At 36.3% G+C, this 72,089-nt stretch overlaps 2 protein-coding genes, 1 long non-coding RNA gene and 1 pseudogene across 4 annotated transcripts; 2 read left to right on the top strand and 2 right to left on the bottom strand.

Annotated features, from left to right (window-relative positions):
* Positions 1-5,745, top strand: part of LOC125491718 (kinesin-like protein KIN-UA) — a 6,045-nt pseudogene extending 300 nt beyond the window's left edge.
* Positions 5,746-13,284: 7,539 nt separating this feature from the next.
* On the bottom strand, positions 13,285-13,927 carry LOC125493201 (uncharacterized). Its single transcript, XM_048636295.2, has 3 exons — positions 13,829-13,927; positions 13,442-13,738; positions 13,285-13,350 (listed from the first exon to the last, which is right to left on the bottom strand). The coding sequence occupies exons 1-3, from the start codon at positions 13,925-13,927 to the stop codon at positions 13,285-13,287; spliced, it is 462 nt and encodes a 153-aa protein (XP_048492252.2).
* A 5,253-nt stretch (positions 13,928-19,180) lies between these two features.
* On the bottom strand, positions 19,181-19,670 carry LOC125491723 (uncharacterized). Its single transcript, XR_007268423.2, has 3 exons — positions 19,570-19,670; positions 19,407-19,479; positions 19,181-19,313 (listed from the first exon to the last, which is right to left on the bottom strand). It is a non-coding gene; the product is annotated as an uncharacterized LOC125491723 (long non-coding RNA).
* Positions 19,671-32,305: 12,635 nt separating this feature from the next.
* On the top strand, positions 32,306-63,993 carry LOC104898653 (uncharacterized). Of its 2 annotated transcripts, none has more exons than XM_048645039.2 (17): positions 32,306-32,648; positions 33,370-33,714; positions 33,824-33,964; positions 34,559-34,691; positions 34,790-34,903; positions 35,031-35,068; positions 35,144-35,218; positions 44,071-44,163; positions 44,238-44,298; positions 49,538-49,870; positions 50,809-50,935; positions 51,147-51,246; positions 51,538-51,607; positions 51,710-51,862; positions 51,971-52,066; positions 57,229-57,548; positions 63,223-63,993. In XM_048645039.2, exons 1-17 carry the CDS (start codon positions 32,643-32,645, stop codon positions 63,481-63,483), a joined length of 2,466 nt encoding a protein of 821 aa, XP_048500996.1. In that variant the 5' UTR covers positions 32,306-32,642; the 3' UTR covers positions 63,484-63,993. The 2 variants fall into 2 exon arrangements, with proteins under 2 accessions (XP_048500996.1, XP_010684056.2); XM_010685754.4 differs by having other exon boundaries at positions 32,307-32,648; positions 34,995-35,068.
* Positions 63,994-72,089: the final 8,096 nt, after the last annotated feature.

Below are 72,089 nucleotides of genomic sequence, written 5' to 3'. Positions count from 1 at the left end.
CAGTTTATACTGTTTTGTTCATTCTCCTTTTCGCTTCCGTGGCCCACTTTTTTTTTTACCAAATTAGTAGGTTGCAGCAATGACCTGGTTCTAATGTTCTCATGTGTTTTCTTTTTCTTGAGCTTTAGTTTTTCCTTGTAGTTATACATCTGCCTTGAACTATTCCTACGTAGCCAATGTGATCTTTGAGCTCTGGTTGGATGCCAGGATTATATATATCCTGAATATTTGCGAAACACAAACAAGATTTTGGATGTTTCCTGGTTTTCATGTTGGTTGGTAAATTACCCAGAAGTTGGCTAAGCCTCTACTTTATAGTCATTCTTCCAATGGACATTTTAGTTTCTTGCTGGTACTGTATGAGTCAGGAGTTAAGTATCTAAGCTAGTGTGACTACTGACAAATGCAAGCAAACTTTGTATTTTGACTATTTTATTGTGCCAATCAAAAGAGCATTTGCCTGTTCCTACTACTGGGAACATGTAACAAAGTTGCTTTTTTGGTTTTTTCCTTTTCTTTTTGGGAAAGCTAGTTACTTCCTCCATATCATAGTAACTTCTCACTTTCCTTTTTGCATGTCCCAAAAGAATTTGTATCATCTCTCTTTGTAAGCTAAGGTTACTTTCTCTCTTCATGACCACTAGTTTCTCTTTCAGTTTTTATACATGCTTTCTTTTGCTACTTATTTTCTCCCTCTAGAAGAGTATTTTTTATTCTACTTCAAATTTTCTTTCCTAATCCCAGTGGTACTTAAAAGTGAGAAGTCATGTATGGGATGGAAGGAGTTATATCAAACTAACATTGCATATTTCTGTAACATCCAGGTAAAAGGGAACTATAAAGGAAGCATTATTTTGACAATTAATAGATTTTGTACATGCTATAATATAATATGAGGGACTTACTGATTTTGCTAGAAAGGAGCTTGTTCTCAACTATCCTCACTGAATGTGGCGTTATTTTTAGTTTGTATTTTCCTTGCTATTCAAATCACTTATCCTATAGAGGTGTTTCATCATTCTTTTCTCTATGTTCCATGACCTTTAGAACATTTTTTTTTTCATTTACTGCACTGAGGTGCATATTTGTTTCTGTAAGCTTTGCTTATGAAATTGAGGAGTAGCAATATAAATGTGTCTATTAAATACTTTTTCTAATCAATGTATGCTCTTGAAGCATAATGCTATAATTACTTTTAAAACTGATTTAATGTGTGTCAGGTCTCTGCTGCTGAAGAAGTTGCTGAGGTGAGAAGGTTGCTTAGAGTGAAACACTTCTGAGGAAGGCTGCTGAGGAGGAGGCAGCCAATCTTAGAACTCAGCAGGTGCAGTCAAAGAGGCTAGAAGTATGCTGCTTTAATTGAGGACTCCTCTTTAGTGCCTTGTATTTTCTTCCATTGCATATCATTGACTTTTAAAGTGACAATATCCTGCATGTTCAGGCAGCTTCAAGTTCTGAAATATTGAAGCTTCATGAAATGTTGAAGAATGAGGCCAATCAGAGAGAGAAATTGAACGTGAGATAGCAATGCTACAAGGGCAATTGTTGCAGTTAAGCTTTGAAGCTGATGAGGTATGTTGCACTTTCCAGTCATGAAATTTTCAAAAATTCTAGATTGTATGTCCATACCATTACCAGGAGTGGTAATACCCGAGTACCCGGAGACTTTTTAGTCCTTTTGTGTAGTTTTTTTTGTTCTTCAAAAATATGTAGTCAAATTGCAGCTAGTCTTTCTAATATAAAGAATCACGATGCTTAAGATATTTCATAGTTTGTCTTTTAATTTCTTTTAAACTTCATTGGAGTCTGGAAATCGTATTCGTCTGCTGAAGTTGTTGACAGAAAGCCTTGAGCTTAGTTTGTGTTTCTTCGTTAGTCCAATGTAGATCCACGAGTTCTTTTTATGTCATCTCCAGTATACTTGCTGCTATAGATTTGATTAGAAAGCCTAGAAACCATCTGTGACTCTTGGATTCCTTAGGCATAAGCTAATGACAACATCATTCCCCTTAGTCATTTCACCAATGCACCTTAAGTTCACGTTGTATATGTTATCTCCTTCGACAGCACTGATGCTAGTCTCGGTTTGAATTTTTATATTATATAAAAAGCTGAATTGTTTTTCCTTTGCCTTGCTATGAGGAACACGATTCAGTTCACCTTTTTTTTCATCCGTGCTGAATGGCACCATTCGTAAACTACTTCTGGTATTGCATGAAGTGCGAATCTTGAGGAAGAGACTGAGGCATTATCATCTGTCCTCCACAAACCATATTGTATTTTGTATCCAATTGCCTATAATCTTATGGTTTGCTAGATGCGTAGACAAGCAAAACATGGATACCGAAGCAATGCATTTCAGTGCCCTGTGCTGTCATAACTTTTATGTCAGAGATTGTTGGTCTGCAGAAGCTTTTCTAGTACTCAAATGACCTTGTCGAATATATGTGAAATCATCATATTTTAGGCAAATACTTCAATGTCGACTTCATTTAATTTGGTTTTGGCTGTTGTATAGACTAGAAGAAGACTTGACAATGGGACATCCAAAGCTCATAGTGATGTTGATACTCAAGTGTCTCAAGTGCAGCCACAAACGAATGATGCAGGAAGTGAGGATAGGGGTTCGATAGCCAAACTCTTTGAGCAAGGTAAGATGCCATTATGTGAATTTTCTTTAGTTGGTCATGTATGGCTTGTTTCACTGCGTTCTTTTTGTTTTAACAAAAATAGTCTCCTTACAGTTGGTTTGCAGAAGATATTGTCATTGCTTGAAGCGGACGATGCTGATGTACGGATTCATGCTGTGAAAGTTGTTGCAAATTTGGCTGCAGAAGGTAAACAGTAAAGACTGAAGAGTTCCATATGATAAATGACTCGTTCTGGAAAAACGATTGTCGCATCTCTATTGTTAGAAAATGTTGTTATTAGAATTCTCCATGATCCTGCAGAAGCAAACCAGGAGAAGATTGTAGAGGCGGGTGGTCTTACTTCCTTGCTAAATCTTCTTAGAAGCTCTGAGGATGAGACTATATACCGAGTTGCTGCTGGTGCTATTGCGAATCTAGCAATGAATGGTGAACTTAGTTACCTCCTTTATTCTTGCATTTGTCCATCTTCTTTTCCTAGATATGCCATTAACTAACTGCTGTTCCTTTTTCTGACACTCCAGAAACCAACCAAGAGCTCATAATGGCCCAAGGAGGTGTGGGTTTACTATCAGTAACTGCCACTAATGCAGAGGATCCTCAAACCCTTCGCATGATTGCTGGAGCAGTTGCGAATCTTTGTGGCAAATGGTAAACCATGAATCTATGAAATTTTATTCTGAAGTGCCATAATGAGCTTCATTGTGTCTTTTTTCATTGTATTTCGAAGGAGATTGAAGGTTTTAGATGTTGGAGTTGGATCTCTAGCAGCTCATTGTTAGTTACAGTTTGGCAATAATTTATCAAATTTTGATGTCATCATTAAACAGAGTATATTATATTAATATGACTAATGACACGTCCCAAATTGCAGTCTATACTCTTCTGTTGGAGACTGAACCCTTCGTTCCTCTCACTCAGTGTGATAATTGATGCTCCAATTTGTGTGAGGGTAGCTAAGCGCACCTTAAATTTTGATGTAATTGGGATGATGATTTGCGTGTGGCACTTGTATTTTCTCCTAATGATCTTTTTTAAAGGTTTTTCCGTTCATATATTTGACTTGATTGTATTATAGGTGTTAATGTTTGCAGTCAAGGTGTCCTTGTGTAATATCAGTTTCATTAAATCCTTCAACAACAAAAATCAGTTGAGAAAAATTAATTTTTTTACTCGTAATATTTTTTAAAATCTTAATATTTCAAATTATGCAATTTTGTATGATTTGTTTGCTAGTACCGAATCTTTGTAGATCGTGTAATGTTGTCATGAACTTGGCTTACAAACCACTACTCTGTCCTAAAATGATCCCCAGTTCCATTTAGTTTGTCCGTTAAAGATTGCTCCATTTTCTATTAAGGTGACATGGCCTCAGTCTCTCTTTACTTTTTCCTACCCCACATGCAAAAGGATAAAAACGTACCAGTTCAATACAATTCAACAGTTAAAGGGCAACGGTGCAAACAAAAGGGATGGAAGCGAATTTTTTCTTTTCTTTTTTTCGTTGTTTTCATTTGGTGTAAATAGAAAATTGGTTGAATATTACTGACCATCTTTTTATCAGATAAATTGCAGGCCAAGCTCAGAGGTGAAGGTGGTATTAAGGCTTTGATGGGGATGGTCAGATTTGGACATCCTGATGTCCTTGCTCAAGTTGCTCGGGGCATTGAAACTTTGCAAAATGTGAATCCAGGGCATCAACTCAGGGTAACTGTAATTTATTTATTGAACTGATACCGGTCGTTGCTTCTTGTTAACTATTTATGATTGGTGATCAATAAATGCATAAGTCATGCTTCTCCCTTTCTCTCTCTCTTTCTCATTCTTGATGTGTAAACTATGGATCAATCTGAAAAAATACCAAATTATTTGGATTTGGGTGGGCATGTGGTATTAACTACATAGCGTTTCTAGTGGGTTGAACAATGGGATTCTGAATTCTGCTGCATTCATTTTTATCGGATACCAACACAATGACCCAATCCGTAATCTCCTATGAATACAATAGCCTACTTTATCGTTTTTTACTGATACAATAAATTTGAGAATAACTCTATTCTGCTGCAAGATATTACTATATTTTATACTCTGCTTACCTTTTCTTTTTGGATTCGGATTCAGTGTTTTACTTTCTTCAACATGCGTAATTTGTATCTTGACTTAGAAGCTTTCGGTATTCTCAGATTTGTTTAGACATTGGTGGTTGGAATTTAGACTTGAGATATTTACCTATTTGGTATCTATAAATACTTGCTGCAGTTTGATATTTCCTTCTGTACCTAAGGAATTGTCCTTCGAATTGCAGGGTATAGAACTGGAAAATCTCTGCTGATTGAGGATGGTGCACTCCTTGGATTGTACAGAATGCCAACAATGAAGCATCTTCAATTAGGCGGCACATTGAATTGGCGCTCTGCCACCTTGCTCAACATGGTATGCTTTCTATACCTCAAGTCTCTCGTCTGTGCTATCTAGTCAAGCACCTTGCTTACATACAATTCTAATTTCCATTATTCAGAGGCAAATGCAAAGGACATGATTAGTGGGGGTGCCCTGTGGGAACTGGTTCGTATATCACGTGATTGTTCTCGTGAGGATATTAGGAGTCTTGCACGCCGCACACTTGGTTCTAGTCCCACTTTCTTAGCTGAGCTGAAGCGGCTGCATGTGGACTGCTAATATCTGCCTCGTAAATATATTCAATATGGACAACAGAAGCTTAGGAGTGTATAGTGGATTTAGGTAGGAGTATTGCCTTTTCTTACCATTTTATTCTTCCTTAATTATTTTGGCTTGTTGATTTATCCTTATTACTCGAGCAATCGACTTTTCCTTATTTAGGAAAAAACATTAGATAGATAGGATTATATAACGCCAGTATCATAGTGATCTGGGGCAACTTGATTTTTTGTAAAGAACGAGCGTGGCTATGGGTTTGCAGTGCGTGATTTAGCCAAAATCATTCATAGGTAGTTTTTTGGAAAAACTTGAGCTGAGGAGCTGGTGTTTAGTGTGGCCTTTCAGGCTTCAAAGTTGTAACTGATGTGCTGTATAAAATGATGAGGAATTGCTGTTATGATTAGTCTGGCATTGTCAAGTTGGAAAATATACTAAAAATTTTCTGACATTCTTGTTCAAAGGACAACTTTCAATTCACGCCTGTCATGCCATATGGTTTTTGTTTAAATTTGACTTCACTGTTCCTTCAAAACAACAAAAATAAATAAGACTACACTGCAGGAAGCCAGAGCCCCGCTTGATTACCTCTCGTGTTGGTTTTAGTTTGAGGGGGATCAAAAGCAGGAAATGACCATATACTTCTTTCTGGAAATCAACTGTGATCATGAAGTATCGTTTTTACTACTTGCTCCATTTTTTAATGGTTGTGACACTTTTTTTTTTTTTACATTTTCGAATACGCAATGTTGATTATTAAGATATTTGATTATTTATTAGTAATATAGACATAAAAAATGGTTCTTTTAGAAGACATGTTAACAGTGATTGTGATAACATATGTTATGGGTAACAAAACTTGATCAAAGTGAAGTTTGTAAAAAGTAAAAATAATAGTTTATCTAAGACATTTTTTTTAGAAGTTTTAGCGACTTTTTATTTAAGTTTGTAGATACCGTCAAATTAAAAGTTTATAGATAATGCAACTCTTAAAATACGGGTGGAATTTTATTTTAGAAAATACAAAGCTTTTTTGAAAATAATTGTCTTTTATTCTGTGAACAATATTTTTTCATATGCTTAGCTCAAATCATTGTTCTTTTATCCCCTTTACTTAGGAACAAGTTACAAATCATTACTAACTTGACAAATTATATGAAAAGCTACAACTTTTGAAACTCACAAAAAACGCCCAAGATCACATGTTGGTACTAGGTGACCTATGTTAAGTCCTATCCATTGTGCACATGTGAACTATCTTGCACGAAAGATAAATCACCTTAGAAGTACCAATCGATTTTGAACGAGACTTTCTTTTAAGTTTACAAGTACTTCGAAATCTCCTCTTCATTTATAAGTATTGTAGGCTCATTTCTACATCTTTTTAGAAGTTCTTACAATGTTCTTTTAGTTCAGCAAGAAATTGAGAAACGGTACAATCCTCCTCTCAGATTCTGATTTGATCCTCCAAAACCACATACTACCTCTCTATTGAGAATAACTACTCATTTAGTACTATTCATATGGTTAACATTACAAAACTTTGACCATGTTTTTATAAGTAATACATATAACATATGAGAAATCAAAACATGTGGAATTTGTAAAATTCGTGTTGACGTGAATAAAGATCGTGATAGTTAAAATTGTACATTGAAAAACGTGTAAAAAGAAGATGAGTGTTATTCATGAAACGGAGGAAGTAGTATCAGAAAAATGAAAGATATTATCTATCCGCTTTCTATTTCTATATCATCTCTATCTTGTGTCGCAACCATGTATGACAAAGATTCAGATCCAATATGTATTTGGAGACACGTAGGGCCTGTTCTCCCCAGCTTATTTTCAGTTCAGTTCAGTTCAGTTCAGTTCAATTCAGTTCAGTTCAGTTCAGTTCAATTCAGTTCAGATCAGTTCAGTTCAGATCAGTTCAGTTCAGTTCAGACCAGTTCAGTTCAGTTCAGCTCTTGACAATACTTTTACTCTCACATATCACTATTCATTTCAGTTCAGTTCAGTTCAATTCAGTTCAATTCAGTTCAGATCAGTTCAGTTCAGATCAGTTCAGTTCAATTCAGTTCAAATCAGTTCAGTTCAGTTCAATTCAGTTCAGTTCAGTTCAGCCGTTTTATGCCGAAGAGAACAGGCCCGTAGAATTTGCTTAAGGTGGAGTTGTTCTTGTGTCAAAATGATAATTTTTTTTGAGGGGTGTCAAAATGTTAATTAATTAGACGATAAATAATAAAAGTTAGGAAAAAATAGGTAAAAAGTTAATCCTCTAAATATCTATACAAAAATCTTGTAATACTATCAAATCATTGATGAGAATAAAGAATAGAAATTTAATAGAAATGTTATATGATTTGACAAGAAAAAAACTAATATGAACCTGGTGCACACTAACTTAATGTACACCTTATCAATCTCACGTGAGTTTTAATAATTACAACTTTTCGTTTTTGCCGCGTTCAGTCTTCCGCTCTTTTCTCTCTCCTAATAACTTCTCTTTTCTCTGATAACTTCACTCTCCTGATAGTGTATTTTTAAAATAATATAGTGTATTTTGAAATAATATAGTGTATTTTAAAATAATATTGTGTTTAAAATCATAGTGTTTTGCTGAGTTTTTTTGGCATGATAGTGTTGCATATTATAGTGTATATTGACATAATATACACTAGGGGAAAAACAGAAAGGGCTGCGCAGGAAGGGCTGCGCTTTTTTTAAAAAGCGCAGCCCTACTAAGCAGAAGGGCTCTGCTTTTTAAAAAAGCGCAGCCCTACTAAGTGAAGGGCTGCGCTTTTTAAAAAAAGCACAACCCTTCCTGAAAAAATTTGAAATTTCGAAATCGCGAGCTTTGAAATATTGAGCGGGGATTCAGATATATTATCCCTCATTCTCTCTCCTCTCTCACGTCCCTCATTATTCCTTTCCTCCTTCTCTCTCATCCTCTCTTCTCTCTCATCCTCTCTTCTCTCTCAAAAACTCCCATAAACATTTGCGACAAAAACCTTGAAATGATTTGCACTAAACATGCCGACGGAGTCCGATTGCCTATTGTGATACCTTTTCGGAAGCGGAACGGGCCAACGAGTCAAACCCACAGCTACGCCATAACGTTTAGGCTTTTTAAGCCATCCGAGTTCGTTTAAGCCTCTAAATAGGCATTTTAAGTTTTTCCGAAATTTTTTTTCCCCTTAAATTATGTATTAGGGTTTTGTTTTATGTATTTAAACATTATTAGGTTAATGTTTGGAGGTAGTTCTTGTATTTTCAGATCTATAATGTTCTTGTATACTTCTCTTTGTTATTTTGATTAATGTTCTTGTATACTTCTCTTTGTTTGATTAATGTTCTTGTATACTTCTCTTTGTTTTGATTAATGTTCTTGTATTTCATCTTTGTTTTGATTAATGTTCTTGTATTTTCAGATCTATAATTTCTTGTATTAGTTTTTGTTTCGTTTTTTTCATTTCGTTTCATTCTTTTTTTTTGTTTTGGGTTTAGTATTTTCATATTCGTTCCGTTCTCTTCTCTTCTGTTTAATTTCAGAAATTTTTTTTTTTTTTTTTTTTTGTAGGAAGGGGTGCGCTAGTTAGGAAAAAGCGCAGCCCTTCTAGCTCAGAAGGGCTGTGCTTTTTCCTAACTAGCGCAACCCTTCTAGCTTAAGGGCTGCGCTTTTCTAGCGCAGCCCTACTTAAAAAGTGAAGGGCTGTACTGAAAGGGCTGCTGTCAAAAAGCGCAGCCCTACAGGCCTTTTTCAGCGCAGCCCTTCTGAATTTTTCCACTAGTGATAGTGTATTTTGAAATGATATAGTGTATTTTGACATGATAGTGTTTTGCTTGTTGTTTTGACATGACAGTGTTGCATGATAGTGTGTTTTGACATAATATAGTGTATTTTGAAATGTTATAGTGTAGTTTATTTGTATCTTATAGAAAATTATCATAATCGATCGTTATAGTGTTTGACATGACATAGTGTATTTTAAAATGATATAGTGTATGTTTGTTCTGAACATCTGTTTTTCTTAAAATTTTAGGGCGAGAAAATCTTATTGAAAAGAGAGAAAATCGCGCGGATTTTGGAAAGCGATAGTGACTAGTTTGTAGTGAGGCACGTGTCTAGGCCTGGTCCACACTATTTTTAATATGAACCGGGTCCACACAAGACGGATTGATTTGACAAAACATGTCCAGTTAAATTTCTGCTAAATGATTATAACTATAAATAGCTAACAAGGTATTTTCTCCATTTTTTTTCAGTTCTACCATTTTTTCTTTGCATGTTTACCAACACAAAATTTTGAACCATAATATTTTTAATTAAGTATAAGTAAAAATTATAAAAAGTTGAATTTTGAAAATAAATATTGAGAAGAATCCAACAAGATCTCATATGATCATATTTTTCCTTGTATCTGTATTATATAAGTGAAGGGGGAGGTATGGTGTACCCCTAGTGAATGACTATATTATCCTTATTTTTTTTAATTATATCAATTTTGTTTAAAGTTTGAAAATAATAATGGGTAATCAATCAGTCAAAATATTTGTCATTTTTAAAAACTACAATTAGAATAACTTAAAATTTATGTTCTAAAAAAGGAAAGACAAAAGTTTAAAAAAAACAAAAATAAATTCATTTAAGAATATCAAAATCTTCCATCAAAAGGAAAAATTGCCAAAAAAAAAAATATCAGCAATATACTTCCACAACATTATAGTCATGTAAAAAAATGATTATTTTAATGGTTTATGTAATTTCAATTTGTGTAAGTCAATTACATAGAGGATAATAAGGTCAGATCAAGAACTTATCTGAATTTAACCGAACTTATTTTTGCTGAAAATAACTTCTAATAAGTTGAACAAAACATAACTTTTATTGAAAAAACTGTCAACTTAAACCATGTATTGCGTGCATGTTAAACTAGCTATTCGACATTACGAAATATCACAATAAAAAAATTATCGTTGCACGCGTTGTGTACTTAGAAAGCTATAGCTAGTATATAATTTATTTATTTTTTGAAAGAAAGCTAGTATATAAATAATACAACATAGTCAAAATAGAATTGTAAATGGTGTAAAAAGTTAAAATTATAGAATTAAAAATACAAAGAAAGTAATATGTTGGATTATTGTGAAGTCTTGTGAGCTGACTCACCATAAATCCAATGTACTATGACCAACTTCAATGGGATCACAGGATGAAGTCTAATGAGCCCTAAGATATTATCATAAAGTTGTATATCGTATATATATTGGAGCTAGCTCAATCCTATCACTAGTGGAAAAAAGCAGTAGGGCTGCGCTTTTAGAGGGCAGCCCTTTCCATCGCAGCCCTTCATTATTCAAGTAGGGCTGCGCTAGAAAAGCGCAGCCCTTCAAGACGAAGGGCTGCGCTTTTTTCAAAAAGGCGCAGCCCTTCATGATAGGAAGGGCTGCGCCTTTTTGAAAAAAGGCGCAGCCCTTCATGATAGGAAGGGCTGCGCCTTTTTGAAAAAAGCGCAGCCCTTCTTAATAGAAGGGCTGCGCCTCCTTCACAAGCGCAGCCCTTCTTGCTTTAGAAGGGCAGCCCTTCTACCCTTCTTACTTGAAGGGCTGCGCTATTTTAAACTAGCGCAGCCCTTCACTATAATCTTTTTTTTTTTTATTTTGCTTGCACACAGCCTGCACATACCAGCAGCACAGCCTGCACCCACACACCAGCCCCACCCCCACCCATAACCTCTCTTGGACAAGAAAAAAATGCAAATTGCAATACGATAATATATGACAAGTGGAGAAAGGTAATAATTAACTTCAAATATATTAAAAATGTAAAAAGTGTACATATATAGGTGATAGAAACTAGCTAGTACATTATTGTTGGAGCGAAAATCTCATCCTATGCAATCATCGCGTAATGTAGGACGCCAACTTATCCCGAACTTCGTCAATTTCTTCTTTGGTGAAGTTCCTCAAACGTGGTTTGGAACTAGCATAAACCTTGCAAAATAACCAAGGAATAAACATATACAAAAAGTCAATCATTTTACCGTAGTTAGTACTTCTAAAAATGACATATATCTTCCCGAAATGGAATCAAAATCAAATGCAAGCCTAAAAGTCTACACACTAGTTATAATATATCTCATATAATCATGTTCAAAGAGAATTTGAGGTTAAATCACTTCATAACTACATTTTGGGAGCGAAAAGGCCAAATTAGGCCAAAATAGGCCGGAAATGGCCTTTTTCGTTCCCGAAATGAAACAAACAAGAAATTAAAGCCTAAAAGTCTACACACTAGTTATAATATATCTCATATAATCATGTTCAAAGAAATTTGGGGTTAAATCACTTCATAAATACATTTTGGGAGCGAAAATGCCAAAATAGGCCAAAATAGGCCGGAAATGGCCTTTTCGTTCCCGAAATGCAACCAACAAGAAATTAAAGCCTAAGAATCGATATACTAGTTATAATATGCCTCATATAATCATGTTCAAAGAGAATTTGAGGTTAAATCATTTCATAAATACATTTGGGAGCGAAAAGCCAAAATAGGCCAAAATGGCCGGAAATGGCCTTTTCGTTCCCAAATGCAACCAACAAGAAATTAAGCCTAAGAATCTATATACTAGTTATAATATGCCTCATATAATCATGTTCAAAGAGAATTTGAGGTTAAATCACTTCATAAATACATTTTGGGAGCGAAAAGCCAAAATAGGCCAAATAGGCCGGAAATGGCCTTTTCGTTCCCGAAATGCAACCAACAAGAAATTAAAGCCTAAGAATCTACATACTAGTTATAATATGTCTCATATAATCATGTTCAAAGAGAATTTGAGGTTAAATCACTTCATAACTACATTTTGGGAGCGAAAAGGCCAAAATAGGCCAAAATAGGCCGGAATGGCCTTTTCGTTCCCGAAATGCAACCAACAACAAATTAAAGCCTAAGAATCTACATACTAGTTATAATATGCCTCATATAATCATGTTCAAAGAGAATTTGAGGTTAAATCACTTCATAACTACATTTTGGGAGCGAAAAGGCCAAAATAGCCCAAAATAGGCCGGAAATTGGCCTTTTCGTTCCCGAAATGCAACCAACAACAAATTAAAGCCTAAGAATCTACATACTAGTTATAATATGCCTCATATAATCATGTTCAAAGAGAATTTGAGGTTAAAACATCATAACTACATTTTGGGAGCGAAAAGGCTAAAATAGGAAGCCGGAAATACAAAAACAATCTAATAACCTAAAAGTTACATACCTTTCGAAGATCAACAACATCTTTGCAATAGTTGACGATATCGAGCATGAACCTCATGACGTAATACCCACACGCAAGTCCACCTTCTTTCGGACACTAAAATTCACCAAAGATGCAATAAATGACATGTTATATGTGTATTATGTGTTTGTATAAAAGGATGCAAAAAATATTACATGTTACCTCGACTAAATACCAAACAGGAGCTTTTCCTTGTCGAAGTCCAGATGAAGTAATCTTCTTCATCACACTACATCAATACACATTATTATAAGATTAGATGTACATTATATTTAATAAGCTAATAAGTGTGCATATATAGTTTCAATTAGGCTACCATTTAACAATGATTTGACTAGTAAGGACCGTTATTCTTTACGCAAAGAATCAAAGTGGTAGACTTCGTTACTTGACACACATATTGCAATGAGTGTCCAATGGTTCCTACAACAATAAAATAATTATTGTTATCGTAGAACAACTAATAGGTCAATTTAATTAATTAAAAAGTCAGTTTACGAAGCATACATCAATGTAAGGAAGAAGAACGATCTTATATCCAAGACGAGAACATGCGTTCAAAGAATCCTTGAGATATACTTTAACCTCTTTTTCGTTTTGTACGCAACTGTCATCTCGTACAAAGCTTGGACATAACCAACCAAAGATTGGCTGACTAGATCGCCTCACATCATTGTATGGTGGTAGTGCTTCCTAGATTTTGCATTCGCGCTATTTTGCTCACGAATTGCCTGAAACGCACAAATATAAACAAAGGTTAGATATGGTGTTATATAATATTGGATCTGAAGTAATAAATCTTAGCTAGTAAAAAATTCTTACAACAACTTCTGGGGTAGTTGTTTTTTGTGCAACAAATGCATGCCACTGCTCAGCTGTGATATGCCTCCATATCTGATATGGAAGCTTGGAGGGATCCTCGAATGATGTGTCACGTGAAGCCTCAGAAGAAGGTGTTGCTTCCCCGTCGTAGATTTTCTTCTTCTTTGTTCCCCCGACTTTTCTCCGCTTCGTGATCCACCCCGACACTAGCTTGGCCTTGAAGTCTCGGAACCTTTGGGCAACTGCGGATAGAAACAGATTCTTCTTCGCTTCATCGTTTGGAATATGGAATTGATTCTACAAAGAACGCATATCACAAATTACTCAATATTAATAGTATATTTAACCAAAGTGTTAAAATTCTAAATAAGTATACGCGAATCTTACCATAGTATCTTCCCAAATCATCTTCTTCAAAGACTCGGGGACCTCTTTCCATGAGTGGAGAATGGAGAGCTTATGCAGCAAATCCCAATTGCATGGCATACTTTGACGCCATTTTCCACAAGGTTGCCCCAAGTGATCGTACTCCAAAGTCATTAGGGTGGGTTTCCCTAGTGACTTTGTAGGTCCCCTTCCTTTCCTCTTTTTCGTCTGCAAGTTCTTACTTGCAATTGACGTTTGTTTACCTTTTTCTTCACGGCGAGCCATAACCATTTGCCGTTGTTCCTTTTTGTGATCGAAACACTCATCCTCGGTAGTGTGTTCCGCACTCGTATCCGTATGCACATCCTCCATGTCCCTGAAATGGTAAAAAAACATACGAATTAATTAAAAAAATTTGGCAAAAAAAAATGTAACATAGGGTAGGTGGGCGGTGGGGGGGGGGGGTTGGGGGGGTCTGCAGGGGGGGAAGGGGGGGCAGGGGGGTTGGGGGGGTCTGCAGGGGGGAAGGGGGGGCAGGGGGTGTGGGGTCTGCAGGGGGAAGGGGGGCAGGGGGGTGTGGGGGGTCTGCAGGGGGGGGGGTTGGGGGGTCTGCAGGGGGGAAGGGGGGCAGGGGGGTGTGGGGTCTGCAGGGGGGAAAGGGGCAGGGGGGTGTGGGTCTGCAGGGGGGGAAGGGGGGGCAGGGGGGTTGGGGGGTCTGCAGGGGGGAAAGGGGGGCAGGGGGGTGTGGGGTCTGCAGGGGGGAAGGGGGCAGGGGGGTGTGGGGGGTCTGCAGGGGGGAGGGGGGAGGGGGTCTGCAGGGGGGAAAGGGGGCAGGGGGGTTGGGGGGTCTGCAGGGGGAAGGGGGGGGGGGGGGGGCGGAGGGGGTGGTGGGGTGCAGGAAGGGGGGCAGGGGGGGTTGGGGGGTCTGCAGGGGGGGAAGGGGGGGCAGGGGGGTGTGGGGGTCTAGGGGGGAAGGGGGGGGGCGGGGTTGGGGGGTCTGCAGGGGGGAAGAGGGGGGGCGGGGGGGGGGGTTGGGGGGTCTGCAGGGGGGGGAAGGGGGGGAGGGGGGTGTGGGGGGTCTGCAGGGGGGAAGGGGGGCAGGGGGGTGTGTGGGGGGGAAGTGGGGGGCAGCGGTGGGGGAGGGGGGTGTGCAGCAGGGTGGGGGAAGGGGGGGCAGCATGGTGGGGGAGGAGGGTGGGCAAGGGGGGTGGGGGTGGGCATGGGGGGGTGGGGGCGGGGCATGGGTAGCGAAAAGGCCAAAATAGGCCGAAATAGGCCGGAAATGGCCTTTTCGTTCCCGAAATGCAACCAACAAGAAATTAAGCCAAAAATCTACATACTAGTTACATTATACATCATATATCATGTTCAAAAAGAATTTGAGGTTAAATCACTTCATAAGTACATTTTGGGAGCGAAAAGGCCAAAATAGGCCAAAATAGGCCGGAAATGGCCTTTTCGTTCCCAAAATGCAACCAACAAGAAATTAAAGCCTAAAAATCTACATACTAGTTACATTATACATCATATATCATGTTCAAAAAGAATTTGAGGTTAAATCACTTCATAAGTACATTTTGGGAGCGAAAAGGCCAAAATAGGCCAAAATAGGCCGGAAATGGCCTTTTCGTTCCCAAAATGCAACCAACAAGAAATTAAAGCCTAAAAATCTACATACTAGTTACATTATACATCATATATCATGTTCAAAAAGAATTTGAGGTTAAATCACTTCATAAGTACATTTTGGGAGCGAAAAGGCCAAAATAGGCCAAAATAGGCCGGAAATGGCCTTTTCGTTCCCAAAATGCAACCAACAAGAAATTAAAGCCTAAAAATCTACATACTAGTTACATTATACATCATATGATCATGTTCAAAAAGAATTTGAGGTTAAATCACTTCATAAGTACATTTTGGAGCGAAAAGGCCAAAATAGGCCGAAATAGGCCGGAAATGGCCTTTTCTTCCCAAAATCCAACCAACAAGAAATTAAAGCCAAAATCTACATACTAGTTACATTATATATCATATGATCATGTTCAAAAAGAATTTGAGGTTAAATCACTTCATAAGTACATTTTGGAGCGAAAAGGCCAAAATAGGCCAAAATAGGCCGGAAATGGTCTTTTCTTCCCAAATGCAACCAACAAGAAATTGAAACCTAAAAATTGGAGAAATTACACACACCTGAGTTTATGTCTCATGATTCATTGAGCTTCCGCTTTTCTTAGGATCCTCAAGTACATGTATCCCTTCCGTGTGATCTACACGCATATAATTCTCCGACATATTACATCATCTTCCACACGAATTTCAGGATAGGTAAAGGGGGAGGTCCTCAAATGCATCATATTCTTCCTCATTATCAACATCACCAATACCGAGGATACTCCTTTACCAGGTACAACAATTGACCACTTATGATCAGCAGGATCAGTTACAAAAAAAACTTGCTTCACTTGTGATGCAATTACAAATGGCTCCTCAGTTTCACGTAAACGACTAAGGTCAACAAGGGTGAAACCGCAAGGATCATCGTTTCTTACACAACGGCGATTATTGTCAACCCACGTGCAACACAAGAGGCAAATATTAAATGTACAGTAGTCCAGCTCCAGATTTCTTGTATTCGCCCATAGTAGTTGCTTTCAGCATGTACAGGCGACTTATCTTTCGAGCTTGCATATTGTGTAGACGACGCCACAAGTGAAACACCACTATTTTGTTTGTGATCTTGACTTGAGATCTTGACGTTCAGTCCAAAAGTATACCCATTAATATCATAACCCTCATAAGAGCGTACAGCTTCACGAGGTACAAATGCTAACCACTTGACTGTTTCAGGAACACTTTCATCCAAATCATTGAGTACTCGTTTATGAAACCAATCAATGAAAGTCTTGTTATGCATTTGCGTCAATGCCCTCACTCCAAAAGATCAAATCAAAAGAACTTGCAGGTTATGGTATGAATTTTCCACTCCTGATGAATATATATGTTCGTCGGTAAAGGATAAAATGAAGAGGAACGGGGAAATGGCTACGGATATCATATTTTTCAACGCCGTCAGCCTGCATGCAAGCATGTCAACAGATTGGGTAGATTTATGTGATGGGTTTCCTCTTCTTTTTGGGGAAGACATGTTTCCAGATATGAAGAAGAAGAAAAGGAAGTCAACAGATTACTTGGTTGAAGACGAGGGAACGAGCAAAAAGAAGCGGGTCTAGTTTTAGTGTATGTTATTTAGTTATTAACATAAATGTAAGTTAATTCAACTTTACTTTAAGTTTTTATATAGTCTGTAGTGTGTACATAAATATAATTGTAGTTGGTGATCTCTGTGTGTTTTTTGAGGAATTATGATATATATCCTACTTTTTAAGAGATACTGTATTTATCCATGTTTTATGATGAATTTCGTTCGTCTAATTATAATATGTTTACATGGTATTTTTATGTAGCGTTTTCATTATCATATATGTCATTTGTGGTTAAAATTACTGTCAAAAAAAAATTACTGGCTAAAATTAAGTGCCCCATGAGAAAAGCCCCCATAAGAAATTATCCAGATTAAGTGCACAATGGGAAATGCCCCATAAGAAATTACCAAGAGTAAATGGCCCAGATTAATTTTCCCAGATCAAGTGGCCCAGATTAAATCTACTAACCTTGAAGAACGTGGAAATTCAGAAATTAACTGTCACCAGACGCATAATGACGCACAAGAGATAGTAGACTAGAGAAAGAAATAATGAACTGTCACAAAACTTCTCAATTACTGAAGAGTGACTATTGATTAGACACCAACTAATATCTTTGTTTATAAATATCAGACACCGGTAGTTACTCTATTTTTACATTTCTCTACACTAACAGCAGAGAAAGTAAGAAAAACCTCTACGAAAAAAAATTCACACACAGAAAAAAGGAGGGAGCAAATGGAAATGAACAACCTTTAGCCCACCCTATGTTCGCCGTAGAACACGTAATGAGAGAATTAATTATTCCTAGGTGTGATTGGGATACACAAGTAGCAGTCAAAAGAGCATGCAGGTTATGGAGGGAGTTTTCCCGTCCTCGTCATGAAGATGTACCTGCATGGCAAAGGTATGAAATGCAGAAGAGGGCGGAAATGGCTAATGATATCATCCGTCATGATGCTGTGAACCTACATGCAACCATGTCAATAGATTGGGCAGACTTCTGTGATGGTTTTCCTCTTCTTTTTGGGGAAGACATGTTCCCAAAATCAACGGTTGAAGATGAGGGAACGAACAATAAGATGAAAAGGAAGGCAACCGAGGAGGACGAGGGAACGAGCGCGAGCACGACCAAGAAGAATCGGGTGTGCTTCTAGTTTACGTTCTTTAGTTACAAAAATATACCTTAATTCTACTTCTTTTTCTAACTAAATTGTCTAATGCAAAAATATACTGTTCAGTTGACGTTAGTAAGTAGTCTTTAAATTTGTTTTTTTTATATATATAGTGATGACATAAATATAGTTGTAGTATGTAATTATTTGTGTTTTCAACCACTATGATATGAAGTATTTATCCTAATATGGTCATTATCATTATCATACCACTATGATATGAAGTATTTATCCTAATTTTAACTTGTTTACATGGTCATTATCATTATCAAATTTGGAAAACTGTAAAATATCAAGATCACGTGAATTTGTGAGTTTATGGTGTTCGAATCCTTATAATGCTCTAATTCCACATTATAATTTTTTTTTTGTCGACCATCATTATAATGATCTTCGCAATAAATGATTTTCTCTTCCCAACAATTGAAATACTAATTGTAGATATATTTACGTATGATTTTCTCTTCCAAACAATTGAAATACTAATTGTAGATATACTTACATTCATAAATGAAGTTGAAGTATATAGTCAATCCATAAAATGGTGTGGGTTGTTATTTAAATTTTAAATTTTATTATGGTATAATGGCCAATAAATCACTTACGATACACATGTACCACTGCTGAAGAATTGAATAATCAGTTACTTCGTACCGAGTGTAATATATTTTAAGTGAAACTAACTGATTATTCAATTCTTCAGCAGTGGATTCTCACAATGTAGGTAATGATTTCATGGGCTCGAATCTATAGACCAGCTATTTCTCGTTAAAAAATACTTCATAATACTTGATTAGTAATAAGGGCATACTAATTGGCCCAATTTGTAATTGCAATGTTGTTAATTACAATGACCAACTCACAATGTAGGTAATGATTTCATGGGCTCGAATCTATAGCCCAGCTCTTCCTCGTTAAAAATTAATAATAGTAATATGAAGAGCAACTTGGCATACTAATAAAGGGCCCATTGGCCCAATGTTGTTAATTACAATGGCCATTTACAAAAAAGTATGCACACCAACTCACAATGTACTTAATAGATCAATAAAACTACTTTCTTGCTTCGTTCTCCGTTGACATAACGTCTTCACATAGCAGCCGCTCCCGTTCCTTCGACATGTTATCCTTTATAAGGGATACAAAGGAATTTAAGTGTAAGTAAACTTATGTTACTATAAAAAATTATCTTAAGTAAGTAGTTGGATAAGAAACAAATACCACAACAACTCTCTCCACAAAACGATCCGCACAAGCTTTAATCGCAATGAGCATATGGACACCACAACTATGTCTATCCGTGTTGAAAAAATATAATTCGTTATCATGTAACCTGTATAAATAGTAACTAACAATCACAAAATATAACTTAAGATAATCATACGTGTCATTTTGGAGGTTCATGTCCAAGCTCACAGTCGGCCAAGTATGTATGCCCCCTACTCTCCAAGATGGATCCAAAGCACTAAATAACGTATCCATCGCATACCCCTACAATGATATTTCTTCCTTCAATGTTACCACATTCCTTATAAAAATAAACTACATAAAAAGGTCAATGGCACTTTACCAATTGTGTGAGGCTCAGATGATGGCAATCCGATGCCTTCTTTGGCTCCAATGAGTCCATCACCAACACTTCTTCCCTATTTGGAGAGTAAGCCGCGCACCACCAATGCTTATTCTCAAGAACCGGAACAAATACCTTAAACAATGTTAAATTAATTTCAAATTGTACTAACGTCGATTACTATACCCATCAACAAATAGTTCAACAACTTTCACTACTTACATGTACTATCCTTTTCCAAGAAGTTCCAACCATTTGCTTTGCATAAGACGATACAAGTTCTCTACATCTCTTATACCATCATGGAGTACTCGTATCTACAAGATAACACAACACACATGAGCTCCTTCCTAATAATAACATTCCTTGCATTTTAGCACTTTATTTGAATCTAACCGCAAATGTCGGGTCAATCATAAACCTCCTACTCCTCCCTGGAAAACGTTTCTCCCACACTTTCGTGTATAAAAGTGCTGCCAACCTAACATACTGCAACCACATGTAACAATAAGGATTTTAACAAGTTTAAATAAACACAAATACACTTAAAAAATACGATATAATACTTACATTATCGTCAACCCACCCCCTAGGACGTACGACAGAAGCACAACTTTGTAAAGACGCGTAGTTCTGGTCACACTTAATCATTTCTGTCGTCTTCAGCGCACTACGATAATTATCCCTTACAAACCTCCCTAGCTTCGCCTTGTGTTGCTTGTATTGCCATGGCCGCCATGTCTCCTTATAACCTTCAATTCTTTTAATCGACCACTTAGTCTTTCGTTGCTTGCGACTTCGACCACCCTCATCCTCAATTACCTTATCCCCCCATCTTCAATTAGCTTACCCCCTCATCAACGTTATTTCCACTTAAACCTCCAATACCATTGCCACCATCCTCATCCTCATCCTCATTCTTATTTATAATCTCATCAACATTATTTCCAACCCGTTCACCCACCAACCCCACACACTGCTGCTCACCTATACCTCCACAACCGTTGCCACCAACCTCATCCTCATTTATAACCTTATCCCCCCATCAACAATTTTTCCAACTTGTTCACCTATACCTCCACTGCCACTACCACCAACAACCTCACCTATACCTCCAATGCCACCAACCTGCTCACCTGTACCTCCACTGCCACTGCCACCAACAACCTGACCTATACCTCCACTGCCACCAACCTGCTCACCTATACGGCTATACCTATACCTCCACTGCCACTGCCACCAACCTGCTCACCTATACCTCCACTACCACTGCCACCAACCTGCTCACATATACCTCCACTGCCACTGCCACCAACAATCTCATCCTCAATTATAATCTCATCCCCCCCCATCAACATTATTTCCAATCAATTCACCTAAATCTTGCCAACAGTATTTAGACCCCTCCCCATGACTTTCACAAACTTGGTTATCCTCATCGCCATTATTATTCTGACCAATAAGATGAATTACTTCACCAAGATGCATTGTTTCTGTATGGGGTTGGGACAATTAGTAAACATTTACATTAATACATCATTTCCATCACATTTTACAATTACTAAACCCATTACTTACCATATTCTCCTAAGCCCTCTTCTACGCGGTACTGTAAAGGGTGCACAACATTGGGGCCCGTCTCCTTTTCCAAGTTTGGCCGCTGCTCAACAACTTCTTCATGCCTTGGAGCTTTCTTCTTCATTCTCCTTCTTTTAATTTTCCTGCTAACGTCAGCTTTACAACGACTCATTTCCTGCATTCAAACAACAATATTCCAGAGGATGTCTTCAATAAAAACCAACTGGTACACATTAACAAACATATTCCATAAATCTTATACACCAAATATAACACTACCTCAATATCTTCTACTGTAGGCATGACATCCCGAGCCTCCAGAGGATGTCTTTCCCCATAAGCGACATCAATACCCTAATTAACATTTTGAACTTCTAAATTAATATTCTAAACACATAAATAACCTAACCCAATAGGCAATACAGATTCAAAATATACACACCCCAAGCTTGCCGTAATCACCAGACGCCAGCAAATCTTCCTTCTTCACCTTGTTCACATCTACAGTACTCCATGCCCGTATCCTTGGAAAAGCGCCCCACATCAATGGTGGTCGGCGCAACCGATCAAGATATAGAATCTACATCAATTGCATATAAATTACTAAAGCAAAAACATTTTCTACTACATCATAAATACAAAAAATTATAACATGACTTACCGCTAAGAACATAGTGCACCACCACACCCTTAGCAAATCCATCAAGGTATAATCTTTTTGAAAATCCACCAATCGCATTCATGAGATGATCCAGCAACAAACTACACCAATCATATCATGACTCCTCTGCTACAAATGCAGCATACAACATACTGACAGACATTCTCTGACATGTCGTCGGGCATATCATATCATTTAAGGCCATTATCAGAAAGGCCTTCTTAAATTCAGCATCTGAAGATATTTCACCATCAACAATTTGTTTAATTACACTAGCTTTAATTCTCTTAACACCCCTTACACCCGAACGACTAGTATACCCATATACATAAAAAAAAACCTCATTACCTCATCACCACCCTCATCATCATCACCATAGAATGGTACGGTCTTCGGCCCCGCCGGAATACCCATAACCCAGTAAACCTGTGTCTTACTAAGAGGGAATTCTAGCCCATCAGGCATCAGCAACACCCTATTCTTAACATCAACCCTTGTACACAGCCAATAACAAAAGGTCCTAGGCAGACTTTTACCGGCGAAAAACAAAAGACCACCAAAACCCATCTCCGTCACTAGCTTACGCTTCCTCTCATCAAATCTCTTCACAACCTTCCCAAATGTTCTACTCTACAATTCATATTACTATCCTACATGAAAATAAACACTATATGAGCATTTTACATATCAAAATCAACTCTTTTAATATGAAACAAAACACAATCTAATCATCATATAACATTACTCTTTTATTATTCATGGCGCGTTGTGTAGCAATTACTTTGCCTTCAGCCTTCAAGCATACACCTTTGCTTAGATCATCTCCTATTATAAATTACATGCATTACATATTATATACTTCATTTATTCACCGTGTATTCAAAACTTCAATAAGAACTTCAATAACATTACTTACCCGATACACTCGTGCTTCTATTTCTTTATACGCTATTCCAGATTTCTTCCCTATTACCTATTATCCATTTATATATAATATCATTATTACAAAAAACAACAAATTATATAATTCATGCCAATAAGAACATCAAATGTACCTCTCTTTCCCCGTCTGAATGAAGATCCTCGGTACTAGATTCTTCATTGTCATCACTTACATGCACATCATCCAATTCAGACACCTCCATTTGAAATTATTAAATAGTAAATCAGTTACAATAATCACATGATAAATTAAAGAGAACGTATTGTGTCGGACTCGTCCGACCATAATCTTGGTCGGACGACTTTCAGGTGGTTCCAATTTTTTTTCAGGTAGTCTTCATTTTTTTTCAGGTGTTCCAATTTTTTTTCAGGTAGTCTTCATTTTGTTTTCAGTTAGTCTTCTTTGTTTTTCTGTGGGTTTTGTGCTTCAGTTAGACTTACTTAGGTTTCAGTTGGTCTTTATTCTTTTTCAGTAGTCTACATTTCTTCAGGTAGTCTTTATTTTATTTCAGTTAGTCCATTATTTCTTTCAGTTTGCCCATTATTTCTTTCAGTTGTCCAACTGAAAAAAAGAAAGTCCACTGAAAGAAAAGAAAGTCTAACTGAAAGAAAAGAAAGTCTAACGAAAGAAAAGAAAGTCCAACTGAAAGAAAAGAAAGTCCAACTGATAGAAAACAAAGTCCAACTGAAAGAAAAGAAAGTCTAACTGAAAGAAAAGAAAGTCTAACTGAAAGAAAAGAAAGTATAACTGAAAGAAAAGAAAGTCCAACTGAAAGAAAATAAAGTCCAACTGAAAAGAAAACACTAACCTCTACTTTCTCTCACTTTCTCCTTCTTCTTCATTCCTCTTCTGCCAGCTTTAGATCACTTCCCTCGTAGGACTAAAATTTGGTGAACAACTCCATCCACCTATGTTGAGATGCTCTCCTTAGTAACTAAAAGACAAAATGAACTCCATCCACCTGTGTTGAGATGCTCTCCATCCACCTGTGTTGAGATGTGCAGGTTCGCGAAGATAGAATGTGCAGGTTCCTTGGTTAATGTGACCTTAGTAACTAAAAGACAAAACGACCTTCTTCAACGACTGCACAATCAACTGAAAGAGGCCTTAGTAACTAAAATTTGGTGAACAACTCCATCCACCTGTGTTGAGATGCTCTCCTTAGTAACCCTTTCATCATTGAAGTTCGTGTCGTCTGAAGAGGCCTTGGTTGGCCGACTACGTTGCCGGAGGTATGTGATGGGGGGCAATGGAGGGTTCTTGATGTTGTCGGGGTCACTGTGAATCTTCAATGATGATGATGAAGAAGGACGCGTTATTATTGTTGGTGAATTTACTGGGCTCAATCCGTCTGACGAGAATATTGGGTCAGACGGTCTGACCCAATACTTTCACTAAATTAAAAGCACTCATAACTCCAAATTACAACAAATTTTACCTTCTGCTTCTTCGCCATTCTGCAATACTCCTTGATTACACTAACAAAATCAATTCAATTATATTAAGATTCGTAGTTGAAATGCATACTATACTATCTACTAGCAGATTGTATAATATCTAGTAGCAGCAGAAATTACACAATAATTTAAATTAACCTCTGATCATAATTAAACAAACTTTTCCAGGTTGTCATGACATGATTTCTCTTGTCACCAAAAAAAATTAAAAAAATTTGAATTTTTTCAACATTTCTAAATTTCTTCAAAAATGAAGATTAAAAATTTATCAAAAGTTCTCAACACTTTTATCAACATTTCAAATTTTCTTTTAACCATCATAAAATTTACAAATATTTTACTTTTAATGTTTTCACATCAATTCCTATCTTTCACAGTGCATGACATGAATTTTTTTTTTCACAATATAAATATAAATTCAATTATTCGCGTAGTTAATTAAACAATTTTTATTTTTATAAATTACCAAAAATCACTTTTTTTACATGAATTTTTTTTTACAATATGGCTAAAATTTCAGTTTTTTCGCAGTAAATTTAACAATATAAATTAAAATTCAGATTTTTCCGCAGTAAAAATATAACAATACCACTTTTTTAAAATTTAAATATATATCACAAAATTAACTTACATTATCGGCGCCGGTTTCTTCTTCTCTGTTGGATCCGCTCTTCTTCTCCAATGTTTTTTTTCTTCTCCAAACCTTCTCTCTCCTCTTCGTTTTATCTTTCAGTCAAGAGTACTGATAATTCTCTCTCCTCCCTGTTTCTTTCACACAAATACACACGTTACCTTTTTTTTGTCCTCAGCCGTCACTTTTTGCCAAGTTTCCTGTCATTTCATGCTTTTTCATTTTTTTCTCAGCCAACTTTTAGGAAACTCCTTCCCACACATTTTATTTGCATTTTAGTCCTGCTATAGACACTTTCTGTCTATAGCTGTTAGCGTTTTATCATATAACTCTTCATGCGCTAGCCAATAACTAGTAGTCTAGTATGAATAAAAACAAAAATATTTGTTTACCCACCCTGACCTAACCTATCATAGTCAGACTTCTTTCACCTAAAACTTTCCAAGTTTTTATAATTATCTCACTTAAATTATTCCCCCCTCCCTCTTTTTTTGTAAGAAAAAAAGAAGTTCGAGAATTACGCATCTGTTGAGAAACAGTGAATCAGAAAATTTCACTGTTCAAGCATAGTGAATGTCATTAATGCATGTTAGGAAAAAATTTCTTCCGCGCAGAAATTGTTGAAAATGTAATGTTAAAACAGTATACTTTTGCCTATAAATACCGATGTAAGAAATCAGTTCTTCACATCAATGCAATACAATACTCTCTGATATATTTGCATAACTTCTCTCTCTATTTCTCACAACACGTTATCAGCACGAGTGTTCTACCGGAAATTTTTTTTAAGGTATCTTTAAAATTTTTACATCCATTTTGTTTTTAAGTTTAAATTTTTTTCCAAGCCCAACCCTTTTACTACCCGAACATGGACCAACAAAGTAACGGGATTAACATTGTTTTACACAATGTCTCTGTCTCGGGTATTTATTTTTGGATAGAGCGAAACAATGTGCCATTCACTACCAACCCAGCGAGGGGAACTGTAATACAGCCCCGACCCAGTAACCGTAACAACGGTACAAATACTCATACCAGAGAAAACCCACAAACCCCTGTTCCCAACACCAATAATAACCCTCCTATACAACCAGCTGAAAATCAACCTCCGCCCAGTAATAAAAGAGATAGAGATGAACAGGAAGAAACTAGTAGTAAACGTCACCATACTACTAACGCAGAAAACAAATAATTTTAACGCCACCTTCATGGAGGGCAAGGACATTTTATTTACGTTATTTTATTTTATCTGCTCTTAAACCGCCTATATGGACAGGTTAATTTTTTTATTGCCACCTATATGGACGGCCTAGTGAATGATAGCATTATTATGTCTTATATGTGCAATAATGTTGTATGTATGCAGGGAACAAACATTCAGAACACTATTATATATTATTGTCTCTAATCTTCTATTTTTTTGCATTTATAGTTACATATATTATATTACCAATTTACTAGCATGCTCTAATATATATTTGTCAATATTAGAATTTTATTGCGTTGTATATTTTTTAACTGTATATGAACTGCACAGTTAGGGATAACCCTCTATAAAAGCGGATTACCATCCCCATTTTCACCACATATCCCTTATCTTCTTCCGATTTTTTTTCTCTAAACCCACAAATTTTTTTCCTTCTTCCTCAACCTTCCGGCCACCATGTTTAACGCCGACGACAACCGTCCTCCACCCTCATCTTCCTCTTTTGAAGAGGATTTTAGGAAAATAAAACTCTACTTATTTCTTATAGCCGGTTTCTTTTTCCTCCTCATGGCATTAATGATATATCTCCTAATACATAAATAGGAGACAAAAAAAAAAATTTCCCCCGGAAGAATGGCGAAAAATGCACATGAATATCAATTTTTTTTGTCTTTAAGTGCATTTTAGGAAGTTTTTTTTGTTTATTCACTTGTTGTATTTTGTTTCTATTTTTGGTATTTTCTTGTTTTTTTTTGCTTAGCTTCATTATTGTTGTACGCTTTTTTAGTTTTTTTTGTTTGTATTATTTATCTATAATAATAATGATATAAATCAGGGGGAGATAATATATATATGTGATTTATCATCATTACTAATTTCAAATATTTACCTATTTGTAGTCAAAAGAATGGGAGATCTAGTGAAAAGACAATTTAACATACTAGATCTATCTGGGCAAAAGTTTTTAGAATGGACGGTGGACGCCCAAATGAATTTAAAGGCCCAAGGACTGGAACATACAATTAAAGATGTGACAACCCAACAAGGGGATGCAACTACAACAGCCGCATCAGTTAAAATTGCGACTGTACAAGAAAAGGCAAAAGCCTTAGTCCTCCTAAGACATCATTTACATGAAAGTTTAAAAAGTGAATATCTACTTGTGGATGATCCAAAAGAACTATGGGATAGCCTAAATGAAAGATATGGGCATCACAAAAATGTGCTTCTCCCAAAGGCACATTATGACTGGACCAATCTGAGGTTCCAGGATTTTAAAACGGTCAGTGATTACAATTCAACATTGTTTAGAATTGTATCATTGTTAAGATATTGTGATCATCCCATCACAGAAGAGCAAATGATAAACAAAACGCTCTCCACTTTCCACGCCTCTAATATCATATTGGCAGAACAATACAGGTTCAGAGCTTTCAAAAAGTACTCTGAGCTAATCTCAGTACTACTTGTGGCTGAACAAAATAATGATCTTTTGCTGAAAAATCATAATCTTAGACCTACGGGGTCTTCAGCCACTCATGAGATAAATGCTATAGAAAGCTCTAATCCACCAGAAGCAAATGCTATACATAGTGGTGGACGCGGTAATTACAACGGTCGTGGGAGAGGACGTGGTAATTACCGTGGCCGAGGGCGTGGACGTGGAAGAGGCCGATTTTCCCCAAGAAATAATAATTTTAAACATTCTGATAAAAATTGGGGACAATCATCTGGAAATCAGAGGCAGACGTCCTATAAAGGAAATGATACTTGCCATAGATGTGGCATGACTGGGCACTGGGGCCGCACATGTCGTACTGCCAAACATTTGGTAGATCTATATCAAGCTTCAATAAAAAACAAAGGAAAAAATGCTGAAGCAAACTTTGTTAATGAAGCCACTACATCCATGCCCAGCCTTGATGTTTCAGATTTTTTTATGGATGATGCTGAAGTTGAAAATAAGTTTGTTTAGATCACAATCGATTAATGTGCTTAGTTTATTTCAACTGCTTCAATATCCACTTTCATGTATTTGTTCCTTATTATTAATAAAAATAGTATTTTTCTTATACTAATCATCGTATTTATTATTTATGAAGATATGAATTCATCAGAAGTTGGAACTAAAGAACAATGTCTCCTGGACAGTGGGACAACACACACCATATTGAAAAATAAAGAGTATTTTTCAAAACTTACAATATTCCAAGCAAATGTTAGTACAATTTCTGGGACAGCCAAGCTAATTGAAGGCTCTGGAAAAGCTTGCATTATATTTCCAAATGGGACAAAATTGATAATTAATGACGCATTATATTCGAGTAAATCTCGAAGGAACCTCATAAGTTTCAAAGATGTACGTCAGAATGGTTACCATTTGGAAACAATGACGGTGAACAAAGAGGAATTCATATGCCTAACGGCAGAGAAAAACGGCAAGAAATACATCTATGAAAAATTGCCAGCAATTTCCTCGGGACTATATCGCATAGATATACGTCCGATTGAAATTAATATGATATCTAACCAGAAGTTAGATAATAGAGAAATCATTTACTCTATGGCATGACCGATTAGGCCATCCTGGCACAGGAATGATGCATAGAATCATTGAAAACTCAAATGGACACTCTATAAAGAATGTCAAAATTCCTCGGTCAAATGAATTAACATGCTCTGCATGCTCACTTGGCAAATTGATAATCAGCCATCTATAAATAAGATTGCCACTGAATCTCCAATGTTTTTAGAAAGAATTCAAGGAGATATTTGTGGGCCTATTCATCCTGCATGTGGACCATTTCGTTATTTCATGGTATTAATTGATGCCTCTACTCGATGGTCACATGTGAGCCTTCTGTCAAGCAGAAATGTTGCATTTGCAAAACTTTTGGCTCAAATAATTCGATTAAGAACTCAATTCCCAGATCATACAATAAAGAAAATAAGATTAGACAATGCTGGGGAATTTACATCCCAAACATTTAATGACTATTGCATGTCTATTGGGATTATTGTTGAGCACCCTGTACCTCATGTACATACACAAAATGGTCTTGCTGAATCATTAATCAAAAGACTACAATTAATTGCAAGACCATTAATAATGAGGTCAAAATTGCCATCTACTACTTGGGGTCATGCTATATTACATGCGGCAACATTGATAAGATTAAGGCCGACAGCCTATCACAAATTCTCACCATTACAATTAGTATCTGGTCGAGAACCGAATATCTCACATTTGAGAATTTTTGGGTGCGCTGTACATGTACCTATTGCTCCTCCCAACGTACTAAAATGGGTCCACAAAGAAGGATGGGAATATATGTTGGATTTGAATCTCCATCAATTATCAAATATTTAGAGCCAACAACTGGTGATCTATTTACGGCTCGATTTGCCGACTGTCATTTTAATGAGTCGGTATTCCCATCCTTAGGGGGAGAGAAAGTGGACCCACAAAATATAAAATCGGAAATTACATGGAACGCATCGCAAATGTCGTTTCTGGACCCGAGAACAAATTCATGTGAACAAGAAGTCAAGAAAATTGTTCATCTGCAAAGTATTGCAAACCAATTGCCAGATGCATTCACAGATTCTAAGAAAGTGACAAAGTCACATGTACCTGCTGCGAATGCTCCGGAACGGATTGAAATTCCTAATGACAATAAGGCAATTGAAAATGAGTCAATAGCACGTCGAAAACGTGGCAGACCACCCGGTTCTAAAGATTTAAAACCGAGAAAAATGAAAAGGCAAGGGGAGACAACGAACGAAATTAATATAAATCTCCCAACAGAGCATGATGAAAACAAAAATGAAGAGAAACGTGTTCCAGAAGAAAAGGAACATGAAAGCTAGACAACAATGAAACTTCAATTAATTATGTTTCTACAAAGAGACAATGGAATCGAAAAGATGTTGTCTTGAATGAAATTTTTGCTTACTCGATAGCGGTTGAAATGACATACGATGAAAATGATGTAGAGCCAAATACAGTTGATGAATGTCGCCGTAGAAAAGATTGGCCAAAATGGAAAGAGGCAATTCAAGCAGAATTGAGATCACTTGAAAAACGTGAAGTATTCGGTCAAATAACCCAAATACCAAAAGGTGTAAAACCAGTTGGGTACAAATGGGTATTCGTGAGAAAACGAAATGAGAAAAATGAGGTTACTAGATATAAGGCAAGATTAGTAGCCCAAGGTTTTTCGCAAATGCCAGGGATTGATTATGATGAGACATATTCTCCAGTAGTCGATGCAACTACACTAAGATTTCTGGTAAGTTTATCAGTTTCGAAAGGATTGCAAATGAGATTGATGGATGTAGTGACCGCATATTTGTATGGCTCACTTGACACAGATATTTATATGAAAGTTCCTGAAGGACTAAAACTACCAGAAAATTGCATGCCCAAAGAGATGTTCTCAATAAAATTGAGAAAATCACTCTATGGGTTAAAACAATCTGGAAGAATGTGGTATAATCGTCTTAGTGAATACCTATTGAAAGAAGGATTCAAAAATAATCAAATCAGTCCCTGTGTTTTCATTAAGCGATCTAAATCAGGATTCGCGATCATTGCTGTATATGTCGATGATTTGAACATTATCGGAACTCCTAGAGAACTTGAAGCACTGCAAAATACTTGATGAAAGAATTTGAGATGAAAGATCTCGGGAAGACAAAATTTTGCCTTGGCCTGCAAATGGAACATCTAAGAAATGGGATTTTTGTCCATCAATCAAACTATACAGAAAAAATCCTGAAACGTTTTTTCATGGACAAAGCCCACCCAATAAGTTCTCCAATGGTAGTGCGTTCCCTGAATGAGAAAGATGATCCATTCAGACCACGAGAAGAGAACGAGGAGATTCTTGGTCCTGAAGTACCATATCTAAGTGCAATTGGGCTTTAATGTACTTGGCTAACAATACTCGACCTGACATAGCTTTTTCAGTAAACTTGTTAGCTAGATACAGCAATGCACCAACCAAGAGACATTGGAATGGAGTCAGACACTTATTACGTTATCTTCGAGGAACACAAGATCTCGGATTATTCTATCAGTCAAGACCCAATGCGTCACTCATGGATATGCAGATGCTGGCTACCTCTCAGACCCACAAAAGGCTAAGTCTCAATCCGGATATGTATTCACTTATGGAGGTACTGCAATATCTTGGAAATCTACAAAGCAGACTTTGACGGCCACATCATCAAATCATGCGGAATTAATTGCTCTTTATGAAGCTGGAAGGGAATGTGTATGGCTAAGGTCAATGATCAAGAATATCCAAGAAGAATGCGGGATGGAAACAATAACAACAAATCCAACTATCATCTACGAAGACAATACTGCATGCATCACCCAAGTAAGCGAAGGGTACATCAAAGGAGACAGAACTAAACATTTATCACCAAAGCTCTTCTTCACTCATGACCTCCAAAAGGAAGGGACGATCAACATTCGACAAATCCAATCATGTGAGAATCTTGCAGATTTATTCACCAAATCCCTTCCGGCGAAGAAATTTGAAGAATTAGTCCGAAAAATTGGAATGCGTCATCTTCATGATATATGCTAGATTCAGGGGGAGTATTATATGCGCTGCACTCTTTTTCCCTTCGATCAGGTTTTTATCCCACTGGGTTTTTCCTGACAAGGTTTTTAATGAGGCAGTTGATTTTAAGCATATAAAGATACATAATAGTTATACTCTTTCCCTAGTTATGGATTATCCCCACAGGATTTTTCCTAACCAAGATTCTTAATAAGATAACGTCTATTATGAATTATAAATAGACATTCAAGGGGGAGTGTTGAGAAACAGTGAATTGAAAATTTCACTGTTCAAGCATAGTGAATGTCATTAATGCATGTTAGGAAAAATTTTCTTCCGCGCAGAAATTGTTGAAAATGTAATGTTAAAACAGTATACTTTTGCCTATAAATACCGATGTAAGAAATCAGTTCTTCACATCAATGCAATACAATACTCTCTGATATATTTGCATAACTTCTCTCTCTATTTCTCACAACAGCATCTATCTTTTCTCTCACTCGTTGGTAGCTTCACAGTACCCCCACCTCACCTCACCAGTCGCCCTAACCTCACCTCACCTTAATTTTAAAGAACTAGTCTCTCATTCTTAAAATTCACTCCAACCCAAACTATCATATTTCATCCAATATCATCAATTCTCTCATTTTAGAAATTCTATTCTGATTCAATTGTTTTATATAACGACTGATTTTTTCAACTTTCTACCTTTTTCCGCTTTTTGTACCTCTTATAGCTGTAAGTGGAAATGCTGATTTTCTTCTATGGGTCTGTTTCTTGATCGAAAAAACGTTGGACTTTTGATGGAAAATTTAGGGTTCAGTGAAATTATTGATGGAGGTAAGGATTTATAAAGTTTGATGTTCTGGGTTACGATCTGTTCACACACTAATATACGTTTAAGGAATGATTTTTTAATGTTTTTTTTGGACTTTTACATGTTTAAAATTCCTTTTTTTTTTTGGCGTTCTGCTACATTTTAACTTATGGGGTTTTTAGGGTGTGATTCTGAACTGATTGTTGCAGTTCTGATATTGATTACTTATGGTAGTCCAAATTCATTGAGAAAAAAGCAAAAATATAAAGTATGTTTGTTTGATACTCTAGTTGCACTTTGTAAGTGGCATTTTAGTTAGCAATCGTGATACTCCACTTCCTAACTAATTAGCCTATACTCCTACAAAACATAATTGATTAGTTACAGTGACAATCATACATTTATTTCATGGCTAAAACAATGACATTTTTTTTAACAATTTAAATATTAATTACATACAGGTATTTTAGGCATTTCATAGGGACATCCAAGTGCCCAGATGTTCCCTTACGGAATAGAGATTCAAATTGAGCTCATAAACTTCTAATATTGAGTTAATTTGGCATGAAATACCTCACTTAAATGTCAATCTTTAGTCACGCCTTTACTTGGGTTTTCTCGTATTACGCCTGTCTTTTTTATGTGTATTCTCATTTCATTTATACGTTTAGTCTTTATGTCATGTGTTCTTGACATAAATTATAATTTGTTGTCAAATTGTTGCTTAATGATTCCCTCTGGCAGATTGTTTTGCTATTGGCGTTCTTCCTATTTATTAATGCACAGTCCATAGATTACCATCTACAACAGCAAGGGCAAGAAAGGGAAGTTCGAAGTATTAACTCACATTCTTGTATACATGATCAAATTATTGCTGAGCGCAAGCGACCTGGTCGTCAGCTTTATTCTGTTACCCCTCAAGTATATGTAGAGTCTGGGCTCACAGAGTCTCTCAACCACAAGGGTCGTTCCTTGCTTGGTGTCTCAGAATCTGAAGACGGAAAGAGTCCAATTAGAATATATTTAAATTATGATGCAGTGGGGCATTCATCTGATAGAGACTGCAGAAATGTTGGGGACATTGTAAAGGTGAGGATTAGGAATAGCTGCTGAGTTTATATGCACAATAGTGGAATGCTGTCTCTATTTCTCACTTTTGCTGATTTGTTGACTAATATGTTACCTCTCTGGTTATCAGCTTGGGGAACCTCCTATTACATCTGTTCCGGGGACACCACCATGTAATTCTCATATCAATCCCCCAGTTTCAGGAGACTGCTGGTATAATTGTACATTGGATGATATATCTGGGGAGGATAAAAAGCATCGCCTGCATAAGGTGTGCTTTTCTTTATTCTTCTTTATTTCATTCGTATTTCATGTAAACTGTCATATAATCACTTTTGGTGTGAGTTTTGTTTCCATGGCAGTTGGCACTTAGATTATGCCGTTTTCCTTATGCCACAAGCCAAATGTAACACAGTGGGTTCGGAGATGTGCACTGTTTTGCCATTAATCTTTCGGTTGCACACTTGGACATGTATATATTAACTGAAGTGATTTTAAGCAGAGGGACAGCTTGTTTCTGAAACTTGGGTGATATTCAAGTGAAATAATAGGGAGCTTACGAATCAGGATATGTTTTGTGGTTCAAATACTTATTAGCCTCGAGTTTTAGGGTCGGAAATTTCCAAAATTTTGGTTTCGTTCTAATTTCCTGACGACTTTTGCTTAGCATTATAATCACTCTGACGGGAAAGTATATTTTGTTGAAAAGATTTGAGAATCTTCAAATTTCTGGCAAGTTTTGTTAATCTTGTTTGTTTTGGTGGTTCATGTCAAGAATTGTTTTAGTTACTATTGAATCTAGATTGTTTCTGATTATAACTATCTACCTGTCGAATATGACCTATGTCTGTAAATGGATGGACAGGCTCTGGGGCAGACAGCAGACTGGTTCCAGAGAGCCTTATCTGTTGAGCCGGTTAGAGGGAAATTGCGGTTGAGTGGATACTCTGCATGTGGACAAGATGGAGGTGTACAGCTACCAAGGGAATATGTAGAAGGTTCTCCTTTTTGGCGAAGCAGTGTTAGGATTAGATTTTGTAACTCATCCTTTCATTAGGTTTATGACCACATTTTCTGTCTCTTCTTCTCTTTCCAGAGGGTATTGCTGATGCGGATCTAGTTCTCTTGGTAACTACAAGACCAACAACTGGCAATACATTAGCATGGGCAGTGGCATGTGAGCGGGATCAGTGGGGCCGTGCCATTGCAGGTAAATTTATAGGAGATAATCTGGCCTACAGATTCTGTTCATGTATCTCTACAACATTGGTGACAACTGATACATTATATTGTTCCTTAAGGCCATGTAAATGTTGCTCCCCGCCATTTGACTGCAGAAGCTGAAACGCTGCTTTCCGCAACTCTCATACATGAGGTTGGTCAACTTTTGTTCTAAAATGAGAAAGGAAGTAAAAGTTTATCACCTTTCATGATATTGATGTTTGTCCAGGTTATGCATGTTCTTGGTTTCGATCCGCATGCGTTTGCACATTTCCGTGATGAACGCAAACGAAGACGAGCTCAGGTACTTCTAGATCTTTTTAATATGAATTATGAGTGGCACACATGGAAGAATAGGAGGGTTTCTGCTTTAGTATTTGTGTGTACACAAAAGCTTTGGAGCGTTAATGTTGGCTTAAGAATTGAAAGGAAAACTGTTTTCATTAAATTGTTTGACATATTTGCACCATTAATCTTCAAATGTTCATAGGAGAATTGATTTACTTCTTCAATGTTAGTCTTAGATTTATAATGTGCTCCCAGGCGCTATGTGACCTTAGGCACAAGAATAATAGCCTTGGCAGTCCAACTTACAGTGGGTGCAGGTAGGAGCGTGCCTCAGGCCGCTTTGTGTTAGCGCTAGGCAACCACCAGAATACTTTTATGGTAGATGCATGCGAGAGGAACGAGAACTGAGCTAAAGACCTTAGAAATAGCAATTTCTTCAAATTAAAGCCTAGAAGATTCAAAACTCAAATTCCAGCAGAAGTCCTTAATTAATTGCATAAAATTGTATCAATTCTATCATTTTAAGTAATGGGAGTGGAGCAATCTTAATTGTCTTTCTTGAGTAAACCAATCATAATTCATGATCTTTTAGGTGAATTAATATCAATAAATGGAAGTGAGCTTTTTAAAACTAAGGATGTCTTTCTTGTGTAAACCTTTTATTGACGAATCCTACTTAGCGAAATGATGTTTTTTGTATTTCTCTCTCCTTAGTATGTCCTTTAGTTTGTCTCTCAAATCTTTGCTTCGTTTCTCTTTTTGTGTCTTCGTCTCCGTCCGTCACCTTCTTTGTTCTTCTCTTCAATTTTTTTCTTCTTTTACCATTCGAAAACTTAATTTTGCTCTTTGAGCTGCATATTCTGCTTCAAAGCTTTTGAATTTTTAAATCCTTTTTCTCCCTTTTGTTTCTAGTGAACTAAGCCTAATCCCCCTTGTCTCTGACTAATGAGGTAGTCACATGCCCCTTATTCCTTTTTGATTATTATGGGCTTTTGTTTTTATTTTACACATTTTTTAAAGTCATACTTCCTCCGTTTCTAAATAAGTGCAACATTTGCATAGTGTTTACTATTCACAGTTTAAACTTTAATTAGCTTTGGTGATTTAGGGTTTAGGAAAAACATAGTCATGTGGGATCTTGTTAGATTCGTCTGAATGTGAATTTTTTTAATATCAACTTTTTATAATTTTTACTTATTGATAATTGAAGACATTAATGGTTACAATAATGCATTGGCAAACGTGAAAACAAGAAATGTTGCACTTATTTAGAAACGGAGGAAGTATTACTTTTACTTACCATTTTACTATTTTAACTACTAATTTCGTATTAATAAAAATTTTTAAAAGTTGATATTATGAAATAACACATTGAGACGAACCTAACAAGACCCTACATGAGTAGTTTTTTTGTGTTTATTAGTGACCATTTTTGGTCAAAGATTCTAAACTTTGACTTGAAGATAGAGAAACAAGCACTATATTATGGGACGGCGGGAGTATTATTCTTGGAATTTATGACACAATAAGTGTCAATCAGTGTTGTTAATGCTTCCACGTTCAACTTTTTATGGGCTCCATATATCATTTTCCTAAGATTAAAAGTTTATTTTTGAAAAAGCTTAAAAGACATAGGAAAAAAATATTAGTTGTTAAAGAATCTGGCACCATATAACTCCACATGAGAATCTAAATAACAAGTTTACTCCTTTGTCACAGTGGTAGGAAGGCTTACCACCCTTCCAAGCATGGAAGTAAAACTCAGTAACGATAATTCTGTAACGAATATGGAAGTTGTCGTTTCGAGAAATCTCGTTATACAACGCCACGACAAAAATGACGTCCTTCTCGCCGCATCGTCCGTTACATAATGGTGACTCGTCGTGTTAGAGCGTAATTTTATCCGTTACGTTCGTTCTTTTGACAAAATTGACGAAAGAAAAACACGTACACACTCAAGAAGGGAGAATAAATTAGTGGGGGCATTTACGTCTTGGATGTACAAATAACAACAACAACAATTAAGCCTTATTCCCAAGGTGATTGGGGTCGGCTAACATGAATCGTCAACTGGAATCGTGACCAGAGGAGATGGCATCGTCAAGAGTGATAAAAGTTTTTTTTTTTTTTTTTTAAAATAAGGTTTACACCAAAAAGTGTTTAGAAAAGGTTTTCAGCAAAAGGTTATAATACCAACACAATTGAGAAAACAAATAAATGAGTAATCAGACCCCTTCCTCCACATAGATACTACCCTCCACCCACTTCTATCCAACGTCATGCTCTCCTCAACCCAAGTAACCTCATATCACTTTCAATTACCCTCAGCCAAGTCATCTTAGGTCTTCCCCTACCCTTTACAATTTGATTACTCCTCCACTCTTCAATTCTTCTCACCGGTGCATCTCTGATCTCCTTTCACATGACCAAACCATCTTAACCGATTCTCCCTCATCTTTTCTTCAATGGATGCAACTCCAACTTTTTCCCGGATCACTTCATTTCTTAATCGGTCCTTCCTTGTGTGGCCACACATCCACCGCAACATACGCATCTCCGCCACTTCATCTTATGAACGTGGCATTGTTTCACCGCCCAACATTCGGTGCCATATAACAAAGCAGGCCTAATTGCAGTGCGGTAGAACTTTCCCTTAATCTTTGGGAATGCCGGATCACAAAGGAATCCGGTGGCACTTTTCCACTTTAACCAACCCGCGTTAATTCTATGCGCCACGTCTCCATCCAGTTCTCATCCTTTTGGAGAATGGATCCTAGGTAACGGAAGACGTTCGATCCTTGAACCACTTTGCTATCCAAAGTGACGCCCCCGCCTCGCTGCTTGTAACCCCACTGAACTTGCACTCCATATACTCCTCTTACTTCTGCTCAATCTAAAACCACGGGCTTCTAATGTATGCCTCCACAATTCCAACTTACTCTCAACACCTTCCTTTGTCTCATCAATCAACACAATATCATCCGCAAACATCATACACCATGGTATATCATCTTGAACTGACCTCGTTATTTCGTCCATGACTAGAGCAAAGAGAAAGGGACTAAGTGCAGAACCTTGATGCACTCCGATCGTAATAGGAAACTCTTCTGCCTCCCCACCGTAGTCCGCACACTCGTAGTTCCCCCTCATACATATCCTTGATGATATCTATATATTTCAGTGGAACACCTTTCCTTGCCAACGCCCACCAAAGTATTTCTCTTGGTACTCTATCATATGCCTTCTCCAAATCAATGAAAACCATATGTAGATCCTTCTTCCTATCACGGTAGTGTTCCATTGTTTGTCTTATGAGGTGGATGGCCTCTATAGTCGATCTTCCAGGCATAAATCCAAATTGGTTCTCCGATATCTTTACATGTTTCCTAAGTCTTTGCTCAATCACCCGTTCCCAGAGTTTCATAGTATGACTCATTAGTTTGATTCCTCGGTAGTTGGTACAATCTTGTACATCGCCTTTGTTCTTATACAAAGGAATCAAAGTACTCTTCCTCCACTCTAATGGCATTTTGTTGTGTCTCCAAATCATGTTGAAGAATGTTGTCAACCATTCGATTCCTCTCCCCCTAAACACCTCCAAACTTCTATAGGTATACCATCTGGCCCCGTAGCTTTCTTCAATCCCATCTTTTTTAATGCTGCAACAACTTCTCCCTTTTGAATCCTCCTCATAAACTCACGATTTAACATACTTGGCGGGATGTGTACATCCCCGATGGCTTGTGCTCTGTCACCGTTGAACAAGGTATCAAAGTACGATCTCCATCTATCCTTTATCTCCTCATCCTCCACAAGCACTCTTTGGTCCACACCCTTGACGCATTTTACCTTTCTTATGTCTCTTGTCTTCCTGTCCCTCATACGCGCAATTCTATAAATGTCTTTTTCACCTTCTTTCGTATCCAATCTTGCATAAAGCTCTTTGTTTACCTATGCTTTAGCTTCTCGTACTATATGAGTTTTTTTATATATTATGATATAGAAATACTTCTTAAACTATAAAATTGAAAATTTGGCGTTAGATCTCGTATATGTGAATTTTTGAAAATATTCACTCCGTGTTGGCCCCAATCCGTTCCATACATCTGATACAAGCCGCTGCTGCAATAATGCGACCACATCCGCAATTTTTTTTTTATTGCTTCCAAGTCACGTTTCTCCGCAAAATATCCTAGAATCATATGTCTAGGTTGTCTTTTCCTTCTTTATTTGTTTCTTATAAATCTAGTTCAACAACCAAATATGTCTCATGCATAGCAATAGATGTAGAATCCATATAACATGTTTGATGACTTATAATAAACTCAAAATTGGGAAGATTGTATAATGGCTACTATGGAGCTTTGTAACGGGTTTAAGACTTTGAAAGTTGTTCGAGAAAACCCATTATAGAACGATGTGTTGAAATTTACGCCAAACTCGGCTGCTTAGTCGCTATGTAAGGGACACGACGTTTGGGAACCATTACATTATTGTAATGGTTGTTATTTGTGAGATGACTAGTTTTATTGGTTTCGGGAAGAAGCCAAAAGAAAAAAAGATGGGGAAGATCAATTAGATTCGAAATGGATATAAAAGTTTTCTATTCAAATTAAATCTTACCTAGGCTTCATAATTCAATTCCAGCACAATCCCTCAATTAATTTCATTGAATTACTTGAACTATAGCCTAAAATCAAAATCCTTATCTTCAAAGAAATCCTGATATGCGCGTCAGAGGCAACTAACTGTAATGGTAGAGCAAGTCAAGCCTTAATAGCTTTTCTATTTTTGAATCAAAAAAGCCTTTGTATGGTCTGTGTAGGAATCATCCCAAGGGCTAGTAGGAATAGCTAGAGGGACCTTTACACCTCATTGCACCTTCCCCTTTTTAAGCTATTTGATGATCGAAACACATAACTTTCGGTAAAAATTTAAATAACAATCCTAAACAAAAACATTTTTATGTTCACAACTCAAAACAAAGCAATTTTTGAACTTTGATGAACTTAATCCCACTTTCTCAAGGATCCAAGGTGATTAATTTAAGTACTCTAATCATATTTGAGAAGAACGCATATCTTGGGAAATTCGTACCCTAAGCAACAAATATAATACCTGATTCAAAGACTTGATACTGATTTAATGGAGTGAATGAACTTGATCATAGTTGATCTTGATCAAATTGTGGCTCTTGATAAAGATTTAAGTGATTAGGTCATCGTCTAGTTTTCGATGGTTTTTAATGATGTTAATGTGAAGGGTAGAACTTATGGTTATTCGATCTCTCAACAGAATCCTCTTAATTCAATGCAAGCAAATGTAAAAAAAAATTGATAAAGAGGTTGAAAAACTCAACATTGAACTGACCCATTTGATAAAGGGGTTACCTGTATAACTCCTTTAACCTATTTAATCATTATTATCATTATATTGGAAAAGAATTATTTTCTTAAAAAGCTAAATGAGCCAGTTCACTACTGAAAATATGCATGTTTAGAGTTTGTCGGAATAATTATAAGCTATTTTAGAGATACTTTAATATTTGTTAACCAAATTTTAGATTTATCAATTTATTTTTTCAAGAATTCTTCTATATGTTTAAGTCAATTAGGTCAAGGTAGGTCATTTTGAACCCATCCTGTTTAATTAAATGGATTAATCATGTCATCCCAATTACTTTTTTTTTTATCCATATGAGCCACGAAGGCGGTACAAAGAAGGGGAGGGGGGTTTCGAACATGTGACCTATCGTTCACAACACCTCAATCTTAACCACTAGGCCAAGACATCCTTGGTCTGTCATCCCAATTATTTAAATGGGTCAAAAATTCTGCTTATTTCAGGTTGTTTCGGGTCAATTTTTGCCAGTCGAGTTTTGGTGGTTCATACTTTCATAGTTTTTCTCTCTTCTCTTTTCTGGATGTGGTTAGCAATCTGATTTTTTTTTTCATGTGGCCCGTGTTCTTCTGCCTTATTTTCTTATTCTCTAGGAGCTTTGAGTAGTTGTTGTTCGTCGTTGGAGTCGGAGGAGGAGAGGGCATCTTCTTCGAGTTCGGTGGAGTTAGTTTCGTGTTGGGGAAGGTTTCATGGCTGGGGGTGGTTCCGTTGGTGGGGCCGTGGGTGGGGGTGGGGCGGGGGCGGGGGGTGGTTTCAGGTGGTTGGGGGAGGGGAAGAGGAAGAAGAGAGAGATTTTGATTTTTTTATCTGTTTTACAGGTTCCAAGTCACATTGACATACTCTAGGAGTTTTGGTATAATGTTTGCGATATTAAATAATAATCAAAAGTTTGTATTATTATGGGAGAAGCAGCCAAAGTTTGTATTATTCTAGTTGAATAATTCTTTCTTATTGATTTTTTTACTTTTGTAGATGTTTTCACTTTTATGTTCCTACAATGCCACCAGCACTCAACCTTTGAAATACAGATGCTCCTGCTACAGTTTTTGAAGCATAGTAAATGGATTGTTAATACGTTCAAAACCATAGTCTAATGCTCCTGCTACAGTTTTTGAAGCATAGTAAATGGATTGTATTAATACGTTCAAAACCATAGTCTAAGTGAAGGCTTCAGGCAGAGAAGGTGTGTTGGATGTCTATATTTTATTGAACTGGGAAATGATAGTGATTTGGAAAAATTACTACTCAGACTTCTTCTAATGACCCTTGACGACATTGAAAGAGTAAAAAAAGGGTGCGCCTTGACATAATATGGAAACAAGTAATGGTAGGATTATGTAAGTTTGAAAGACATAAAAATGCAGACACCTTTTGGCAAAGGGGACGTAGGGACTGTAGTTTAGGTGAGGACTTGCACCCCACGACATGCTGTTGATTTTCCATTATAAAGTTGGTAAAAAGTTCCTGCTTTTGTTGAAGAGGAATTATATGTTAAATATAGATTCTGTCTCCACGCTCTTGTAGCTGTAGCTCGTGGAGATAATGTAATGGATCCAAAATTCTATCTTGTTAGCAAGTATTTCTAGTGCTTTGTCACGAGAGTTACCGAAAGAAGGGAAGTCATGGAGAAATGTTTGCCGGATTATAATACATAGTTCAAAACTAAGTAATGGTAGAATCTTATAAATATGGAAGTATTGGAAGTTGAAGAATTTTATTTGGAAAGAGAAGATCCCCCTTTGAGGTGTAAAGAACTTGATTTCCATTTGTTTTTATAATTTACTTGCTGCAATCATGAAAATGTAGCCATGAAAAGTAGTAGAAACATCTCTTCAACTCCTTTGATGCTACTCATAGTTTCATACTCAACAAAGGGTGTTGGAGTAAGATTTGGATCCAAGAGTTTGACATGGAAAACTATTAATCTAAAGATACAGGGACACAACTAAGAAGTGGTCAAGTTTAGAAAGACAGATGGGGCTTTTTTGTTCTATGCTGTATTTTCATTTTCTTATCAATTGCTGACATTTTTTCTTCTGTGAAATTCAATTTGGTTTTCATTTATTAGTCTTCTATAAAGGGACAACTAGCTTGCTCTTTCATTTATGGAATACCCCAAAGAATTGTAAGGAAAAGGAAATAATAGATTTTTCACATATACTACCTCCTCTCTAAATTAGTCGCAAAAACTTCCCTTTAATGGAAGCTTCAAATTAATAATTAGTTCTCTCTATCTCTTTCCTAATTACATGGGCTCATTTGTTCTCTTTCCTTTTTCCTCGTATATCTTTTCCCATCATATGCACTGTTTAAAACCTTTGGCTCCTTCCATGTTGCAACTAAATTGGAATAGAGGATTTTTTTTAGATGGCTAAGCTCAAAGAGTAAACCCTAAATGTGTGAAAATGTTATAATTTTTTCCCATCATCTCAAATATTTTTGTTGATGAATTGTGGAAACGAGTACTAGAGAGGTGAGTTTTGATTTTTATTTCAATTTGTTTTCGTCTCTTATACTAGATGAGTTGTAACGATTTTCTTCCAGGCAAGTCCAAGCCATATATCCTGTGTCCATACCCATTTGGCGGAGTATTCACACGAGTACGGTGGGTTAAGTTTTGAGTCCGAGTATCATTGACTTTCTTGTTTTCAAGCCAAAGGCTTGCTAAACATTTGTACAATTGTACCTGTGCTCTTGTTTGATGACATTTCATGTTTGCTTAATTGGTTTAATGGGATTCTATTGGAGAGTATTATGTTTTATTTTTGAAAGCTGGATTGCTGAAATTTTTGTATATGTTGTGTGAATCACTTCTACTCCAAAGAGGATAAGAGTATCAATTAAATACGAGAGATTGTTTATGTAGTCTGCAATTTTTCTCACAATTGAATGCACTATAATTATCTTTTAGTGTGTGGTGTCTGTAGCTTCACATATCCAAAGCCCTTCCATGAACGAGGCGTCACATTTTAGTACCAGTTGACTCACATCATAGCAATAGACATTAGGTGTTCCCCTCGTGAGGAGGGACTCCTAATGTTTTTTCTCCTTACCTTAGAAAAAAATTGAAAATAAGAACTAGTTTCTCAGCAGAGTCCAGTTTTGTTGATACATTTATATGGTGAAGTTTCAGATGCTTAGTGATTGGGAAGGTCAATATACCACTAAGGCCTGTAGTAATTCCTCTTCTTTCTCTAGTGCAAAGTGCCATATGTTTCTCCCAGAAATTGATCTGTCTCGGTGTTCTGATCGAAATTTAAAATTTTCCTTCTATAAAACGTGGCTTTTTTTCTTTTTTTGTTGGGGGGGGGGAAGTTTATCTACGCTAACCAATTAGCATTCATTTCCTGGCAAGTAAATGTCTGCTCGGTTATGTTTGTATTTTCTTCAAGTTTCTCCTTGTCTGAGGTATGATCTTTATCTATGTACAATTGAAGCTTTATTCTTGGCATCTAATCTCTTCCACAGGTTATAAAACAAACCATGGATGAAAGGCTTGGGCGGATGGTAACACTTGTGGTGCTACCTCGAGTCATCATGCATGCTCGGTATCATTATGGGGTATTAGTTAGACACTTAATATTGTTACTTGCAGGCATTATGACCTGAAGGATAATATTTTGTTACTTTGGCAGGCATTTTCTGAGAAATTTACTGGTTTAGAGCTGGAAGATGGTGGTGGGCGAGGCACATCAGGTCATTGATTATTATTCCACTTTCTTCAGCTCACTCTTTTCTTCCATCATTGATGTCTTTGCCAAGTGTTGCATGCTGTGTATGCTATCTGACCGTACTTACAATATTTATTACATTCCATAACATGACACGATATGGATGTGGATAAGATACCATATTTGACCCTCAATTATGCTTAAACTCAAGTGCCCCATATAAACTACAACCTCTATCCGACTATCCCAATCTTCTCTTGCACTACACTATCTTGAGATGTCCCAAACTTATCTTCCACTTGACCTATAATGGAATTTGTTTTTGCACACTTTCCAATGTGAAGTATATCCCATTTTCTCTCATCCCCTAACATACTGCCTTAGTTTAAAAAAGCGTGCCCAAGCGTGCCTAGTTGCAAGGTGAGCTCAGGCGACATGAAAAATGCCTAGACCAACCCAGGCGAAGTGAGCAATGATAAGTGCGCCTTTTCAAGAGGCGTAAGGCGCAGGAGGTGCTCCTTTTCAAGAGGCGTACAGTCCATCACCTCTGTTTTGAAAAATTCCACGTTTTTAGGGTTTTGAATGGTTCTTTATTGGTCGACCCTGCCTCTGCCTTTCCATTGTGGAAACCCTAGATATACGTGCTGCTTCTGGCCGGTGGTTGTCTGTCGCTGGTGGTTGGCTTTTCCCGTTAAGTTTATCTTTTGTTGGTCTTTTTCTTCTTCTGTCGTTCTCTTCTTTTTCCTTTCTTTTTTTGTCTCTTCCGTCTTCTTCCTTTTTCTTTTCCTTCTTTCTATCTGCTTTCTCACTTTATTTATTTCGTCTTTTCTGTCTTTTTTTTTTCTTCCTCTTTTCTTTCTTCTCTCTCACTTTATTTCTTTCTTGTAGAAGCAGTGACTGCATGACTGTAGTTAAGCAAATTTCTTTCAAAAACAAAAGTTTCTTTTTCTTAGAGGCAGTGAGTGTATTAGGCTTTTATGTTTCCATTACTATATACATATTGTTCCTACATTAATTAGTTTTTGGGATATCATTTGAATTGTAGATTTTTTAGGAGTCATTTGAATTGTAGCTTTGTTGATGGAGAATCTTGAAAAGTTTGTTTGCTTTTCTTTCTACTTAGTACTTTGACTTGGTGGAGTATTCTAGCGATGAACAATGTTTTCTTATATCCCTTTATGGGTTATATAATATTTATGTTGCTTTAGATATTACAATGCTTCGATTTTTTATTTCTAAGTTTTTTTTGGCACCAAAGGCGCCTTGCCTACGGGATGCGTGCGCCTTCGCCTACGGAATGCATGCGCCTTCGCTTATGGGATGCGTGCGCCTTTGTCTACGGGATGCGTGCGCCTTTGTCTACGGGATGCGTGCACCTTTCTAAACTAAGCATACTGCATAATAACATCTGTTTTTCATACACTAGCAAAATAATATGCTTTACGTTAGTACTACATGTGTCATTTAATCTACACAATTTGACTTGTTAATGCATAACTTTGACCCTTATATCCTTAAATATACTTCCTCCGTAACAAAATAGATGTTACACTTCCTTTTTAGGCAACAATCTCTCTCTATCTCTCTCCTATTACATGATTTTCTTTTTTCTTTCTCTCTCCTCTTTAAAAGTGTGTTTTAAAATGTGTAACATCTACTTTGTTATTAAAATGTGTAACATCTACTTTGTTACGGAGGAAGTAAATAAGTTTTATTTATGTTCAAATCACAAGTAATGGTTATAGTGGAGTATGTGAATAGTGCAAAAGTACAGATTTTGTTGATTAAATACAGATGGTGGGAGTATATGAACAATGCTAATGTCAAAAGTTTTGCAACTTGCTAGTTTTCTGAAGCATAGATCTTATATAGTGGGAATTCAGACATTTATTAGCTTTATTCAATTTAACATATTTTCAAGTATATTGTTTTAATGATCGAAATCTGATATGTCATTATATTTATTGATACGGATGTCAAATAAATTAGTTTGGGACCTTACGTGTGTATAAATATATAATGAAAGAACGTCTACAATACATGATATCTGCCACGTCACTCCCCTCCCATAGATAGGCTGCTTTAAGTCTTGAACTCATGACCTTATGTAAGAGTCCCTTTGTTTTCCTTAGCTCTACACACTTGCTATAGCTCCAATAATCAATGAATACACGAAGAAGGACGACCCCGTGTGTCTTTGTTTATTTTAAAGGAGAAAGGAGTAGAAGTGGTTCACATGTAGGGTATTGGAGGATAAAGAGGAAAAATGGTTGCCAAATAAGGAATAAAACATAAGTGAGTAGAACTTTAAATGTGGATGTAAATGGAAAGTGACTAGAACCAAGGAAAATGGATGGAGTACTACGCAATTTTATACCTAATTATATATTTCTTTTTGAGAATTTATAAATGTTAATGCTATTGATGTGTTGCTACCGTATTTGAAGCCTGAATTAAACATTTATAATATTTATTCTTTGTCAATTAGAATATTGTTGGTTAGTGCAAATCATTACGAAAGGGTAAAAAGAAACTGATTTTGGGTTTCAGCTTTATTGAAAGGGCTCAAATATATTGTTCAACATTGTAAAGGAGTCCTAATTTATACCTTATTAAAAACACAAAGCCAAAGGGACATATGTCTTTCTCCCATACAAACTCTCGTTTTATTTCCTTGTTTTATTGATAAAAAAAGTTGGGTTATTCTACATTTTGCCCTCGTGTTTTTCCATTCTCTACGTTGTACCCCATGTTTCTAAAATTTCTACATTGTATCCTTCAACTCTCAGTTTTTAATTCACATTGCCATTAATGATCTCATATTAATTACGGATGTTAGGTTTGGCATTAAATGCCTTACCTACTATTTGTTTTTTATATTTTTTTTTAAAAAAAGGAAAACTAAAATTCCCCTTCTCTCTCTCCTGTAATGATCATTCAACTTCTTATTACTCCCTCTTCTTTGCACTCTATCAAAAGAGAAACCCAAATGTCCATTGTGCAACCACACAAAAAATTGGCAAAAATCGCACTTGAAATAGGCTCTACCATGATTGCGTTGAGAACCAGAAATGCGCAATTTCGCATTTTTGAGGGGCCTGCAATTACACTTGGGAGCAACGAAATCCCTTTCCAAGCACGCACCTGATGAAGAATTCGCACTTGACATTGTTAATTTTGGGGAGAAGCTTCACAGAGAAAGAAAGAAGATGAAGATTTGTGGGGAGGGGATATAAGTCAATAAGAGGGAGTCAAACCCTAAGTTTTATGGTAGGAAAGTTTCCCTCTCATGGGTTTTTTTAACCTGATGGTAATTTAATAAATCAATATTAATTTCACTAACGGAACACTTAACGTTCACTTAACGACAATGGCAATTTGAATTAAAAAATGAGAGTTGAAGGGTACAGTGTAGAAATCCTAGAAACATGGGGTACAACGTAGAAAATGAAAAAACACGAGGGCAAAATGTAGAATAACCCAAAAAAGTTTGAATAGTAAACTACTCTACTTTCACTTTGATTTCTCTTTCCAAATTCTCATTCTTGTCTAATTCATCTAAACATTTGGAAACCAAAAGAAAAAAAAAAGAACTTATAGGTTTCCTTGTGCATTTGTTTGTGCAAACATCCATCTCATATAAATCGAAATCAGAACACATGAAAATATTTGGTTTTTATTTCTTATATATAAAAACTCAATGCTTTCTTTTTCTTATTTTGATATCATTCATTTGGTACAAAACTTTGCATGTTGTCAGACTCTTGCTTTAAATTTTCAGCTTCATTAGTTGTTGATTTTTGCTGATTTGCATCAGGAGATATCACTGCCACTTTAATGCATTTTTTTTCTTCATATTTTCTTATCTATTTGTCCAGTAAAGTTCAGTGAAGTGTAAAAGCTGGATCGCGTTTCATATGTAACACCCGGTGCGTTGAAAGGGCCTAAACATTCAGTCGAAGAAAGTTATGGGGTCTATTGCTGTGATCATAGTTTAAGGAGTTCATTTCAGCTTAATAAGATACTCCCTCCGTTTCCTAAAGATCTTCCTTGTTACTGTTACTACAGATACCAATGAGAATCAATTTGTGTGGGGTGGGTAAAGTAGGAGAGAGAAAGGAGTTAAGATAAATAAACAAATAAAAAGGGGTTAAAGTAGGAGAGAGAAAGGGAGTAAAATTGAATTAATAATGTAATGGTGGACCCTATGATAGGGACATGAGAGGTTAAAAAGGGAAAAAAAAATTCCAAATAAGGAATAAAGTAAAAGAGGGAAGATCTTTTGGAAACGCACTTAAACGGAAAGAGGAAAAATCTTTAGGAAACGGAGGAGTATGAAGGTATAGTTATTACAATTTGCTAACCGAAATATTAAAATTACATTGATTTGATATTGGGTAACATAATAATATTGGAATTTAGAGGGATCCAATTTAGTGAATTCCAATTCAAATAGAATGGTAAACATCTGACAACAACCATCAAATGAGATATGATATGCAGTAACTCAGGGGCGTCACCTGGGGGGTACTCACTAGTATATATGGAAATGGAAAAACCATACAATCAGAAACTCCCGCTTCCCTACAGTATATATGGAAATGGAAAAACCATACAATCAGAACTCCCGCCCCCCTATTCCCTTCCTGCGATGCCACCCCATTTTTTTCCGTCTCATCTCTCTTCTCGATTTGACATCATAAATCCATCCTATTGCAAAGGAATGAAATTGTGATTCAAATCTAAAATTGAAAGTAAAAACTTGAACTTCATTATTTATTATAATGTCGGTTGACAGTGATGGTGATTCAGCTGGAATCTTAATACAAGATTTTGGAGAAGTATACCCTCGTGGTGTCTTGACATATTTTAGAATCAATCAAAGTGTGCTTTCATCTAATGTCAAACTGTGTGCTGTCAATAAGCTTGTAGATGACGAGTATTTTCTTCTTTTTGGTAGGACGTGGCAGCATAGCTTAATAATATTCTAGTAATATGTTTTCCGAAAACTTTGGGAGATAATGATTTAGGCACCCTACAATTTGAATCTGACTGACTGACCCTGTTCTAGAGTGCAAGTAGTGTAAGTTTAATCTGATCTGGTGTGGTAGCATGGATGTTATAGTTTTTCCATATCATATTTGATCCATATTTAGTCTTTATATGTACTTTCTGTTTGTTAATCTTTAAAAACGTATGGTTCTAAAGTCCGTCACATGTCTAAGGTTTTGGTTATTCCCAACTTATATTGTATATGGTTGCAGGCTCGCATTGGGAGAAGAGGCTTTTGATGAATGAGATTATGACGGGGTCTGTGGACACAAGGTCAGTTGTTTCGACAATGACTCTGGCTATATTGGAGGATAGTGGATGGTACAAGGCCAACTATAGCATGGCAGACCACCTTGACTGGGGACGCAACCAAGGGACTGAATTTGTTATCTCACCGTGCAATCAATGGAAGGGTGCTTATCATTGCAACAACACCCAATTGTCAGGCTGTACATATAACAGAGAGGCAGAAGGGTACTGCCCTATTGTAAGCTATACAAGCGACCTTCCTCAGTGGGCCCAATACTTCCCCCAGGCTAATAGAGGTGTATTTCATGCTGTGGTTCTTATAATCTATTTGGTTGTTCATTTAGGACTTCTCATTTTTACATCTTCGCCCATAGTCAAGTGATTAAAAAAGCTGTAAATTTATGATGCGTCCTATCACCGTTCGTCATTAATCACATCCTTAATTATGCATTTGATGAATTTTTCATGGGCAACCTCTCCATAGAATGGAGGCCTTCATCAGATGCAATTTAGTTTTTAATGTTGCAAATAAGCTACTTGTTGTATAAATCAATCGCATGCTCCAAGTTCAAACTCCAAAAGAAACCTGTAAGATCTTAGAAGAAAATAAAGTATCAAAATGCTACTGTATATTAGAGTCTCTATTTTGTGCATTTGGAGCTGAACATTTGGGTTATTTTTTTCCCTCTTGGAGACAATGTATAACTGTGGATAGGAGAATGAAGATGATACAAGCCAAACCACTTTAATAAACTTGAGGCTTACTCAAGATTTTTGGTCCAAACAGTCGGTTTAGATCGAGAGAACTCTTGGAGATCCAATTAGCAACCCTCGTCTAGAATCTAGGATCTTGAGGCTGATAAGATTGCTGAAATTTGTCGAAGTATTTCTCTAATGATCTTTGGAAAACTAAAAGCTCTGAATAGTAAATATAGTGTTTCAGGCAAGAGTTTTGTCTGGTATGGGATCCCATGTATCGGACATCATGGCCAGTGGGCCTATTCTTCAGACAGTGTGAACACGATTAGCTGATAAAAGAATTGCTGAAAAGACCAACTGCTTGTTCAAAAATGAGTGGCTCGAATTTTAGGTGGCTTTTTTTTTTTTTTCAACATAAAAAGGAGTACCTTCCTTCACCATTAGTTCTATTAGACTTTAACTTAGGGTGTATATGAAGTACCCTACTAGTTCTATTGTAAGTTAGTAACATAGTTTCTGGTTTTGGTTGTTGCAGGTGGGCAGTCCTCATTGGCCGATTATTGCACCTACTTTGTAGCTTATTCTGATGGGTCATGTACAGACACCAATAGCGCAAGAGCACCTGACCGCATGTTGGGAGAAGTGCGAGGAAGCAATTCCAGGTACTATTTTTCCTTTGTGTTTTAATACAGTGTAATTAATCGTGAAACTTTTCAGGTAGCTAGGCCATGGTATGGCTGCTGAAGTTGTCTATGAGCCATGTTTCTAGTGGGCTTGAATCTGTTTCCAAGTGTACGAGATATAATCAGGATTGTGAAGTGCTTGTAGCAGATTTTTTTTTTTACTTCTTTTTTAACCTTGGACCGGGTGCAGGTGCATGGCCTCATCACTGGTTCGTACTGGCTTTGTACGTGGTTCTTCTACTCAAGGAAATGGATGCTACCAACATCGATGTATGAACACGACATTGGAGGTAAGGCTGAGATCTGTAGATGGTTTAGTTACTGTACACAAAGCAAATCGTGAAGAATGGGTTGTGTAGGACTTAGGAGGCAGGGGCCAGAGAGAATGAGGAAAATTTTCCACTAAGCTACATGAGAAGATTAATATGGTTAATCTTAGTATGACAAATATTATACCTCTGTAGAACCTGTAGCTAATATATGGAGTGCTGTCTTTGGTACTTGTAATAGCAGTCTTGTTACTTTTGCGAGCAATATGTTACTGACAAAACTTGCTGAACTATGCTTTTTCTTTCTTATAGGTTGCCGTGGATGGCATATGGAAATCCTGTCCTGTAGCTGGTGGCCACATTCAGTTCCCAGGGTTTAACGGTATTAGATATTGACACAACTAACTTGTTTATTATATATAATAGCTGTTGTAAACATCATATTTTGTCCGTCGCCCTGAAACTTTCTTCCTGGTTTATTTAGGTGAACTGGTTTGCCCTGCTTACCATGAACTTTGCACCACGTCCTCACTTCCAATATCAGGTCAATGTCCTAATTCGTGCAACTTTAATGGAGATTGTGTGAATGGAAGGTGTCATTGCTTTATGGGGTTCCATGGCCATCACTGTAATAAACGTAAGTTTCCCTTTGCCCTATTCACTCGTCAATGTTCACTAAAAAATATAGGTGGACACTGTTTTTTGGCCATGCCTTTTGAAATTGTGGGCTAAAAATGTTTTACAGGCCTCTGTCCTACTAACTGTAGCAAACATGGCACATGCCTTGACAATGGGATCTGTGAATGTCAGAACGGATACACAGGCATTGACTGCTCCACAGGTAACATTGATAAAACCATAGCTATTAGGCTGAGGATTATGGTTGGATCAGCTATTGGCTATATGCTTTTGCTGAAACTGGAGATATTACTGTCTCATGCATAACTGTTATTTATATCTGTCTGATGTCTAGCAATCAATATTATTCCCTGTCCCTAAGAGAATGCTCCATTGGACTTCTACAGTCTTCACAATGCATCTTCAAGCAACTATTTTTTGTCATTACACATTATTAATAAATACAACGGAGCATGTAAATGTACTCCATCCTTCATAAAGAGTTTTGGCACTGAGTGGCTGTCCCCGGATGCTTAAAGACTCAAGAAATTCCCAAATCTGTATAGTTTATCCACCACCACCAAAATCATGTCCACCTCTAAGGATTTTGGTAAGCCTTCTACAAAGTCCACATGACATCCTTCCATATTCTTGTTGGAATGCGTAGGTATTGGATAAGTCGACTCGAGGTATATGACTTTTGCTGTTGGCATGTTGGCAAGTAGAACAGGCTTGACCAAACTTCTCAATGTCCTTCCTCATTCCCTTCCAAAGCTATTCAGATGCCATTCACCAATGGGGTTTATGCACCATGGAATGTCCTCCAATTGGATAGGTAGGATGCGCTTGTAGCATCCCCGTGTGTAAGTTCAATCTACCTTTGTACACAAGAATGGGTTGCTGAACCTTGTCATGGTCAATTCGGGCAAAATCACAGCCTTTAATAAAACACCGGGTTGTAACGGTCAAACTCGGTCCACCAAAGTTGTTCATTCCATCTCGAACGAACCGAACCAAGACGACAATTTTTTAACACCATGGTGGGTGGTATCTAGGGATGGCAACAGGTTGGATCTGGACCAGGTCCTTATTGTCCTAGATACAGATCCGTTTTCCGACGTTGGATTCAGATCTGACGGGACTTAAAAAAATAGGACTCAGATCCAGATACTGCCGATCCGGGTCCAAAACAGATTTATCTAATATATATTATTTTACCTACTTTGCACATTAAAATATTTTCCCAAGCACAAACTTCTGAAATCAAAGCCATGAGCCTAAATTAATTTCGTTAAGAATTGAAGACCATAAATCAATTATCTAAATCACAAACTAGCAGTTCCACTAACAAAGTAAAATTTAATTGAATTAAGCTATCTCATAACTCAACATATCTGCCACATTAGGTTTTCTTAGTTGACCGTTAGCATAATCATGAAAAATATCTAAAATAAGATATAAAAATTCCATAAATACAGGAAGGAAACAGGTACTTATCGGTTAGAGAATGGGAAATAAGGAATCAATTTTAATGTGAAGTATGATACCATTAAATTTTCTCGTTTGGTGTAATAGAGTTTATATTCTTTCAAAGAGGGAACCTCCTGCTAGAGGGAACGGGTTAGAAGAGTTGGTTGAGCTTTTCGAGGTGGCCTTCGTACTTCGAGAAGGGGACTTGGGTGTCGGTGGTCATGCTTTTTGCGGTGGCTGTGCACTTGTCATATCTTTTGAGATGGGCGTTGGTGGTCGTTCTTCGAGGAGGACCGAGGAGAGAGAAGGGGGACTTGGGTGGGGAAGGCTGCTCGCTGCCTTCTTATTTAGGATTATTTGGGCATTGAGTTTATTTTATATACTTGCCCATCCTTAAAAAAAGACGGATGTACGAATTACACCCATACCCACATCCGCATTTTGACCACCTGTCTCGGATTCGAGTATGATCCGTCGGGTCTAAATTTTTAGGATCCAGATCCTGAAAAACAGATCTGGATCCACGAATCCGGATCAGTTCCAGGATCCATTGCCATTTGGTATCTATTTGTTTGCTTTTAGGGGAATCCAAGTTAACAAAATTCCTCTTCCCATAGCGTGGATTATGCACTAGGGTGCACAATGCTCATTGTGCACCCACGCAGATTATACCATTTATATAAAAGAACACGAACTTTTTTCAACAACTTATCTGCTTTAAAAAAGAACACGCGACTTAAAATTAAAGAATGTGTAAATTTATATTTATAAAAGAACAAAGGTTATAATGAAAGAATATATAGTAAATGAACTTTTTTCAACAACTTATCTGCTTTAAAAAAGAACACACGACTTAAAATTAAAGAACGTGTAAATTTATTTTTATAAAAGAACAAATTTTATAATGAATAGAATATATAGTAAATGAACATCGACACTTAAGGTAAAAGAACATATACCTTTTAAATTTGAATTTGAAAAAGGAATCTTTAGTTGCAAAATTCAAGGAAGTAAATAACAATAATTTTTTAAAATTACGAGCCGGCCGTTCTAAGTTCCTGGGTTGGGTCGGATAGGACCAGACCCAATCGGCTGGATCTGTGGAATCTGATACGGATCAGATCCAATCGGATCTGATCGTAGCTTCGGTCTTTTAAATGAACGAATAATCGATTTGATCGAAAAATGCGGTAGAGTCTAAAAATGATGAAACGACGTAGTTTAGAAAAGGGTGCACCATGCTCTACATGCACTTGGGTGCATGTACTTATTTGCGATGAATTCCCTCATCTCCCTCATAGGTTAAGAGAAAACTAACTTTTTTCTTGCATCTATGGCTCACATACCATTTATCATCACATTTGGAATTCCCTCTTGAATTGGAATTCCTTTTCACTCAGTCTTCTTAATTCTCATATGGTCAAGCAATGGGTAATGGGTTCGTTTGATTTGGTTTTCGGTAGAGGTGGGACTCTAGGTTAGTGTTTGGGCCGGAAATGGAGGTTTTGGAATATGAAAATTGGGTGGGATGATTGCCGTGGTTGGTTTTAGACGAGTAGTTGCTGGGCCCAACACTATTGGCTTAGCCAAAATTTCTCTCGCAGTATAGTTTGTTGTGTGTTTGCCCTTCCAATCCTTGTGGATCGCAACTTTTGACTTATTCTCAATGTTCAAGGCTGGGTCTATTGCATGATCTTAGGCCTAATAATCCGCAATTCAGTCTTGATTCTTGACATTCTCCTTAGCACACTTATGATTTGACCCTAGTCACTTCTTATGGGATTCCCTCTTATGGCCTATGGGGCTATCAACTCAAGAAATCGCCGTCCATAATTTTCTGCACCACCCAGCTGGCTGTGACCCAACCATTGCTCGTGTAGACAGCTGGTGGACACAGGTTGGAATAATTGCACCTAGAGGCCCACCAATTCCTCCCATCGAAAAAATGATCGATGGCGGTGCTTCCATTGGTACCAAAGGAGAACATCTCCTTCCAAGAAAACCACTGCTTCTTTTATTCTACGTGAACCTGTAAAAGCTGGAAAACCACTCTGCACGAGGGATCCACCCATGTGGGATGGATCCTGTGAAAATGGACAAGTCCAATCTCTTCGTCCTCCCCCATGGACCATGGTATGCCCTCCCCTGGATTGAATAGTCCAACACCATGAAGGTAAAGAATGGTTAAACATTTCTATCCTTCCCCCCAAACCCTTCCTAGTTCCCACTCCCCCCGAGTCCATCTTTCCACCCCGGTCTCGATTGAATCAAATCTAGGCGAGAAGCCTCACGCGCCACCTCACTACTTTATAGAGGTTTGAGAGTCGATCTTACCCTCTACTTTCTCCTGCCTCTAATTATTATTCATCAGCATCTCATTGTTCTCTCTACCACACGTGATTCTTCCCCCAGAGGGCTCCCTGAGAATGAGATGAACTCACCTCCTAACTGCTGGGTGGCCTTTTCCAGACTCTTGGCGACCTGGGTAGTGAGAGTTTTTTGGAAGTCCACCATTGGTTTTCCAACCACCGGTTCTACGTGCTGGGTGGCCTATTGCCTAACTTTCCATTACACCCTTCACCACGTGTTAACTACATCAATGCCCTTCACTATCGCTAGATCATTCTTTCTCTTCCTAGCATAAGGCTATGTTCAGTTCACCTTTTTTGCTTATTTCAGATCTAATCAGATCAGAAAAAATAAGTTCAGATCAGATCATGCTTATATTTAAAAACTCATTATTACTATTAATACTATTATTTACTAGTACACTTGTTCAAAAAGATTATTATTGTTGCTGTTGTACTTATTAATTATTAATATTGGTAATTATTATTAATCTCGCTATTATCATTAGAAATGTCATTGTTATCATCATTTTAAGTTATTTTGTTGTTATTAAATACTAGAAAATTAAAAGCCACGTGTTAAGAACATAACATTGACGCAAAAATAAGAAATATATAAAATATGATAGTTCAAATTCATGACAACAAAACTACTAAGTTCGGATTACATTTCAAAATAAAAATAAGCTAAGTGCGAGATACAAATTATAAATTTAAATCCCGTACACCCCTTCCTATCGAATTCCTAATCTCTCTAGCTATTTGAAGCTGCACGCTATCCATTTCTTTCTTGCGCAAGTAATAGTTGTTTGTATATCTTATTTTATTTTATATGAAAAAAAAGAGTTGAGTAAAAGTTGTGATAGAAATAAAATGATAATAATAGTAATACTATAAATAAGATCTTATAATGTATTGCATAATAATGAATTACAAAGTAATAATATGTTTTATAAAAGATAAGATATTGTAAATCAGAATAGATAAGTTCAGATCAGAAAATTTCAGGTGAACTAAACATAGCCTATGTGTATAGCAGGGGAGGTTCATTTGAGTCTTAGCAATATACTGGGTAGTATACACATCCAAAGTATTTAAACTTTGACCAAAGTAAAATGCATATATCTAAAAGATGTCACCTTAAATGGCATAAACTTGTGATCTCTCGATATTGGCATATGAACTGTTCAAAGCTTTAATCTAATTGGTGAAGTGATACTCCTTAATGTAAATCAATTCTCAATGAGTATTTTAAAATCCAATCTTCATAATAATCAGACCAATTGTCTATCATCACACATCATAGTGAGTATAAAAATTACAATAGTAAGTCACATCTAACATTAAAGCCTGTGCGTTGCACGGGATCAAAAAAAGTTGTCTAAGGCAAGTTTGAAAAGGTTATCTTCTTTTCAGTGGCTCTCTTATATGATCTAGAGGTTTGGCTAGCGAAATTTTCAAGACAAAGTAGCAAAATTCATTGCCTTGCATGTGGTTCTGCGCAATTTATAATATAGTATTTGCCTCTTTGTTCACTTGATGTGTTTTACTTGGATGTGATGTGCAGCTGTCTGTGATGAGCAATGCAGCCTTCATGGAGGTGTTTGTGACAATGGAATTTGTGAGTTCCGTTGTTCGGATTATGCTGGCTATACATGCCAAAACAGTTCATTGTTGATTTCAACTCTCTCAGTCTGCCAAAATGTCCTTCAAGATGATTTCTCAGGGCAACACTGTGCTCCCAGTGAACCAAGTATATTGCAGCAACTTGAGGAGGTGGTTGTCATGCCGAACTATCACCGCCTCTTCCCAGGTGGTGCACGGAAATTATTCAACATTTTTGGAAGCAGTTATTGTGGTGAAGCTGCTAAACGGCTAGCATGCTGGGTAAGTTTGTTAGCCAACTATGATTTATGCAAGTCCAATTATTTTCTTGGTAAATTCCATGTGCTGAGATAACTAGGGGATCTTTCACATTTTCTACAACATCCTAATATCGGAGTTCTCATAAAGTGCTGTACAATGAGCCTAATGCATTACATTATCTATATATTTGAAGTAAGCTGAAAACCCCACGGTTATACTTGTCCATAAGGGTTTTAAAATGAGTAAAAATGCATCACAAACTAAGTTATAATATATATAGCTCATGCGAACACTAGTCCTATTGGCTTGTCTCAAACAAAAGCAGGATTTTGTTTGCTCTCTTCTGGTTTAGTATAGTATCACTTATCATAAATTTTACCCCCTGGTGCCTGTGGGGGTTCACTGTTTGTTGTCTTTTCCTTTTGGGACGATTATCTATGGAAGTATGTGTTACTGGACTTTGCTACTAATGAAGCATGTTTGAGGCCCTTGGAGTATTTCCAATTTTGTGTGGAGAAACAGAAGATGGAATGTTTTAGAGTTTTGATTTGATTTAGTGAGGCAAATGTAGGAACAATAAAGACTTAATCCTCCAGTCACTAGGATGATGAAGGTCAAAGCAAACTAAAATATGAACTTGGATGGAGAAATGAGCTCAAAGCAACCTCTACCTAGAACTAGTTCCAATAATTTGACACAAAATATGGATTAATGAATTGAAGTCACAAAATACAAGACATCAATCACACATTACATATGATGTCCCCATTCTGGATGTTCCCTCTTTCCCGTTGGATTTTTTTCTATATGTCTGCTTCTTTAGCTTCCTTTATCCTCCCTTCCTACGTCATGTTCTGAATAAGTCAAAACCTGCTCCAATGGATTGTGTTCTTCATGTTAATTAGCGTAATTGTTTGGTATTTTCTTTTAGTTATGAGAATTAGGTTTCTGGTGGACTCGAAATATCTAGAGGTGCATGGGATTTTGTATTGGTTAACTCATATGTATCTGGACGGATATTGGCTTAGTTTCCTTCAACTTCCACTCAATCAGATGAAATTAAGGGTTTAAGTTCTAACACTAAGGCTTCAATTACCAAAGGTTTCAAGTAATCCAACTTAATCAGAATCTTTAACTCCTAATCTAAGGGTCTTAAATTTGATTGCACTTGCCAAATTAAATGTTCTTTAGCTTTGAGTCACACTTATGTGGTGAAACTAGTACAACCACAAGGTCTTATTTCAATTTGTAATGAAAAACTTTCCTACTTCATTTAGATTAAGTCCCTAGCTCATGTTATATTATTTCCTACATAAACTTGGATTAAAACAACTAAAACAACCTAATTAAATTATAGCTAGCCTGTAGTAAAGCACACTGAAACGCTCTAGGATCCTAATATACCTTAGAAGTAAACCTACTTAATGCTGTAAAAAGGATGACTCCAAAGCCTTATTTATTGGATATGAAAGCATTGACCCGAACAAATCAAGATAGTTTACCTGCCTTGTCAAGCAAGGAAAATAGTTTCAAAAATCTAGAGTAATACGCCGAACCAGCTGCCGCAACAGTCATGGGTATGCTTGCTGTGCGAACAAGCTTCTTTCCTTGATTCCAAAATGCTCCAACTGCTTTCGCAGAATCTTAAATGATACGGAGCAACAAATGTGTGGATCATCTTGGAAAACATCGGCTTGCGTTGTAAACTTGGCCTCCAAGTAACTTCCAGCTTCTCCTTTGCGCCAAAACAGAGAAAATGTTTTCTTAATCTCAAAGTAGATATTATCCATCCAGCAACCTCTTTGCTTGATCATGAAGCAAAATTTTGACACACCCAAGAAAGAAGAGATGATCCAAAATAAACGAATTATAACTGAAAACAGAAGCAGTTTTGATAACACTACTTTGGACTCAAACAAATAAAGAACTTGTATCTTTGCTTCAAGAACAGCAAAAACTTGTCTAGAATTTGAAAGATTTTTCCACTAGTCTCTATTATATAAGTCAAGGGGGAGCTATGGTGTCCCCCAATTAAATGCAATAATAATGCCAACATCCATTAACAAGTAATAGAAATACCAAGAAAACAACTTCTTCATCAAGTAATTTTTATATTTTGTATTTACACCACATGATATCTAATTAGAACTGATGATGATTATAAATTACATTCTTCAAAATTACATTTAGATGAAATTTAATAATAATCGCCAAAATAATCCACGCATGCATCGCATGCAAAGAAGGCTAGTATCATATAAGGTAAGGATTCCATTGTATCTTAAAACAAATTGGTGTAGGTTAAAATGATTTCTTGATTTTAGTGATTTAAATTTTATGGTTTGAAATATGTATTGAAACTCCTAATTTGTTTTTATCTGGCAGTGTGAAATCTAATATTGATTTAAGTGGAGCCAAATAGAAGGAACAATAAAATTAAAGGGTTGGATCCTAACTCTTTGGATGGAGAGTTTCTAGTCTAAGTTTCTATTTCGTGGATTGTGCTCCCACGAGCACAATGAGAATGGTGCTCCCATTACACAAAATAGAACATTTATGAGAACGAAAACAAACATTTTACTGTTGAAATGAAACATTACAAGAATTTACTTATGAAAACAAACATTTTGTTTTTGAAGTGGAACATTACAAAAGTTTACTTACCATAACGAACATTTTACTATTGGAGTGAAACATTATCAAAATCGAATTATGAAAATGAACATTTTACTGTTGAGTTGGAACATTACCATAATTTAATTACTTAAATAAAACATTTGCTCATTAAACATAGAACATATTTTTACGAAAAATAGAAAATATTTTTGTTGAAAAATAAGATGGAAACGAACATTTTTTAAATAGAACATTTGTTTATTGAAAATAGAACAATTTTCACGGAAAATAAAACATAATTTTCGACTAAAAAATAAGCTTAAAACGAACATTTATTGAAACATAACATTTTCTTATTGAAAATAGAACATTTTTCACGGAAAATAGAACAATTTTCACGGAAAATATAATATACATTTTTGCTGAAAAATATGCTTAAAGCGAACGTTTATTGAAATAGAACATTTACTTATTGAAATTAGAACAATTTTTATGGATATAGAACATATTTTTTCTCTGAAAAATATGCTTAAAACTAACATTTGTTGAAATAGAACATTTACTCATTGAAAATGGAACAAATTTACTGGGTGCACCATGCACACCATTCATTTCTGGTCACCATCAACAAGATGAATACAAAACACAATAAGTGTACTTTTTGGTTCTAACAATATGAAAAGGTAGCTCAAGCTCATCAATTTTTATAAACTCAACTCTTTCCATGATAGTTACAAGTTAATGACTCAAATGTTCAACAATGAGAACTCTTAAGATTACTGAAGAGTATTGCCTATTAGTTCATCTATGCTTCAAACTTTTTTTGAAGAAGCACATAAAGGATTAAGGATGAAATTGCTCCATTAAATTTCACAAAGAACAAATTTTTTGCTTACCATTTCAAGTCATTGCTAATCATACCAAAGATTCATCAATCATAAAGAAACACATTACCACGACGCATCTTTTATAATTCCTGAGCAAGGAATAAATCAGCTCCAACTAACACCGAAGGTGACAGAAAGAACAATATTGACTGAACATTAAACATACCATTGAGCTCATAAAACAGCAGATTTGCTATTTTCATCTGTAAAGTAAACCACACCCAAAAGTTATGAAAATCAGTAAAATAATAATTTTTACAATCTATTTGCTTCCCCATCAAATCTCTACTTTGTAAAATATCCTACCTCAATTGTTGCTAAGTTTGGAGATCAGTCATGAACAACTATGGAGAGTTTCTCTTTTTTTGCGCCCACTTCCCGGAAAATCTAACAATTCATTGAAATAAGCTTCTTTGCTCACAAATCCATATGAGATTGGATCTTTAGTAATATTCCCATAGTGAACAAGATTAGTATTCTCATTTCAAATATGGTTCTAGTTTTCTGTAGACATTTGTAAAAAAGAAATGTAAGGAAGAAAAGATGCCACTTTAGATAGATGGCAAACCATAGCCATCCAGAAACTTCAATTCATTTAACCACAACTCTTTTTCTCACTTGTCATTGCCAATTGGGTTTTGTGAATTTTGCAAAGATGATGTTGGCAACTACACCACTAATATCTGTAGTTTTCGCTCCACTAACCTCAACCAAGAAACCAACCTCCTCCAATAGGAAACCATAGTCAATTTTACTAGCACCTTCGTTCTATACGTGCAAGGAGGTTTGCTTTGTTATTTGGGATCCTATGTGTTTCTTGTAGGATCATTTTGTCTTTAGCTTGATACGAGTATATTAGGAAGTGCACAGACAGTGAGTTTTGAAGATGTGTAGAGCCCCTTCACCTGCTGTTCATGGAATTACTAATTATGAATAGTTTGGCTACATATTTTTATCTCGTCAGTTGGCCAACTCGTTTGACTACTCGTGGGTATACTTTCTATCTCTATTTATATGTTGAAATAATGGTCTAACCTTTTTTTTATAAGAATATAATGGTCTAACCTTCAAATGATAAGTAGTGATTGGTTTTCAAATCCCTTTTTTCGGTGGACTAGTTTTCGCATTACATTATAACTTGTGACCTGTGAGCATGTTTAAGCCCTACATCCCTCAAATGCTCAACCTTGTCTCCGTTTATTGCCATCTCTAGGCAAGTGAGAAGACATAAAAAAAGTAGAGATAATTTGCATAGTCTCTTTAAGCTCCAAACACTCTATAAGCTAATTAAGAGAAATTAATTTCATTTGAGCTCTTCAATTCTCAATCAATGTGCCAAATAAGAAGAGTTTTTACTTGTATCTACAGTTGCAATTCTAACAGTAGTCTATCACAAGTTGATGTAGACAAGGTTACTGAAAACAAAGTAATCCCAATTGGAAGAGGAGAGAACATCTATATCCCACACAAAAGTCTACTCCCTACTGGATTAGTGAAATGTGTGGCTGTCATACTAAACAAGGAAGTATATAAGGTATCAAAGTAAAACAACTTAAGGACATGTCTTTAAGCATAACAAAGGGATATATCTTGGCGTCACAATGCCTTAGTGTCCAAGGCATGCATTGGTTCTTTGGCGCCTAAAGCACGTGCATACATTGCATGCATTGCTGATATGCCGCTGCTAAGCATTGAAGACGCAATGCGCCCCCTAGCTCAAGTGTTTCCCCAGATGGCACTGAGATAGTATCTTGCAGAAAAATTAACTTCTTGGCCAAATCCAAATAAGCCTGTTAAGTGAGACATGATATAAATATATACTTCCCTTGTTTCAGAATACTTGATACACTTGCCAATGCATATTTTTAACCATTAATATATCTAATTTCCTATATAGATTTAATTACAAAAAGTTTATATTTTAAAAATATATGTGGAGACAAATCTAACAAGATCTCACATGACTATAATTTACTTACATTGGAACACAAAGCATAGTCAAAGGGGTGTGTGAAAATAGTGTGGAAGTTAAACAATGTATTTTGAAATGGAGGAATATTTCGTCAGTGGATAGCGCATATTATAGTGGATAGCGCATATTATGTCATTTTCATTTTTAACATTTGTGTATAATATTCTCCGCGATATATGCATGAAAGTGATAATCAATTGAGGCACCATGTGTATGCCAGATCTCAATTCAAAAGTGCGACATGGATGGTGACAACAGGCTTAGAGTCTGCCACTCAGCATGCCAGTCGTATAACCTAGCGTGTGGAGCTTCTCTGGACTGTTCAGATCAAACACTTTTCAGCAACGAGGAGGAAAGTGAGGATCAATGTACCGGTGCCAGTGAAATAAGGTTATCATGGCTTGGTCGCTTTAGAGGCGGCATCCACCATATCGATAATTCCATGAAAGAAGCATCGGTAAAATATAGGCAGAAGCTGTAATTTACCTCCTGCTTTCTCAGTGTAATTTTTCTAGGCTGTTTATTGTAGAAGATAGGCAGGGCACAATCTGCCGTGCATTAGGTGTAGGATTTAGCTTTCTACCCAATCTTAATGTCTTTTAGGAAGGGGACTGGGTAGGAAATTAATCTAGTTTTGACTTTCAGAATGGAAGTCTCAATTGTAGAGATAAATTTGTACGAGGCAAAAAAGAAAGAAAACAAAGGGTAAGCCCAAAAAAGAAAAAGAAAACAAAGGACAAAAAAGAGAAACGGGATTGCTTTTGTCAATGATGAATCTCAAAGAGATGGCCGAAGGCTGTTCATGAGAATGAAAATATTTGATTTGTATCTCAGTTGAGTTATTTTTCTTCGCCACCTTAGATGATGTGCTTTTCAACTGTATTTAGTGTTAAGGTAGTGTAGAGCTAACTTGCTGGTTGTGGCATGTACAGCCGCACAGGTTCTTATTATTTGCTACAGTGAAAATATTCCACATATTAACGATACTTCACATCATCCGCAAGGAGAGCAGAACATATTTACCTGTTGCGCAGATATTAAATTACCTCCCCTCAAAGAAAGAAAGACTTGTCTTTCCTCACAACAGCTTGATGAACCTGGATTTTGTTGCAATTATGTCCCCATAAGCTGCTCATAAAATCTGATGAAGGAATCAATATATTTTCGTTGTTATTGATTTTCATCTGAAGTAAGGATGACATTCCAAGCAAATGGATCAATGTTTGGCAGTCATATATAATAGCTTTCATCCAAACACCAAATGGTGGTAATGAACAGACATAGTTTTAGGCATGGAAACGTGCCAACTCTAATGAAAATGAACTCTATTTTCACATAATCTTTTTCTTATCAAAATTCATCAAGCCTATATGGGCTACCTTCTCCAGAATACTGTAAGTTTGTAACAGCTAAATTTGAGATCAATCCAACGCTACGAATGATTCCACAAAATTAATTCAGAGGTCATCCATTAAATCATTTGCAATTTGTCGTATCATTAACCATGGAAGGATCATTCCATGTCAACTAAAGGTTATGGTGTTTGAATGTTTTATAGAATAGTACTATCCTCATATTAAAGCTGCAGAGATCAGGCATATGCTGGAAGTGTCCCTGAAGAGTCCCTTAAAGAAGCTTGGTACAAGTTCAAAGATCTCCAGCGTTACAAAATTGATAAACCTTGTTCAAGCTTTCTATAATGGTTTACAAAAAAAACAATAGTCCAATAATATTATAATGCTATCGAATCCTCTGCATGTGGTGTTTTTCTCAACAAAGGAGTGGACAAATGCAACTATTTTCTCGCCGATCTAGCTGCTAACAGTTACAAACTGTGAGAGAAGCACCTAAAAAGGAAGATCAATGTTGATGCTTACTAGTTTTTTACCCGTGCAAATATGCACTGGAAGTTTTATAGTAAATATGATTTTGACCGTGCATAATGTGCGGGAATTGTTTTGTTTATTAAGTAGTTGATTATTATTCATAACCAAGTTATAAGTAGGTCTCTAGCGTTTAGACCCGTGTAAAAATATATTGTATACGACTTCATCTCTAACTTTTAGACATAAAATATTCCAACAAAACTGAATATATTGCATATATTTTAATGAATGCGTCAAAAGTTGATAAACTATAAGATATTGAATAATATATTTAATGATATTACTCCTTAAATTATGTTATACAATATAACTTCTCAAAAAACAATACACGTATACAATATACCTTTCTATTTGTTTTCTTTGTCCCGTTATTAACTTTCAGCTCCCTACAAATTACAGGCTTCATAGCAAGTTCCCAGTTTGATCGATTTATATAAGTAAATAGTTGTTGTCGTGGACAAATTTCGCTTATGAAATTTGAATAAGGGATATCGATCTAAACACAAAAGCATGGTAATATTTGTTGCACATAAATTAATTAAAATTAGGATCACTAATTTACATTGACATATGACCGTACATTATATTCAGTTTTTCTACGTAATTCTTAATTTGCCACACATTTTTCTCAAGCATCTAAAAAAAGGTTAAAGTAACTATAAGTTGTACGATATCTTATTATTTATCTATTTTCCTTTTGTATTGTCGTTGTTCTTTCAAACTTTTCTTGATTCATCATTCAAAGACATCTACTATATTATAACTAATATGCTAAAAGTAAAAATCCTTTAAATGGGATGGTAAGGATAAAAAAAATATAAAATATTTTAGATTTTAGACCCAGTGCTAATTGCAAAAGAAAATTTTTTTATATAAATTTAAGATTTTAGAATGTTTTTCCTAAAACTATCTTGTGAATATTAGATTGTGATTTAAAGTTTTAAAACCGTGTATTGGAAATATTTTTAAACTGGCTTATGACCCATGTGTTTTATGGTTGACATGTGTCATAGTGGATCATGTCATTTACGATTTTATTTTTTTAAAAGAAAAGGTTGATTAAATCTTTGCTTCGCCTAGTGCTTTTTCTTAAAGGCCTAGATAAAATCATAATTCAAACCACCACCGGCACTCAACCATACACCCGCTTCCGCAGTCCTACTCTTCCCCCTCCCCCTTCTCTCTTTCTCTTGTTAACCTCATGCATCATCGCTTTTCACCGCCTCAGGCCACTATATTATCATTTTTATTTGCCTAAGTTAACAAATATTTATTTTTGAGTTTTTTTACTGTTTAACTTATATTTAAAAATATAGTTTGAAGATTTTTGTAACTTATCGTTCTTGTAGAAAAAAAAGATAACATAAATTCTAAAGGTTGTTTTTCACCCTCTTCAATTTCATACTTACTTTATGGAATGGGAATGTAAAGAGAAAAAAGCAACAAAACATGAAATGTTGACACATATTTCTGGAATGGAAAGATAATGAATCAACAAAATATAATAATTCACCGAATAGTGCGAGATTTATACAATTGTAATAGCTGAATCAATGCCTCATATAAGTGATAGCCCGAATTTCAAGCAATTTTGATTTCGGCTCATTGTATTTTATGAGCTTAATAATGTGATAATATATATCTTTTTGAAATATTTTGAGAAATACGGATTTTATCTCTTAAATATAGATATTAGTTTTGCAATCATAATAGTAATTATCTATGAAAGGAGTTTTCTAAATTTGCTTAAAATTGTTTTGGGTTTTAATGATCCACTTTTTAAGTATTTGAGCTTAATAAGACCATATTGTTAAACTACATCACTTCATTAAAGCCCAAACCCAATCCCTGTTTTCGTTTACCATATTCACCCATTTGTTCTTTCTTACTCTCATTCGTGTCTTGAGCTGTCAAAAATGCTAAGCTTAAACCCTCCATATTTCCTAAACAAAAGTCAGAAATGCAAGTCTAACATTTATATTAATTACCTAAATCACCTACCAAATGTGGATCCAGAATAGAATGATCAAAACCTAACATTACAACATTAAAATTCAGGATTAATTTAAAAAATAAACTATTGTGATGAATTTTATAATCAAATAATCCATCTATATATGATATACATCGACCACAAAAAACAACCTATATGATCCTGATTATTATTATATATAAATATATCTTGGGAAGCTGCTGTCAATTATAAGGATTCAATATTATAAACGTAGATGTGCATATAGGTGAGGCAATATTGTTGAACATAATGTCAAACAATTCAAGTTTTTCTAAAAAAAGGTGCACCAAAATCTTTTTGCTATAAATATTTTTTGATATGACCAATAGCTTATATGACATTATTGATAACCTTTTGTATTGATTATATCCTCTAACTTTTATACATTATGACCAATAGCAAAAAAAAAAAAAAACATGAGAAACACCAAAAAAAACATGATTAGCACAACAATTTGTACATATGATGTATTTATGAAGCTCTAGAATTACTCGGTGAACATGAGCTTGCCATGTAGGAATTAGGATTTTACTTTAGATAATAGTATAGATCACAAAGAAGATTCAGCCACTTTGTACCTAAATATAAATTAGGGTTCAGGGATAAATATAATTATTTTATAATACAAAGAAGATTCATCCACTTTGTACCTAAATATATATTAGGGTCCAGGAATAACTATAATTATTTTAAAATAGCCCTAAATGTAAGAGTGTTACATTTTCAATTTTCACCCTCACTTTTTTTAATAAAAAAGTATCAATCTACATGTTAACTTATCCTTTAGTAAATTTATTTGAACCTAATTAATTGCCCAAACATGATCTCATATATTTTCAACAATTTACTAATTAGATATTTGGGCCTACTGGATGTACACTATAGAAATATGTGGTTGAATAATTCTTGTCAAATAGCCAAACTAAATCAAGCAAATAATAATGTATTCAACATTAATTTGTACTTTATTATTATAATACTTTCAATCCAGGTTGGAGGAATCATCCCAATTTTTCCTACAAGAACAATAATTATCAAAATCATTTGCTTCCACTCCCTATCAGCAACTTTATCAACAATATCAACATCCTCGAGAACAATATAAGCGACCACAAGGTTCCCTGAACGTCCATCATGGATTTTTATAGCGCCTTAGCAGCAGATTCTATAGAATAATGTCGTTGCACCATATGATATGATTGAAGTGATGAGAGCAATATCAACGTTGCAGAAAAATTGAACCAAATCGATGTTCAACCCGTTTTATATCTCTAGAGTTCCTAAGTAACCCTAATTCTCATAACAAACCCTAACTCTCGTAACATCCCCTCAAAAGCTCACAATTCGTTTCTTTCTCCAATCCATTTCTCTCTCTCTCTCTTTCCTCTCAAGCTTGATGTTATGATTTTATATCTACTTTTTTCCCCCGTTTCCTTGTTGAAATGCGTGCTAATAGTGCTCGTAGGAGCTGTTTTATACTAACATCTTCTATCTAGTTGCGGTCTTGCGTTTTATGATAGTTTACAATTTTTAGGAAATTATTTACCAATTTTCTGCTATTCTTTATGCCACAATGAATTGGACAGAGTTAGGAGGCACGTGTATGAGTTCCCGAGACTCGAAACTGCTTCCCAAAGCCTTGGGGTGAGAAGAGATTTGAAGACATGGCGTCAAATGCCAAGGGAGCTCTTTTTGAAGGGTCGCCTGATTTGGTCGGGCAACATCCGCCCGATCGGGCAGTTATTTTTCTCAAATCAGCTGAAGCCTCGGGCACGATTGGGTGTCGATCACCCGCTCGCAATTCACTGTGCATGCCAGGTTTAATCAAGCTCCCTTTTTTCATATGCCTATTGAAGAACTACATTGCTGGAAGCCTGCCCGCAGGAATTGGGCTTCCGTCGCTCGTTCGGGTGGTTGGCTCGGAAGCTAAATCCGACACTTTTTATTTTTGTTTTTGATTTTTTTTAAGAGTTAGTATAATAGCTTTGGGAAATATTTGGCAAGGACCTTTTTTCAGATTTTGTTACTTTCATTAGTTTTCCTAAGCACTAGTTTTCTCTCTCTAGTCCTAATTATTGCACATTGGAGATTATTCAAGTTCAATTCAAGCTCTTCCTTTTTCCTTTTAATTGGTAATTGTCTCTTTCATGGTTTTTAATTTAATTTCAAGTATTAGTGTCTTATTATTTTTTTAATTACTTCAAAGTATGAATATTTCAATAGTTAATGTTTTTGCTATCTTTGGCATAAGTGAGTAGAGTCTTCTCTAGGGCTTAGTGAGGGAAGCCATGTTTAAACCATGATTTATTGTTCTTGATTTCTTATTATTTAGGTTGTGGTTAGAGCATTTCTAGTGTGATTCATTTTAATCTGCAATTTATGTTAGTGTACAATTTCATGAATCATTTTTGGCTAATTATTGTTTATATTGATCAAGATTTTACTTTTAGAGGCTTAGAACACACTAGTGAGTCTGATTATGTGATGTGACCATACTACATATTTTGCCTTGAGAGTGTTAAGACCCAATCATAGGATTAACGCCTACTCTAATTGCTCGATGATATACCTAAGTATTATTAGTTGTTTGAATCCTTCTAATTTGTATAAGCATGGTGGACACATCGAACTCCCTAGATTTTAAATTATTTGATAAATTTCCATCTCTTGTGATCTACTTTATTTTAGCTTAGTTATTAATCATTCCACAACTTCTCTCTAAATAGTTAAGTAATTGAGAATTAATCTGTAGAATTCCTCTCTATGTGGATCGACCCGTATTTGCTAAGTATCCGCTAATAACATACACCGTGTACTTGCGGTACTATTTTAAAACTCATCAAGTTTTTGGCGGTGTTGCCGGTGAGACAACTAGTTCTACAACTTTTTGATTGATTATTTGAACCATTCCTACTGTCTCATTAGAACTTCGAGGTCCAATTGAGGCAACTCACTACACATTTTTCTTTGTTTCTTTTATGCTCAGGTCAGAAAGAACAAGTACTCCAGTTCTAACTGATCCTGGTCTTGAAAAAACCGTCCGACAACTCAAAAAGCAACAAAAGAAGAAGAAGCAGTCTGCTACTCAGCGAAAATCCCGGAAGAACCATCAGAATCAATCATGCCTCCTATGTCATTGAAGTCTTATGGGGTACCTTATACTAGCAATGCTCCCACAAGCCCTACTATGCCTGACATACAAGCAACCAATTTTGAGATCAAGCCTTCCCTCATTCATATGATCCAACAGAATCAGTTTGGAGGGTGTCCATCTGAAGACCCTACAAATCATTTTCAACAAGTTCAACAACTCCTTCATACCGTTAAGCATCAAGAGGTCACTCTTGATCAATTAAAGATCATGGTATTGAGTTTTCTTTGAGTGACAAAGCACATAAACTGTTAAATGATGTCACAGAAAATGAATGGAATGATAAATCTGAAGCATTCCTAAAAGAGTACTACCCTCCTACCAAAACTGCAGAAATCAAACATAAACTTGCTACCTTCCAACAAGAACCTGATGAGACACCGAAGGAAGCATGGAATAGGTTGCAAGACTTGCAGAGGGGATGCCCACACCATAACCTTCATAAGTGGTTCATTACCCAAGCATTCTATAGTGGTCTGCAACACCATATTAAGAGTACAATTGATTCATGTGCAGGGGGTGTTTTCCTAGATAAGGAGGTGGATGAATGGTACAATTTTCTGGCTAGTTTAGCTGCAAATGATCATAGTTCTTCCAGGACTATTACAAAGAAAAAGTTGGATATTAATGCATATGCACTATTATCTTCACAAGTAGCCCAGTTCAGCATGAAAATGGATGCACTTGAATATTCACAATCTAGTACTCCTCCTATGAGTATTAATGCGATGTCTTCCATGTCTCTTATTACCTTTTCTTACTATGAGGTCTATGGTGTTCAAGGCCATTTTGGTCATGATTGCTCATATCATCAACCTGACCTGAATTAGGTGGAGTATGCAAATGGTTTTTAGTAGAGACCTCCACACAACCCATACTCTAACACATTCAGAACCCTTAACCTATGCCACAAACTTCATACCAACCACCTCATCAAAACCCACCATAACATGCTGCTAGACAATAATATTACCAGCCCCCCCCCCTCATAATCCTCCTCCTGGTTTTAATAGGCCTTCACACCAAGACTATCAGCAACAAGCTTCTCATAATGCCATCTCTCAAGAGCCCACTATGTATGATCTGATGAAGATGATGGTTTCTATGAAGCAGAGCTATGATGAGAGCATCAAGCAGTTGAAGACCACTACCAGATATATGGAGACTCAACTTGCTCAGGTGGTCGAAAATAACGTGCAGACATCTACCGGGGCAACCAATTCCCAAAGAAATTGCTAATGTTGTCACTCTTCGAAGCGGTACACATTGTGAAGCCCCACCTATGCCTACTGACGCCACCTCGAGTCTAGAATGATGTAGTGGATGAAAATGAAGGTGAGGATAGCTCAAAAACTGACATTGAGCAAGGGAAGGTAGATGAAGAAAGGAAGCAAAAGGAGAAGATTACTAATTTTTCTACACACCACTATTTTCCCCAGAGGATGAAAAAAATCAATGGTCAATCAACAACTTGGTAAGTTCTTGGCCATGGTCAAGAACCTTGAGGTAACAGTTCCTTTTACTAATTTAATTTCTCAACTGCCTGTGTATGCTAAATTTTTGAAAGATATAATCACCAAGAAGAAAGATTTTGGTGGTATAGATATAGTTTCTCTAATTGAAGAGTGCAATGCTATATTGCAGAATAAAATCCCACCAAAACTCAAGGATCTTGGTAGTCATGTAGGTGCTTTATTTATTGATAAGGCTTTATGTGATCTAGGAGCTAGTGTATCTTTTATGCCTTTATCTATCTGTAGTAAATTGAACTTGGAAGTCTTAAAGCACATGTAGATTACTTTGCAGATACGGATCGTTCTGTGAAATATCCATTGGGTATTTTAGAGGATATACCTGTTCGGGTTGGAAAATTCTATATTCCTATTAATTTTGTAGTACCAGACATGGAAGAGGATAATCAAATCCCCATCATCTTAGGTAGACCTTTATTATGTACTGCTGGTGCTGTTATTGATGTCAAGTCCGATTTTCTTACTTTGCGTGTTGGTGATGATACTGTGACTTTTAAGCTTACT

The sequence above is a fragment of the Beta vulgaris genome, chromosome 1 (assembly GCF_026745355.1).
Source record: "Beta vulgaris subsp. vulgaris cultivar EL10 chromosome 1, EL10.2, whole genome shotgun sequence".
NCBI lineage: Eukaryota > Viridiplantae > Streptophyta > Magnoliopsida > Caryophyllales > Amaranthaceae > Beta > Beta vulgaris.
This window is presented reverse-complemented; position numbering and strand designations above follow the sequence as displayed.

What these genes read in the sequence shown, in the direction of transcription:
- LOC125493201 (XM_048636295.2), bottom strand. Translation starts at nt 13,927, where the DNA reads ATGCCATGCAATTGGGATTTGCTGCATAAGCTCTCCATTCTCCACTCA. An exon ending in TGATTTGGGAAGATACTATG is followed by an intron (nt 13,739 to 13,828) that starts GTAAGATTCGCG and finishes CGTTCTTTGTAG; the next exon opens with AATCAATTCCATATTCCAAA. An exon ending in CAACTACCCCAGAAGTTGTT is followed by an intron (nt 13,351 to 13,441) that starts GTAAGAATTTTT and finishes TGTGCGTTTCAG; the next exon opens with GCAATTCGTGAGCAAAATAG.
- LOC104898653 (XM_010685754.4), top strand. An exon ending in GTGCGAGGAAGCAATTCCAG is followed by an intron (nt 50,936 to 51,146) that starts GTACTATTTTTC and finishes GACCGGGTGCAG; the next exon opens with GTGCATGGCCTCATCACTGG. An exon ending in TGGCCATCACTGTAATAAAC is followed by an intron (nt 51,863 to 51,970) that starts GTAAGTTTCCCT and finishes AATGTTTTACAG; the next exon opens with GCCTCTGTCCTACTAACTGT.